Source organism: Staurois parvus, unplaced genomic scaffold, assembly GCF_062004578.1.
Source record: "Staurois parvus isolate SC_StPar_1 unplaced genomic scaffold, SC_StPar_1.0 ptg000403l, whole genome shotgun sequence".
Taxonomy (NCBI): domain Eukaryota; kingdom Metazoa; phylum Chordata; class Amphibia; order Anura; family Ranidae; genus Staurois; species Staurois parvus.
Genome location: NW_028318199.1, coordinates 3,271,614 through 3,343,702, shown reverse-complemented (window position 1 = coordinate 3,343,702; position 72,089 = coordinate 3,271,614).

The window sequence follows — 72,089 nt, the reverse complement described above, 5'->3', positions numbered from 1 at the left end:
CAGCCAGGAACAGCAGCGGGGGTAGCATGGCCACGGGGTCTGACCTTGGATGAGGGGGCTCATGCAGAGCTGTGGAGACTCCCAACCTGGGACATTCAGCGGAGGGAGCAAGATGATTCCAGCAGTGTGCAGAGGAACAAAAAAAAAACTGCTTCCTGTGCCAGGCTATTTAAAAGCCATGGGGGACACTGCCGGGTTGCCTCGGCAACGGCCGGCCCAGCACAATTCATGGAAACTTACAAGGACAGAGGAATATGCAAGGGGGGAGGGAGGGGTGGAGGGATATGGCTGAGTCACAGCAGGCAAAGGGGGGTGGGGGAAGCATGGGCACTCCGTGACAATGTGTAATTTGAGTCACTCGGATCTCTCCATTGTCGGAGTGTGCCGCGTCTCTGCTGACAGATGGACGGAGCTCTGTCTCTCACACGTCCATCCTCGGTACCGGCCACCCCTCCCCCTTCGGCTTGCCAAGTTTAAATAGTTAGCAAATGGGAAAGAATTCGATAGTACTACTTTCATAACATGTGAAACCACCCATGTTGCAAACGCTTTGGAATGTCCATGCAGCCTTATTTATATAGGTCGCACAAAAAGACATTAGAAAAAGGATTAACGAACATCTACACTATATATATATATATATATATATATATATATATATATATATATATATATATACACACACACATATATATACACACACACACACAGAGTTCTGTTCAAAATAATAGCAGTGTGTTGAAAAAAGTGAATAAAGCTCAAAATCCTTCTAATAGCTTTTATTTCCATACACAGAAATGCATTGGGAACACTACACATTCTATTCCAAATCAAAACATGAAGAAAAATATATCAAATTTGTGTTGTTCCTCTAAAAAAAAAATTGAAGAAAAGTGAATATTGGACTGTTCAAAAAAATAGCAGTGTTTGTATTCTTCTTTACAAACTCAAACATTCACTATATAAACTGAACAATGTTTGAAGATTTTGCTATCCTTTGAATCACTTAATTAATATTTAGTTGTATAACCACTGTTTCTGAGAACTGCTGTACATCTGTGTTGCATGGAGTCAACCAATTTCTGGCACCTGTGAACAGGTATTCCAGCCCAGGATGATTGGACTACATTCCACAGTTCTCCTCTATTTCTTGGTTTTGCCTCAGAAACTGCATTTTTGATGTCACCCCACAAGTTTTCTATTGGATTAAGATCCGGGGATTGGGCTGGCCACACCATAACGTCAATCTTGTTGGTCTGAAACCAAAATGTTGCACGTTTACTGGTGTGTTTGGGGTCGTTGTCTTGTTGGAATACCCATTTCAAGGTTATTTCCTCTTCAGCATAAGGCAGCATGACCTATTCAAGTATTCTGATGTATTCAAACTGATCCATGTCCCCTGGTATGCAATAAATAGGCCCAACACCGTAGTATGAGAAACATCCCCATATCATGATGCTTGCGCAACCATGCTTCACTGTCTTCACAGTGTACTGTGGTTTGAATTCAGTGTTTGGGGGTTGTCTGACAAACTGTCTCCGGCCACTAGACCCAAAAAGAACAATCTCACTTTCATCAGTCCACAAAATGTTGCGCCATTTCACTTTAGGCCAGTCGATGTGCTCTTTGGCAAATTGTAAGCACATCTTTTTTTCAACAGTGGGACTTTGCGGGGGCTTCTTGCAGATAGCTTGGCTTCACATAGGTGTCTTCTAATTGTAACAGTACTCACAGGTAACTTTAGACCTTCTTTGATCTTTCTGGAGCTGATTGTTGGCTGAGTCCTTGCCATTTTGGTTATTCTTCTATCCATTTGAATGGTAGTTTTTCACTTTCTTCCACGTCTTTCAGGTTTTGGTTGCCATTTTAAAGCATTTGCGATCATTTTTAGCTGAGCAGCCTATCATTTTTTGCACTTCTTTATATGTTTTCCCCTCTCCAATCAACTTTTTAATCAAGGTACGCTGTTCTTCTGAACAATGTCTGGAACGACCCATTTTCCTCAGAATTTCAGAGAGAAATGCACTGTAACCAGCATGTACAACATTTGCTGCCTTCCTTCCTTAAATCAGGGCAATAATTGCCACCTGTTTGTCAAAGAATGAATGACCTCACTAATAGAACTCCACACTGCTATTATTTTGAACATGCCCCTTTCAATTAGTGATTCAATTACACAGAATCAGCAGCATGCATGTCATGACTGTTGGGTCTGTTGGATTTCTATTACTCTACTACACCTGCTAGTAAATTATTTGCCATGTAGAAATATCATTTCTACCAAAAACAGTGATTGATCAGGTTACTGATGTCTGACTGCTATTATTTTGAACACAACTGTATATAGATATAGGATACAAGTATCACAGTGTGTTCATGCACTTTAGAAAGCATCACAATTGGGACCCTTCTTGTGTGAAATTTTGGGGAATAGTCACTATTCCCTATTCTTGGCGGGGTTCCAATAGGGTGAGGGAATTATCCAAAAGGGAAACAAAATGTATTTACCTCACGGATGCCTTAGCACCAAATGGCTTAAATATAGAGCTAGATATGAATTGTTTAATTAGTGATTATTGATTTTTATATCATTATCAATTTCTTGTTATGAATAATATAAATATATTAATTACTGTATCAGTGATTGTTGATGTTTGTATCATTATAATATTTTGGTATGTTATGAATAATTGATAATCTATTTTATAATTGCTATTTTATTATTATGTTAGTGTTGATTTTATGTATTAATTTGCACATTTATATTAATGATGATGTTATATATGTATCAATTAAAATTCAATGTCTAGTAGGTTGTAATTGATCTGTTAGATCAGAATTGGTCAGGAAGAGATCTTAGTCTTAATTTTTATTAGGTTCATTGTTATAATTATCTATGCAGCTAACAATATAGTTTATATCCACAAGATGGCATTAAGGAGGTAGATTATTTAACCAATGACATAGCGAGCAGACTTTTTTAAGACTGCTCGTTCGCACGTATGGCTACACCCTCAGAGGAAGTCGGAATGATGAAACGCATCAGTCGTGACCATCTGTGACGTCAGCATGCACGCCGGGACAATGCAACGGGATCACGTGACTGCTGCTGCAGGATTCCTATTCAGAAGTGTGTTGTGAGACCATCACCTGCTGCTGCAGCGGCTCTTAGAACATATTGGAGTGTTTTTAATGCATGTGCTTTTATGTTTGGCTCAAATGTGAGTTCCATTTTAAGGGGGGCTTTTGGTTAATAAATGTGTTAACGGAATTACACTATGTGGCTGTTTTGATTTTGCCCACATATGGAGTTGGATTACTAAGATTAAATCTTGATGATGAGGAGGTTGGAAGGAGAGTGATCAATACTTTATTGAATGGATGGTGATCTTGTTCTGTGATACTGAGGTTGAATTATCCACTGTTGGTCCTGTAATCATCCAGCACCAGTTTGATTTTCCACTGCTGGTTACTCACCAGTATCTGGTGAGTTCAATTTTAGTCACTGGAGGATCACAATGATGGTGGATTGAACAACCTTAAAGAAATATCACAGCAATGAAATTAATTGAACTTTATTTCACATTTTGCACGCTATGGAGGAAATTTCTTGATTTCTTTTCTTTTTATGTGTTACTGATTTATGTATGATCCTTTGTTTCTTAGGGTCAAATTCATTTAACTGAGCACTGTTATGAGGACATTTAATTACTCATATATTTGTTAATTTTAATAAATCATTTAAGTGACAATTTTTTGTATTTATTTTTTTTGTCATTTTACAAAAACTTGTGGTAAAAAAATAAATTATTCTATTGACTCAACATGCCTCTCAAAAAATAGTTTGGTGTGTTTACTTTCCAAAAAGGGGTCATTTTGGGGGGTGGGGGCATTTTATGCCCAACATTAGAAGTTTGTGCCACAAATCACTCACTCTTCTAACCACCTGAAGCCTTTTATGACACTTTTTGTTCACATGAAAAAAATCTGTATTTTTTGTAGGGAATTACTTTTAACCCCCAAACATTATATATATTTTTAAAGCAGATACCATAGTGAATAAAATGGTGGGTGCTGCAATTTTTTATGTCACATAGTACTCTTGCAGCGATTTTTCAAACGCAAATGTTATGAAAAAATACACTTTTTTTACTTTTAATGCACAAAAACACAATATAGTGGCCACTTATTTGATAAAATATAAAAGATGATGGTATGCCGAGTATATAGATACCAAACATGACATGCTTTAAAACTGCACATGCCCCGTGCAATGGCGACAAACTGCATATATTTTTAATATCCATAGGCAACCCTTTAAAAGCCTTTACAAGCTACCATTTTAGATTTACAGAATTACTGCCCTTGATTTGACATCTGCGGCAATACCTCACCTGCATGGTGCAACCGCTGTTTACATATCGGCACAGAGTCCACGTTCGCACACGCAGGTACACACGCTCATGGGGGGGGGGGGCAAGGGGGCTTTTTTTTTTAAGTTATTTTGATTTTTTTAATTATTTTTTACACTGTCCCTTTCATTTTTTTATCACTTTTAATGCTATCATAGGGAATGCAAATATCCCCTATAACTTCAATGGGCATTGTCATATATTCTTTTTTGTGAAATCTGGGGTCTATCAGGCTCTAGATATCTCCTCTAGCCTTACATTATCTAATCTCACCAAGATCGGTGTGATCAGATGCTTTCCCAATTTACAAATGGCGCTGTTTATATCCTGCGAAATTGATGAAGTGATGAAATGCTCGTTGCTTATGATTTCTTAGACTATAGAGATGATTGGCACCATTTCAGTCTCCAATCAGCTCTATGGTCAGCTGGCAGAAACACCTGCTGCATTCTCAGGTTCCTCTATTGGCACGGGCCCGAGAAGGCCGTGGAAGGAATTGTGTGCAATGTATCAAGTGACCTACTAACACTACACCTTCTGGGGGAGAAGGGGGGGGGGGGTAAGCGCAGGGGCTAAACATAACCTGCTGGGGCTGATCCTACTAATGCTGTGTTTTTGTGGACACTATGCTAATGTGAACACTGGTATAGTGCTAATCTGATCAAAGATATTGATCCATTCAGACACTATATGGAGGTATACTGTGTATGAGCATGTTCCTGGCAATCAAGGGGTTAAATGTGATTACTGGTGTCACAAGTTAGCCTGCAGTTTCTTGTTTGTGTTCTTACCTCCTTGCTGCAGTGCTGTTCCTGACCCCTTTCATATGTGTGTTTGTCTGTGCTCACCTATGGGCGTCGTCTGCTGTTCTCTGTTTTTTTTCCTTCCCTTCCATCACTTCCTGGCCTGCCTCCTTGTTTGCTTGCCTATATAAGACATGCTCAGTCTAGGCCACTTTGCCTGAGAAAATTATTGTCTGAGCTCCTGTGTATTGCTATTGCCTGTATTCCACATTGACTACTCGTGTACTGACTCCCGCTTTGTTCTGACTGTGCTTGTTTTCCACCCGTCCTGATCTCGGCTAGTCTATTGGATTTCTGTTTGTCTCCTTCCATTGCACTCTGCTTCCACGAGCGGTCTCGTCATCTTCAGCTGGGCGTACCCGGGGGCCGTGACCTGGTCCCAGCTTGCTGCAAGTCCATCCCCACCATCAGGGGCTCTGGTGAAGAAGCAGGCTAGGGCTTAGACTCTGCGCCCTGGGGAACCCCAAGTTGACTATCTACAAGGGCTCACTACCACAGATGCTGACAACTGGTGTACTGACGGGCAATCTGATGCTATCTGGGAGGGGCGTGAAAAATATATATATATATATATATATATATATGTGATTTTGCGCACACCCGTGCTGCCCTGTAGTAGTATTTCTGCTATATTATGGTCAGGAAGCAATTAAAGAAGTGGTTTGCGTTACAGTGCTGTGTTACTTTAATTGACAATTGCGCTGTCAGGCAATGCTGCACCCAAATTAGATTTATGTCCTTTTTTCCCCATGAATTGAGCTTTCTTTCGGTGGTATTTAATCACCTGTGCTTTTTTTATTTTTTACGCTATAAAAAAAAGAGACTGACAATTTTGAGAAAAAAACCTATATTTTGGAGTTTTTGCTATTAAACATATCCAGTTAAAAAATTACATTTTGACCTAAATTTATGACGAAATTTGTTCCGCGACATGTTTTTGCTAAAATAAATCCTAATACGGGTAAATTAATTGGTTTATGTGAAGCTTATTGCGTTTACAAATGGTGGTATAGATACTGGAATTTTTTTATACTGATAATGGTGGCGATCAGTAACTTATGGTGGCGATCTGCAACTTATAGCGGGACTGCGGCAGGCATTCTGACACTGGGGGGAACTGACTTGGTATCACTGACATCCCTAACATCCCCAGTAACACCAATACAGTGATCAGTGCTAAAAAAAAAATCACTGACACTGTACTAATGGCACTGGGCAGCTCTGTGTATACAAACAAAAATAGGGAGCTGAAATCCATTACAGGGATAGTATTGACATAGCCCAAAATGATCCTCAATGGTTCAAAATTGATATGGTCCAGCAACATTTAGACAAAATAAAGATAAATAAAGCACCTGGGCCAGATGTTTGACACCCACATGTCCTCAAAAGAGTTGGGCTCTATTATTTCAAAGCATTTGTTTCTGATTTTTAGAGATTCTTTAATGACTTGCATAGCAATACTAGATTGGCATAAGGCCAATGTGGTGCCTTTACCAGGTAACTACATGCAAGCAGGGTCCACTTGGTGGCCCACTTAAGTGTATTTCTTTTTTAAAATCCTTTCAGTTGCTGGCTATGAGAAGAAGAGGGTCCATGGGGAAGAGCACTATCTAGGGACTGAGATTTATCCTATTGATTCAGCTTGGGGGTTACCCTGAAGCTGGATACAGAGGTACACTACAATACTCACAGAAACTTGTCATGCTTTTTATATGAATGGAGGATTGAAAGCATGGAGGATTGAGAGAAGTTTGTACAACTTTATTGGAACTGTGACTGATACAATAAAATTGCCTTGGACCAAGCCTCTGGTTGTTTCATGTGTCAGAAGTGGATTCCAGTAATCTTGCTGTTGAGTGTTGGGAAAGCTCCTTGCTAGGATAAGCTAAACAGAGTATCCCTAAGCAACCCCCACTTGGTGAAAAAGAATCCCAATGTAACCAGTGGTATCGAAATCCTGTTCTAACTAGGGGCCAGTGGTGGATAGGCAGAGAGACAGGTGCTATCCTGGAAACACAAGAAACCTTCAGGCCTGAAGTATCTGGTATCCCTGGCACAGATACAAGTGATTGACAGAGAGAGACCAGGAGCATGGTGAGTGGGCCTTGAAGTTCGACCCCGTGTCACTGGCACATCATGCGTGCGGATGGCAGGCAGTTGCATAAGACTGTGAGGGCTCTGGTTGTACTCATGGCATGTGACTGAACCTGTGTGAGCCCTGTTTGCTGGACAGAACTCATGGACTGAGTAGTAGTCGCTTCTGGCACAAATGGGTGGCCCTGCCCACATAGAGAATGGATAGTTTAACCTCTATAGATGGGAAGATACTTGGGAGTTTAATAAAAGACCACATAGAAGAGTTTTTGCTAGAAAACAATATTGGAATAGTTAGCATGGATTCAAGAAAAAACAAAGTGGTCCAACAAATCTAATTTATTTTTATGAGGAAAAAAACTATTGAGTACTGTCCATGATACTTTTTTTTATTATATGGCTACAATCACCTCAAGCGATTTTTATGAGGAAGTAAGCAAAAACATTAACAAAGGAGTGTCTGTGGATATAATTTACTTGGCTTTTGCAAAAGTGCTTGAAATAGTTCCCCGCACATGGTTAATGTGTAAGTTAACTACTTGCCTACCGGGCACTTATACCCCCTTCGTGCCCAGGCCAATTTTCAGCTTTCAGCGCTGTTGCACTTTGAATGACAATTGTACGATAATCCAAAGATAATGCAACGCTGTACCCATATGAAATTTTTATTTTGTTTCTATTATAAAATTTTGCAAACGGGTAATTTTCTCCTTCACTAATGTGCGTTGATGAGGCAGCACTGATGGGCACTGAGGAGATGGCACGGATAGGCAGCACTGATGGGCATTGATAGGCTGCACTGATGGCATTGGTGAGCAGTGATGAGGGGGCACCGATGGTGCTGCACTGACATGCAGCAATGATGGTCACTGATAGGTGGCACTGATGGGCCCTGATGGGTGATACTGGTGGGCGGCACTGACTGACGGCACTGACAGCACTGACTGGCGGCACTGCTGGACAGCACTCATGGGATGCACTGCTGGGGGGCACTGATTATCAGGACACTGATGCTCTGTTACAGCTGCCTGTTATCGACAGTACTTTCCTCACGCTGTGATAGTGCAACTGTATTTACTCCGTGATCTGCTGTGTCATTGAACACAGTTGATCACATGGTAAAAGGCAAAAGAGCCGTTCGCGGCTGTGACAGTCAATCAACGGGTCCCGGCCATTGATTACTTGCCAGCGTACGATGATTGCTGAGCATCTCCGATGGGGGGAGAACTGTTTCTAAACAAAACAGTTTTCGCCCCTGCATAGCACAGCCATACAAAGCAGTATGCTTACAGTTGAAAGCACACACACAGCACACTATGTACAGTAAAATGGTGCACAGCACACAGTTAACTCTTTGATCACCCCACATGTTAACCCCTTCCTGCCCAGTGTCATTAGTACAGTGTCAGTGCTTTTTATTAGCACTGATCACTGTATTGGTGTCACTGGGGCTGTTAGTGACATCAAGTCAGATCCCCCTAGTGTCAGAATGCCCGCTGCAGTCCTGCGTAGCACAGCCATACAAAACAGTGCTTACAGTGAAGCACACACACACAGCCCCACAGTAAAACACACACAGCTAATCCTTTGATTGCCCCACATGTTAACCCCTTCCTGCCCAGAGCCATTAGTACAGTGTCAGTGCTTTTTGTTAGCACAGATGACTGTGAAGCACACACACACAGCCCCACAGTAAAACACACACAGCACACAGTTAATCCTTTGATTGCCCCACATGTTAACCCCTTCCTGCCCAGAGCCATTAGTATAGTGTCAGTGCTTTTTGTTAGCACTGATGACTGTATTGGTGTCACTGGGGCTGTCAGTGACATCAAGTCAGATCCCCCCAGTGTCAGAATGCCCGCTGCAGTCCTGAAGTCCCGCTATAATTCGCTGATTGCTGCCATTACTAGTAAAAAGAATAATTTAAAAAAAAACCCAGTATATATACCGCCATTTGTAAATGATATAACTTTCACGTAAACCAATTATCTTACATGTTTTGGGATTTTTTTTAGCGAAGACATGTATCAAATTTTGGCCTAAATTTATGATGAAATTAGATTTTTATATTTTTTTACTGGACATGTTTAATAGCAAAAAGTATAAAATATTATTTTTTTTCTTAAAATTGTTGGTCTTTTTTTTTATAGCGTTTTATATACAAATCAAATACCACCGAAAGAAAGCTCTATTTGTGGGAAAAAAAGAGCATAAATTTCATTTGGGTGCAGCGTTGCATGACTGCGCAATTGTCCGTTAAAGTAATGCAGTGCCGTATTGCAAAAAATGGCCTGGTCAGGAAGGGGGGTAAATCCTCTAGAGGGCAATAATGATTCATACTTTGAATGTTCTAATCTTATTAGTGGTGTACCTCAAGGTTTTCACTTTTGATATAGAGTTTGGAATGAAAAGTACCAAATCAGTGTTTGTAGGTGACACCAAGCTATGCAGTGGAATAACATCCTTACAGGATATCTCTAATTTACAAGCTGACCTTACAATTACAAGACAAGTTAATTAGGCAACTATGTTCTGCATGAGGAAACTTGACAGGTCCCAGAAGATTACAGGGCCATTCACAAAGCGCAGCGCTTCTTGCACATGCGCAGTGGGCACCCGGCTGTGAAGTCACAAGCTTTCAAAGCCGGGTGACCATGCCAGCACTGGGGAGAGAAGACCGAGGACACCGCTTTACCGAGGAACAGGTAGGACCGCTGAAGGTCTGCAGAGAAGAGCCGAGCGGCCGGCCTAGTATTCTAACAAGGGGGGGGGGGGGAATACCGGGCTTGCCATTCCATATTCGCGCCATAAGACGCACAGACATTTTTCCATTTTTTGGGGGGAAAAAGTGAGTCTTATGGAGCAAAAAATACAATATCTAATAATAGCATGCACTGCCAACAGTTTTTAAAGCTAAGAAAATACTTTGTTGTATTAAAAGAGGTATAGATTCCAGAAAGAAGTATAATTTTCCACTGTACAAATCATTAGTAAGCTTTCAATAGCCTGCAAGCCTGGAATATGCAGTTCAGTTTTGGATACCAGTTCACCAAAAGGAACTGGAGAAAGTGCAAAGAAGGTCAACCAAACAGATAAGAGGCATAGAAGCTATGAGGAAATATTAGCTGAACTAAATTTATTCTCTCTAGAGAAGAGCTAATTAAGGGGGGATATGATTACCATGCACTGTATAACTACATAAGTGGTCCATATAGTGAATTTGGTGTTGAGTTATTCACTTTAAGGTCATTATGGAGAGCAAGGGGATTATGCAACTCAGCAGAGAAACCAGTTTCCAGGATTTATTGTCAAAGCTAAGGCTCCATTCACACTTGTACGACTTCAAAATCATGCGATTTTCATTGCTACTTGAGCAACTTTGCAACTACTTTGATGAGTGTGACTTTGGTGCAACATTAGCTTTAACCAAGGGTGATGGTTTGTGCTGTACAAAGTTGCACACAAGTCGCATGCATATCATTTAGTGCAACTTTCATGCAACTTTGGAGGGCCTATGGGAAGTCTATGGCCCTCAAATTGCATGAAAGTTGGACCAAAGTAGTGCAGGAACTACTTTCAAGTCACTGCGACTTGGAGTCACACAGATATGAATGGTTCTCATTGGGAAACATGGGGTGTGACTTCACACAAGTGTGAATGGGCTCTTAATTGAACAAGCTGAAGTTAAATGCCAATTGGCTACCACGTACAGCTGCGCCAGATTGTAAGTGTACCAGTTTTAGTAAATCCCCCCTTCTGTGTCTACAGAAAAATTGAAGAAGCCTTTGCATGTTGTGAAGGTTTAATTAGTACATTGTTTTAAAAAAAATATTTTGTGCATTTATGAATGGGTACAGCTTAGTACATTGTTTTAAAAAAAATATTTTGTACATTTATGAATGGGTCCAGCTAACTGGATACTAACATTTATAGGTAATAACATCAGGGGCAGTTGATCCAGGGAATACCGGGTTGATTCCTGGGGGGATGAGGAAGAATGTTTTTTTGCCTTACTGAAGCAAATTGGATTATGTTTTTTTGGAGTTTTTTTCTCTGGATCAATTGTGGGTAAAGGATTGTGTATATTGAGGTTTTCCCTGTGTTTGCTATTTTTTTTTCTATTAGTTGAACTAGATGTGTCTTTTCTTAAACCTAACTATGTAATTAGGAGTATTGGTTCTCAGCAGGGGTGGACTGACAACTCATGGGGCCCCCCGGGCAATAGGGGATCATGGGGCCACTGTGTCCTTACCCAAACTCAAAAGCCTATGAAAAAGGTACCAGGGGCATCTCATGGGGCCCCCTACTGACCCCAAGCCCTCGGGCAGTGCCTGAGTTTCCAAATGGTCAGTCTGCCCCTGGTTCTCAGATTACAAAGCTATTGAAAAAATGGTCAGTAGCATGAACGTTTTAATCACCAAGAACAGAAGTGCAGAAACATATGGCAAAGGCACATGGAAGGTGTTTTCACAGTAGAGTGGAACTTTACTTTAAAAAAATGCTAGGATCTTTTCATATCTTAATAAAAAACAAAAATAAAAACAAGAAAAAAAACATTTTATTTTGTCCTCTAGCACTTTTTTTTTCTAGCGTACAAAAAGAAGACCTGACTGACAATGACAACTCTGATCTATCATATCTGGAGGAGGAAAAACAGACAGAGGAGTCTATCACTATATTCAAGTATGCCACCTACACTTGCACAATATGGGAAGAAAGGCATTGAAGGGAAATAGGATTTGTACTAGAAGGGGGATTTAGGGGAGATGATGTGTTCTGGGAGGAGAAGAGGTTTTATCCTGGGAGGGTTGCTATAAGGGGGGATTGGGAGGGGGGCAAAGGTTTGTCCTGGGAGGTGTGTGTATGTGCATATACTGCAAATTTTTTTTTTGGTTGGGGTGAGTGGGGTTTTTGCTAAAAAGGTATAGTGTGAGAGAGTATTGCTTGTGAGCAGGGGTGGACTGACCATTTGGAAACTCAGGCACTGCCTGAGGGCCCAGGGTCAGTAGGGGGCCCCATGAGATGCCCCTGGTACCTTTTTCATAGGTTTTTTTGAGTTTTGGCAAGGACACAGGGGCCCCATGATCCCATATTGCCCGATGGACCCATGAGTTGTCAGTCGGCCCCTGCTTGTGAGGTGAATGTTTCACTGTCCTGACCCTTACAGGCTCCCGTACTCTTTTCATTTTATACTCCTGACCAGGGGCGGACTGACAACTCATGGGGCCCCTGGGCAATAGGGGATCATGGGGCCCCTGTGTCCTTGCCCAAACTCAAAAAAGCCTATGAAAAAGGTACCAGGGACATTTCATGGGGCCCCCTACTGACCCCGGCCCTCGGGCAGTGCCCAAGTTTCCAAATGGTCAGTCCGCCCCTGCTCCTGACCCCTAATGTACTTTACACACTCTTCACTCCTGCATTATTTTCATTACATATTACTGAGCCCTGCTCTCTTGTGCAATGTACTCCTTAACCTGGCACTGAAAGCAGCACTCTGTGTATTACATACTCCTGACCCTTGACATTTTTGCATTTCTCACTCTGGACCCCTGGACTATGTGCATTGCATGTCCCTGACCTCTGCACTGTGCATTATGTAGTCCTAACCTGGCACTGACTGCAACTCTTTATGAGTTACATACTCCTGACTTGCACTCTATGAATTGCACCCCTGACACCTGCAGTCTGCCCCACAGATTTGTACACTAGATACACTATATTTTCCATAACATATTTCTCATCAAAGGGTTCAATGTTTCAACAGTTGCTGGTTGCTAGGGATGGACTTGATGTGCAAGCTGAACGTATAGGTGTTCAGCGGGCTATTCACCCGCCGCGCCCCACAGTGCACTGAGCTCTCACAAAGCAATGCCCCGGGGAAGGGGTGCTCGTTTGTCTCCCTCATCCTTCCCTTACAGGTCTGTGCTCGGATCAAAGGTCTGGTAGGAATTTAGGGGGGGTCCCTGCTTTTCCCCCCATTTTTGGGGGGTGGAGTTACCCTTAAAAGTCCTACCAAGCCTATAGGGCATGGCTTATAGGGGGAACCCCAATCATTTTTCCCCAAATTTTTGGGAGGTGGGGTTCCCCTTAACCTCCCTGGCGGTCTGATTCTTTCCGATTATTGGTGCTGAAAGCGGTACCATTATTTTGCATGGAAATATGTAGTTTTTTTATTGTAGGCCTGTAATTTTTAGGAATAACTCACTGAAATCTGTCCGAACAAGAGTCTAGTAAACATCCCGGGGAGGATAAAATTTGAAACACGAAATCATAAATTATAATTTAATAAATAATCACAAAAAATAATAATATAATAATAATACATTTAATTCAATAATATAATCAAACCAAAAACACTGAAATTTGAAATATAGCGCCACAATAAGTTCGCACATTGCTGAGCAAAGTCGCAAAATCGTTTTCAGTGTCTGATGATGAATTTCCCCATGAATCATTATCACTCAATTCTGCAAGTGGTTCTGATTTACTATCGCTGTTCTCTAGCTGATCTAAACCGCTTTTGACCTAAAGGGACACTTTTTGGACGCCATGGACGTTTCTCAGTTTCCAGGCAGAAAGAACAGACAAAATGCAGGCAGGGCGCAGAACACAGCACTAGGGACAAAATGTATGTGAAATTGGTTGAGACAGCAATGTTTTACTATGTAAAATGTAAAAAAAAAAAAAAATGACATTTTTAAAAATTTTTAAATTTCTCGCCGCCAGCGATGCCCGTACGTCCCGACGTCACAGGGACAGGACACAGAAGCCGGATGCCGGCATCGGCCGGAGGAGATGGCCGGGGACGCTGCAGGGGACACAATGTGGGAGCGCAGGGTAAGGTAAGTGAAGAACAAATGCCGGAGCAGTGCCGCATAGTATTCCCGAGTGTAGCTCGGGGTTACCGCTCTTGGTACTGAAATGTTACCCCGAGCTACACTCGGGAATACCGCCAGGGAGGTTAAAAGTTCTAAAAGGGCCTGGTATGGCTTTTAGAGGGGTCCCCATGCACTTTTTTTATTTTAATTTTTTACTGGGGGGTCCCTCCTAACCTTCCTACTAGACCAACAGTAAAGGGTCTGGTGTGGATATAGGGAGGGGATCCCACGCTGTTTTTTTTTTTTTTTTTTATAAAAATGTAATTAAAAAAAAAAAAGTGTCAGTCCTGCTGCAGCAGGTTCTATACATTGTACAAAATGCAACTTTGCAGGTAGTTTAAGCCCCCCCCCCCCCCCCCACAGGCATGATATTTAAAATATATATATTTTTTTACTTTAAGCAATGAAAAATTACTGCTTCTTTAAAAGTGGTGCTTTTTGAAAAAAAAATTCCACTGATTTATGTTCCTGGGGTAGTACCAGAGTCCCCACACCCTTTTATGTCCAATACCTTGCATATAAGCCTTCAAAATCGGCACTTTTGAATTTACAAGTTTGAGTTCCATAGACTTGCATTGAGTTTGAAGTTCGTGCTCGAACATTCATTAGGTACAAATGTTTGACCATGAACTGAACAGGGGGGTGTTTAGCCCATCTCTACTGGTTGCTAAGCAGTGTTTGAATATTTTAATGAAATTCTTCTTTAAGGTAGGCTTAGACAAAGTGTTAGCTCTATCTATTTTCAAGGTGCACAAAAGCATATGTAGCATAGGTTTGTGTTTTGTTTTTTTATATTGTGCTGAGGTTTATACTGTATGTGTTTGTTAAACTCTTTCCTCTGATTTTGTTTGACGATGGTCCTTATCCGCTCTCACTAATAACAGTTCAGCCATACCCATTTTGCACTGTGGTGTGCACAATATGCTACATTATTACTCTCCTTGGGGTGCCCCAGGTCTGTTCTAATCCTAGGAACACCTCTAGGGGAGAGCTCCTGCATCTCTATTTCTTCTGTGCCTCCCTGACAGGAGTAACTGTAGTATTAGAAGGAGCAGGTTTCTGATAGCTCCTGAAAGGATTTTATGCTCTCCCCAGTCCAACAGCAGCCTCCTATGGGATGAAGAGAGTAGGCGCCAAGAGCAGACCCAGCACAGTGCTGTTGGGTGGTGAGGGAAAACTACCCTTCTTGTGGTCTCTCCTTATCATGTGACATATCACATGATTTGAGATGGGAAGAAGCTGCCTTCTTTTTCAGTGATTACAGTACTGAGAATGAGGTGTAAACTGAGTGCATAGAGGGTGGAGGGACTTAGCTTCTTCCTTCCCTTAGGGCTTGTAAACAATTGCGATAGCCCTCTGAACAGTGATCCATGTTGGACCGTTTTTTCAGAGGGTGTGTGACAGTTGATGAGGAGGCATTATGTTTTCTCCTCACTACTTGTGGTAACCCCTATAAACCTAGTACCTGTAGGGATATTGTAATGATAGATAGATAGATAGATAGATAGATAGATAGATAGACATACTGTTCATTCTTGGACAGGCCAATGACCACTTTACACATCAAAAGAACTCTTTGCTATGTTAATTTTATGCAAGGTCACCTTGCTATTTTGTGAATAGCCTGTTTATCTAATTAGACATTTCAAATGGTACATTGTTTACATGTTTAAGGATGATAAAGAATGTAACTTGACCATACAAGAAGTATTTATTGATTTTAATTAGACTCCAGGGGGTATTATATGGTGAAAGGATGAATTGAAGAAGTTTTGGAACCCCAGAATTATCTGGAGACTTGAAAACTGTACAAAAGATTGTGTTGTGGACTAGAAGACCTGAATTGGACACAGAGGAAGTAACTTCAAGACGGAGCCTCAAATGTGGTGAGTGAATAATATTTCCTTTTTGTATTTATTAGTCTTATAGTAAAAATGCTTACTAAGTGTGAAGATAGTATCAGTTCTGATGGGTGTTAACCCCTTCACGCCGGCGCCTCCCTGCCCTTTATGAGTTTCAGAAGCCAGGAGGCAGGACGGGCGGGGTTTAGGGATCATGTGACCGCCATGATGCGTTGTCACGGCAGTCACATGATCGGGAAAGGTCCCGATCGAAAGAGCAGACCGGGACCTTTCCGAGAGTACCGGACATGTGTGCTGGGAGCGGCAGGGCTCGCGCTCTCAGCACATATGTTTTTTTAAATAGAACGCAATGTGTGCGGCTGGTGTGAAGAGGTTAAAATGTATTAAACGTCATGCTGGTCCTTATGAGGTTCCAGAAAAATGTAAGCAGACATGGTCTTTAATGAAGGAATTTTTAGAGAAAAATGTTTTTGATAGCAACATTTCAGAAAGTAAGAGGAAAGGTATTGTGCAGGGGTTGTTATTTTGATGTTTAACGTTAGAAAATTCTCTGATAGGTAAAGACAATGAAATTGCCCAGTTACAGAAAGCAGTTGTTAGTAGCAACAAGATCTGAGAAATATTAAAGAACCAATCAGAGGTGGAGGCTGTAAATTTTAAATTGCATGCAGTTACTATTGGGGAAGCATTGATTGAGAAATCTAAACTCTGTGATGAATTATCAGAGGTAAATGAGAGACTAAAATTAAGAATTATAGAATTAGAGAGAAATTCACAAGAATGCAGATATGCATCAAATCTAAAATCCAGCAATCTGCTGCAAAATACAAACTCAAACTTCCCAATTAATGATAAAGAATCTCATATCAAATCTGATAATTCATTGCCAGCTGTCCCCACTGTGACTGCCACAGTTTACAACAATAATAATAATACCGGTGAAGTACGGCTTGTAATGAAACCTTTGAAACCAAAGGAATTAGACAAAATCCTCAAAGAAATAGGAATGGTTCCTGTCCATGATTTAAACAGATTTTTAAAATGGTTTTGTGACTTGCAGCACGTCAGAGATATGTACAATCTAAATCCATCTGATGTAGAAAGAGTTGTACAAAATTCTATAGGTCATGGTCTTTGGTTTACAATTAAACAGATCTGTATTCAGCCTCTAATGACAAGAGATACTAGACAAGATTGCTACAACTGATCAATTCATCTTTAGAAATGAAAACCCCTGTGCATTGAATGAAGAAAATCCTGGATTTATATGGATTGGAGCAATTACTTTCAGTGGACCAAGCAATTACCTTCAGTAAAATGGTGAAAGATGACTCCTGTACTAAAGTCAAACGCAGGACTGGACTGTGATGTCAGCTTATCACGCAATACTCATGACTGTAGTGTGATATACTGAAGAAACTACAAGCCATGTAATAGGCCTTACAGCTATATGGGCCACTGATGTTTACCAAATCCTTTGCTTGTCATGGTCTAAAGTCATATTATCTAAAAACTAATTCACAGGAATATATTAGAGGCTGGTGGAGAGATGTAACCAGTTTCAATTTCATATTTTATATGAGCCATACAGTAGATATTGAAACACATACTGTTCATTCTTGGACAGGCCAGTGACAAGACCACTTTACACATCAAAGTCTTTTCATGTAAGATCTAGTGTTTTGTCAGCCAATCAGGAACCCCTCCATTAAACTATTTCAAGGAAAGTTATTTTGACTGGGAGAGGATCTTCTTCCTTTCACTAATATGGAAGCGCAGGTATAGTTCATAGCTCGCATTATTGCATGCATGGAAGCTATCTAGGTGCATATAAAAGATTGGACATATGCTGGATGGTGTAGTATCTCCATGCTTGATATGAAGTATCTTAAATGGGACTCTGAGGGCTGTTGTTCATTGTAATATTTAGAAGTATTTAGATGGATTTCTGTCATCTGTAAGAAATATCTTTATCCAAATAAATGCATCTCTCTGGAAAAGAAATAGTGGACTAGTTGCTGTGGGAAAAGTACATTTAGAAATATACACTGGTCATCCATCATTCATCCATCCTCCTCTTATTGAGATAAGACAACAGTACCCTAGTAGAAGGTGTGCAGTTATCCATCTTTGCCCTGGGCACTAGCCGTGGGTACCAGTGTACTGCTTTAATCCTTTCGCTGCCAGGCCCTGTGCTCCACTTTTAAACTCAGGTGGCCAGATGATTTTTGCAATTTTTCCATTTTTTTTTATTTTCCCTTACAGCTTTCAGAGTTTGGGAAGGATCCCCAAAACCATACAGTTACTGAAAACATCGAACCAGTAACATAAAAAGAAGGTGCTACTGATTTTTTTAAACCTTGTAAAATTTGCACATCAAAACTATTTTTCCACTAAAAATACACAAAAATCCTTATTCAAAGACAAACACAGCAAAACTTTAATAAATAACAAATATTTGTACATTTTAAATTGCGCCTTTTTGTGAAATTGTGAAAACTGAAGGTGTGCAAAAACTGTAACTAAACACAATTTACTCTAAAAATCTGAGGTTATCATTTTTCACTTACAGCTTTCAGAATTTGTAAAAGACCCCCCAAACCATATATATTCTTAAAGCATATGACCTGTAGATTAAAGAAGATGTGCTACTGATTTTTAGACCCCTCAATAGTTGCACAAATGTTTATCAAATCGCTATTTTCACTAAAAATACACTAAAATCATAATTAGTGGACACAAACACAGCAAATCATACAAAATTCCTGCTAGTTCCTACCAAATATAAAAGCTAAAATTGTATTCAGTTAATAAATAACAAGTATTTGTAAATATTAAATTGCACCTTTTTATGAAATGGTGAAAACTGAAGGTGCTCAAAACTGTAAATAAACAAAATTTACTCTAAAATCTGAGGTTACCATTTTTCCCTTACAGCTTTCAGAATTTGTAAAATACCCCCTAAAAATATGCTACATATTTTTCAGGCCCCACAATAATTGCACAAATGTTTATCAAATTGCTATTTTCACTAAAATCATTATTAGTGGACACAAACATATTAATACTCTCTTGTGAAATGTGTCCTTCACAGTAGCGCTGTAAATGATAAACATTAAATAAATATACCCATAAACATGAATCATTAAACAATTAATTTGTAATCAAATAAGTCCATGTTATCAATTGAGTGCAGAATTAAGTGCTCCAATTATCTCCATAAGCTTGTCACTTTACATCCCAAAAAATTATTAGGAATGAAAAAAACACTCACAAGGTAAATAAATTAAAATCGCTCATCATATACATCTATGGAATGGTGTCCGATATCATCATCTAGTAATAACTCTAACCACCACTGGACTACTCAGACCACGCTGTCGCGTCACTTTCGGTTCCTGTTCTTATGCCATATTCGGCTGCACAGCCATGCGCTGATGCGTTTTGTCACTTCCAACTTAGTCATAAGGGATGGCTGTACAGTGCGGTGACAACTCACTTATACCCACCTCTTCACTGCTATTGGTCAGTGCTAGTGACTGAATGGAACGCCTTAACAGAGTGCCCTCTTGATTACAAAGCCTACTGCACATCCACGGAGATTAATCTGACTGCCAAACACAGATTAAAAGATTGAAAACTTAAAAAAAATTTTAATCAAAGAAAATCAGTGCTGCAGGGTTTAGTGAGGTGGGCAAGGAAGAATTGTAGGTGATGGGGGTGAGAACCTCAGTGAATTAGCGGTGGCAGCAGTGGAGGGGGAAGGGGGGGTGCCACATTTTAGTTCAATAGTTCTGTTCAGCAGATTGTCATCTGCTGATCAGAGCTATTATTTTATTCGGAAGTATCTGCTGAACAGTTTTGAAAGGAGGAAAGAGAAATGCAAGTCCGTATGGTGTATGGATCTGACCAGCTGGAAGCAGTGCTGTAGTTCTGTATGCCATACGGACCTGGCAGCAAAATGGTTAAGAGCATTAGCCCTCATATCATACAGCTGTGTATAGAACTACTGATGGCAGGACAGTTTTAATCGGGGATTACAAGTCTAACTGGTCTATTCCTACTTTTTTATTTTACAGTGGGGATAGAGGAGTACAGTAAATGATAGTGATATCATGTGAGATGGTTTATGTGCACACTGTTGTACTCATGTTATTTAATTTTTTAATTTTGCAGTGTAGTGCTGTAAACAAATGGCAGCACCCAAAACAGAAGGTTAACACAAGTCCATGTTGTGCTTTTCCCTCCCCAAACTTAAAAAAGGCCTATCAGCATTGAATAAAAACCAGTATACCCCCATACAAATTGAAAATCCCCAAATACCAAAATACACAGCAAAGCCTTGCACCAAAAAAAGTGGGACACCAAGGTGGTGAATAAACTCTGCGGGGAGCATGCCCTGTTTCTATGGGCAAAAGAAAAAAAATGGTAAATAGAATAAGTTCCCTCCACCTCTGGAACAAATAGCATATGGACGGGAAATGAAACAAGCTACCATATTTACCCAGTCCAATAAGAGATGTATTCCTATGTTCAGATGCCATGGGTGAGCATAAGTTATTCAACCAAATAAAATGGCAGGGATATATACAGTTGCAAGAAAAAGTATGTGAACCCCTTGGGATTACGTGGAGATTAGATGAACGTCATCTAATTCACAATAGAAGAACACAGTCTGCTGAACATAATACTACACAAACATTAGATGTTGCCATGGTTTAATTGCACATAACATGTAAACATTCACAGTGCAGGGAGGAAAAAGCATGTGAACCTTTGGACTTAATAACTGGTTGACCCTCCTTTGGCAGCAATAACCTCAACCAAACGTTTCCTGTAGTTGCAGATCAGACTTGCACAACGATCTGGAGTAATTTTGGACCACTCCTCTTCACAAAACTGTTTCAGTGTAGCAATATTCTTGGGATGTCTGGTGTGAATCGCTCTCTTAAGATCATGCCACAGCATTTCAATCGGGTTGAGGTCAGGACTCTAACTGGGCCACTCCAGAAGGCGTATGATTAACCAATTATACCAAGTAGGTGCTAATGATCATCAATTTCATATGTAGGTTGAAACAAAGCCATTAGCTAAAACTGAAACAGCTGTGTAGCTGGGCCTAAAACTGGGTGAGGAATAGCCAAACTCTGTTAGTAAGGTGAGATTGTGGAAGACAGTTCCATATCACAGGTCATATACCATGGCAAGATTGCGCACAGCAGCAAGACACAAGGTACTGCATCAGCAAGGTCTCACCCAGACAAAGATTTTAAAGCAAACTGTGGTTTCAGGATGAGCTGGTCAAGCTCTTTTGAAGAAGCAAAAAGAAACAGGCAATGTTGAGAACCATAGAAACAGTGGTTGTCCAAGGAAACTTAATTCAGAAGGTGAAAGACACATAATGCTTACTTCCCTTTGACATCGGAAGATGTCCAGCAGTGCATTCATCCTTCACAAGCAGGCTTCATACAGGGTAGATCGGCTACGTAGAATATACTCAAAGTTTTCACTGTCTTACACCAAGCTAAAAATAATCCACTCCAAGATCTAGTGATTATCTCCCTTGATGCTGAAAAAGCCTTCGATAATGTCAGTTTCCAATGGCTTTATTTAGCTTTGCATAAATTTGGTTTTTCAGGTCCTTTTACACATTTAATTCATGCTATGTACTCAAAACCAACGGCACAGGTAATAGCGGCAGGTCGAATTTCCAATCCCATACTACTTCACAAAGGCACAAGGCAAGGATGTCCGTTATCCCTCTTGCTCTTCAATCTAGCTTTAGAACCTCTAGCCTGCTTCCTCATTTTCAACTCTCAGCTTCATGGAATCCAATTGGCACAGCAAGATCTGTGATTAGCGTTATTCGCAGATGACATTTTAATATTTACATCTAACCCGACCTTAGACCTACCATATATACAGGACACTTTCTCAGCTTTCTGACATTGTTCGGGCCTACGCATAAATTTTGCACAAAGCAAAGTCCTCCCACTTTACCACGCACGCCCTCCTATATGGGCGCAAAATTCACTTTTCAAAATAACTACAAGCCACATCACATATTTAGGCATCAAAATAGGGAAACTCTCTTCGTCTTTATGCTTACTTAACTATTCACCAGTAATTCAAAAAATCATAGGGGAATTGGAGATGTGGAAAGACCTTATGGGACGAGCTCACCTTTTCAAGATGGTGAGTTTCCTGAAATTATTATACCCCCTTCAAACTATCCCCCTTCTGCTTAGACATACAGATATCACCAAACTCAACAAGGCGATCTCCAGTCTTTTGTGGAGAGGGCGCTGTCCACGCATTGCGCTACATAACTTATTTCTTCCTAGATGCGAGGGGGGTCTCTGTTTCCCTAACATTCGAACCTATAATCTTGCATGTATCTTACGCGTTTGCATTGATTGGCTGACCCAATCGTCCACATACTTTAACTACCAACTTGAGTCCGCCATTTTCCATCCATTTGAGCTCACGGCCATTCTACATTCGAACTCTAATTCACTTCCATCCTATCTAAAACACACCCACTTATACGTGACACACTCATTACCTGGAAAGAGGTTAGACATAAACTAGGAGTTTCTCCCTGGCTATCTCGATTTCTTCCTATCCATCATAATCCTTTTTCTGCTCCTCAACAATATGCAGCATATGAAATGTGGTATTCCCAGGATCTCAAATTTATAAGCCAATTGTTTGACACCTCTTCTGGTTCCCCCCTACCTCTTCAAAAACTTCTTAGCTCCTTCAACTTACCCCCCCATCACTTTTTGCACATTCTAAAAGTCCGGAATTTTGTGAACTCGGTGGTTTCGAACAAATCTAACCAATTTCGCACATCAAAGATAGACGTTCTAGCCAGAAATCGAAAATACAAAATATCCAATATCTACAGCTCCCTAAATCTACATTATACAAAACCATTAGAAACTTACACTGCTATTAATTCTTGGATAAGGGACTTTGATAGACTGATTACATGCAAAGCAAGATAGTTCAAGCCGTGATTTGTCATAATTGTGATGATTATGGCTTACAGCTCATGAAAACCCCAAATCCACAATCTCAGAAAATTTGAATATTGTGAAAAGGTGCAATATTCTAGGCTCAAAGTGTCCCACTCTAATCAGCTAATTAAGCCATAACACCTGCAAAGGGTTCCTGAGCATTTAAATGGTCTCTCTGTCTGGTTCAGTAGGAATCACAATAATGGGAAAGACTGCTGACCTGACAGTTGTGCAGAAAACCATCATTTACACCCTCCATAAGGAGGGAAAGCCTCAAAAGGTAATTGCAAAAGAAGTTGGATGTTACCAAAGTGCTGTATCAAAGCACATTAATAGAAAGTTATGTGGAAGGGAAAGTGTGGAAGAAAAAGGTGCACAAGTAGCAGGGATGGCAGCAGCCTGGTGAGGATTGTCAGGAAAAGGCCATTCAAAAGTGTTGTGGACTTTCACAAGCAGTAGACTGAGGCTGGAGTTAGTGCATCAAGAGCCACCACACACAGACGGATCCTGAACATGGGCTTCAAATGTTGTATTCCTCTTGTCAAGCCGCTCCTGAACAACAAACAACGTCAGCAGCCTCTTACCTGGGCTAAAGAAAAACAGACCTGGTCTGTTGCTCAGTGGTCCAAAGCCCTCTTTTCTGATGAGAGCAACTTTTGCATCTCATTTGGAAACGAAGGACCCAAAGTATGGAGGAAGAATGGAGAGGCACACATTGCAAGATGCTTGAAGTCCAGTGTGAAGTTTCCACAGTCTGTGTTGATTTGGGGAGCCATGTCATCTGCTGGTGTTGGTCCACTGTGCTTCATTAAGTCCAGGGTCAATGCAGCCATCTATCAGGAGATTTTGGAGCACTTCATGCTTCCTTCCGCAGATGAGCTTTATGGGGATGCGGACTTCATTTTCCAGCAGGACTTGGCACCTGCCCACACTGCCAAAAGCACCAAAACCTGGTTCAATGACTGTGGGATTACTGTGCTTGATTGGCCAGCAAACTCGCCTGACCTGAACCCCATAGAGAATCTATGGGGCATTGCCAAGAGAAAGATGAAAGATATGAGACCGAACAATGCAGAAGAGCTGAAGGCCGCTATTGAAGCATCCTGGTCTTGCATAACACCTCAGCAGTGCCACAGGCTGATAGCTTCCATGCCACGCCGCATTGAGGCAGTAATTGCTGCAAAAGGGGCCCAAACCAAGTACTGAGTACATATGCATGCTTATACTTTTCAGAGGTCTGATATTGTTCCATGTACAATACTTGTTTTATTGATTGCATGTAATATTCAAATTTTTGAGATTGTGGATTTGGGGTTTTCATGAGCTGTAATCCATAATCATCACAATTATGACAAATCACAGCTTGAACTATCTTGCTTTGCATGTAATGAGTCTATCTCATATATTAGTTTCACCTTTTAAGTTGCATTACTGAAATAAATGAACATTTGCACGATATTCTAATTTTTCGAGTTTCACCTGTACAGTATAGAAACAGGTTCCACAAGGTTACTTATTGCTATATTGTCTTGTTTTTGCTCAATGTAAGCATTTTTGAGATATATGGTGTTTGTTGAGTCTACCTGTTGCTGTTCTCCCAACAGTACTAGGCAATGAATCTCTCTCCTCTTATATTTCTCTCTCTTATCCTTTTATTTCTCCTTTCTTTTTTCTTCCTCTTACATCACATTACAATACATTATATTATATCACGTTGCACGACACATTACCTTATTATCTTCTCTGGCTTTTCAGTGCTGACATTGCTGGCTTCCTAGGAAGTGTTACTTTACCCATTCCCCTCCTTCCTTTGTTTTTCTCCATCTCTCTCTTCATTCTTTTAATCCCAGTTTTTCTGTTTTATTTCCTTCCTATTCCTTCCCTTTTTTTGCTAGCCTACATACATGATATTTACCTTCACCTTCAGTTTCATTAATGGCTATTGGTCAACATATCGTTATACATCTTTCTCCCAATAATTTTATCTATGTCACCACATAATTTTACATCTTTTCTCCCACTCACTAGTGGCCCACAAAGCATAACATCTTTCTTAATCCCTATAGCTGCTTTACGGGTTCTTTTTTTTTCTACTGAAAACTATTAGTGCTTATCCTCCCCACCTCAGGGGTCACTTAAGTGCTCTTATTTGATCGCTATTCTCTACTGCCTTGATTAAACTGTCTGTAAATTGTCAACTATGCTATGTTGCCATGCTTAACCTTCGACAGTGAACGTTGGTTGATGTTATGTAAACAATAAAACCCTATAAAGTTTCTTTAAAAGAAAAAAAGAACCGATTACGACAGTGAAAATTTTCAAAAGGGGGCAAGCAAGAAAAGTTTCATGTACGAAAACAGAAGGAATGATTTTCCTTTAATCAGTACAGTGGTTCTTCTGTAAAAAAATCGAGTGACCAGCACTGTGCATGCTGCATTTTGATCCATGTTGAAATGCAATGTACATATCAACACATATCAATATAAATTTTGATGCATTTCCATTCCTTTAAATGAAAAAGGCATCAGGGATGTTTGCATCCTAAATGATTGTTTCAATCATCATTGTTTCCACCTAAAAGGAACTATTTACCCTGACAGAAAACCTAATTTACTTTGATACAATTGATTTTTGTTTGCTGTGTTGAACTTTTAGTTTTGAGCAAAAAAATCATTCAAAGCGATCACATCTGCTTTTATCCTTGCATGTATTGCTAGTATTACAGGAAAACTAAAATGTTTTGGGCCAATATTATTCTTAATTATATTTAAGGCCCCGTTCACTCCATTAGTGCACGCACATTAATGTTAGTTTGTTAAGGAAACCCATTTATGTGAATTGACTTCCTAACACATGCAAGAAGGTGCATGTACCATGTTCTGCTGCCCTTACTGTGCATTGTGGTGCACATGTTTTGGCAGGATACGTTGGGGTACTATTCAGAATAAACGGCACAGCATTACACCAATGCTCATTATGTTGCTTTGTGGTGGCATATGTGGTAACATGCATGCTACCTCAGTGCAATGGTGTTAGCGGGACAAGAAAATATGTAGCTTTGTAAACAATTATTATAGACTCACTCTGTGTAATGCACGTGTGTTGACAAGGTCCCCACATAGCACCAACTCACACTACCAGTACAAAAAAGTCATGATTTGCTATCTAGAAATGTTAAAGTGTATTTCTAGGAAATAATCTAAGGATAAAGTGGTGAGGAATAGACCACTTGTAGAGTTTTTATATCTGTTTGTGTCTCCATTATGGAGATTCGCCAGTCTATTTGTGCTGGTGACATTGCTCCCAAGAAAGAATGAAGGGAAATCAAAACGTTTTATAGAGAAAAGAGGAAATCTTCCAATGGGGACACCTGTTCTAGGGACAATTTTATAAAATGAGAATTCCCTTAACTTTGTGAGTCTTCCTGTAACTTCCTGTTGCATTAAGGGACGTTTTGGCTATACATACATTTTAACCACTTGCCCTCCAGAGGATTTACCCCACTTCCTGACCAGGCCATTTTTTGCGTTACAAGACTGCTTTACTAAAGTGACAATTGTGTGGTCATGCAATACTGCACCCATATGAAATGCATGTCCTTTTTTCCCCCCAAAAAGTGACAATTTTGAGATATAAACAATATTTTTTACTTTTTGCTATTATTATTATTTTTTTTTTAATTTAAATATTTATTAAATTTTTCATGTTAATACAAAAACCCAAAAAGGGGAATAATTCGCATAAAAATAGACATTTATAACATTTCTATCTTTCCCCTACTAAAAACACTTTTCTTTCCCATCCCACAACCCCCCCCTTCCCGCCCCTCACCCCCCCTCCTCCCCCTCTGCAGACTCTAGTCCATTCTAATCTCTCAAGGCTTATTAATTTTTTGCTAACATCCTAGTTCATGTACTTTTTGCTATTAAACATGTCTACTAAAAACATTTTGTATTAAGAATTTTTATTGATTTTCACATATAAATATATATACACAAAGAACACATTAAAAGAGAACAAAAGGGAAAGAAGGAGCACATCGATGGTGAAATCTGCATGGTTGTAAACATAATAATGACACATAGTTTCAGTGGGGAGGCCATCAGAACAGTACAGTTGGAGAAAGGTGGGAGGGGGAGAAATTATCCCGAGGGTGCCACACTGCCTCGAACGCAGCTGTCGAGCAGGTATGTGTCGCAGTCAGGTATTCCATATGTCGCACATAAGCAATAATTTTAAACAGAGTTGACATCGAAGGCGGTATAGCGGATAACCAACACATAGGAATGCATCTTCTGGCAGCAGTCAAAATATGTGCAGTGAGTTTCCTGGCCGCCTTGGGAAGACCTGGGAATGGCAAGCTCAATAAAAAGTGTAGGGGCTCAAAGGGGAGAGAGGTATGCAATAACAATTGTAAAAAAGACAAAACCTCTTTCCAAAAAGGGACAATGGATCCACAAGTCCAAAAAATATGGAAGAGGGAGCCAAAATCTTTCCCACAACGCCAACAGGCAGAAGAAGCATTCAGGTTAAAAGTATGAATAACCTCGAGTGTTTTGTACCACATCAAAATTTTGTATGTGTTTTCTCTATAAACCTCACAGACAGAAGAGTTAGCTGCGTTTTCCCAAATTTTCTTCCGCTGTGTTAGATCAATGTCACATTGCAAAAACTGGGACCACTTGCACATGTAGTGGTGAGTGTCAATAGAGAGAGAGGGGTAGCGTCCATTAAGAGTTTGTATATATTGGAAATTATACCCTTTTGATGTGGGCCCTGTATGCAAAGTCGTTCAAAGCGAGACATGGTGGAGAAAAAATGGCGTGTCTGAAGGTATATATAAAAATGATGGGAAGGCAGAAGAAAGGGGGGAAGAGGAGGAGAGGGGGGATGGGGGGAGGTGAGGATGCAACCCCGGAGTGCCCAAAGAAGAACACCTCAGAAAAGCATCAAGCAGGCTCGTCGCTGGAACAGGTGAGACGAGGACGTTGTGGAGTACGTGAAAGACGCGTCCGGCCCTTACGAGCTGGTGTCCAAATCTTGTTGGGGGTAGCGGAAGGACGAGACGGAGTAGGCGGTAAAGAGGAATTGTCTTCCGGTAGAGGAGGTAGTCCCAGTTGCTTCAAGAGGGAGTCCGCCTTAAGAAGATCACGTAGAAAAATTTGGGAACTATCTTTGGAGACGACCAGCTTGAAGGGAAAACCCCAGCGATAAGGGACACGGTGGTGTTGGAGATGATGTACTGGACGTACTGCACATGGACGTACTGCACCAATTCATCAAATTTATTCTCCAATTGGCCCGCACGCTCCCCAATCTGCGATATTTCTCCACGGAGATCCAGAGCCAATTTTCGCGGATATAGTGGCGGTAATATTGCGCAAAAATACTTGCAATTTATCCTCCAGCGCAGAGATCATGAGAGTAGATGACACACGGGGACTGGCAGGAGCTGATGGAGAACGGCTTGATAAAGGGCACTCCACTGCCCCCCCCCCCACAGGGGTCGGGGGCTCGGATTCCTCCATCTGATGATGTTGTGGGAGTGAGGAGGTGGGCTGCATCAGAGAAGCAGCTGGTGCAGTACCGCCGGCCGCCACTGGGGGTTCGCCGTAGCTTATCTGCGGGATAGCGGACGAAATTGAGGCCGGGGATTGCAGCCTGTGTAGGAACCGCTGCAGCAGTGACGGCCGCGGTTCATGTGGCGGTGCGGAAGGAGGCTTCCAACACCCGATCTTCCCTATTATGAGGCTGGGGTCTGCTGAGCTGGGTGCCCCGCTACTACGACTCACCTAGGGATGCTTATGGAGCAGCGGTGCACCATGGGTGAGTCTCTAGGGTCAGGATGTGAGCGGAGCTCAGAAGGATGCGGCCATCAGCGATCCCGGCCGCGCATGCGCCCTCCAGTAAAAACACTTTAAAGATCAAATTTCATCATAAATCTAGGCCAAAATGTATTTTGCTACATGTCTTTGCTAAAAAAAATCCCAATATGTTTAAATTAATTGGTTTATGACAAAGTTATAGTGTAGATATACTGGGATTGTTAAATTTTATTTTTACTAGTAATGGCGACAATCAGCAACTGCGGGACTGCGGAGGGCATTCTGACATTGGTTGGAACTGACGATGTCACTGACATCCCCAATGACACCAATACAATACAGTGCTAATAAAAAACACTGACACTGTACTAATGACACTGGGCAGAAAGGGGTTAACATGTGGGGCGATCAAAGAGTTCACTGTGTGCTGTGCGCCATTTTACATAGTGTGCTGTGTGTGTGCTTTCAACCGTAAGCATACTGCTTTGTATGGCTGTGCTATGCACAGCCATGCAAAGCAGTGTGCAGGAGCTAACAGGGGAGAGAACTGTATTGTGACTGGGATCCGGTGACTGACAGCCGTGGCCGGGCATAACAGCGTGGGCTGCCCCTACCCGGAACTGCGAAATCACATATATATATATATATATATATATATATATATATATATACACACGTGATGTTATGCACCCGTGCCACCCTGTAGCAGTACTTCTGATATAGGGCAGATGGGAAGTGGTTATTGTCTCTAAGCAGATGTTACCCTTTGCTTTGAATTTTCTTGAAAAACAGCAATGCACTTCCTGACATCTGCCTGTCTATAGTCACTCTTGTTCTGTAGCCTTGTTTCTGTAAATTTGCAATTTTTGATTATAGCCATATTAATGCACATAGGTGGGTTGGTAGCTTTTAATGAGACCTTTTAATTGGTGAGTGAAATCATGGGTTGCATCATAATCCAGTTGTTTATAGAAAGTAGCATTTACCAATTGTTTCTAGCACTCTTGTATATATTTTTTGCATCCATTACAACAACTGCACTCCTGTGCAATTTTCGATAATTCTGAAATCGGGGACTTCCACAGGTTGCCATAATCCACAAGCCAGGAAATCCAGGCAGATCCACCATAACAGTTATGAACACACTTACTGAGCAATCTCAGGAAAAGTGTTAAATCCATTAGTAATAAATACTGTTAGTTTCCTGCAAGAAATGGATTTTCTGAACAAGATCAACAATATATACAAATTACCACCAAACACACTTCTAGTCACTGGATGTGGAATCTCTGTACAGTACCATGCCTCACAAGGATGGCATTGCTTCATGTTACAGATTTTTAGCATCCTCACCAAATCACAGATACAGCACTGAGCATGCTACATTGAATTCATTCTAACACACAACTACTTAATTTTCAGTAACGACATCTATGTTCAATGTATAGGAACTGCTGTGGGAAGTAAAATGACTCCCCAATATGCTAATTTCTCTATGGCCGACCTGAAGGACAGATTCCTGAACAATATACAACAAAAGCCATGCAGATACTATTGCTATAACGATATTTTCATCGTATGGGCAGAAGGTGAAGAGATTCTAAAAATATTGTATGCATTGATGAACACCCATCAATCAAATTAAAAATGGACTGCTCAAACACACGTGTCAATTTCCTAGACACCACAGCATATATCAGAAATGACAAGATGCACACCTCAATATACAGGAAACCCACTGATTATAAGCAATTATCTCCAAATTCCAGCTTCCACCCCCAGCACACTAAATGAACCTTCATACACAGACAGACCATAAGATATCACCAAATATGCTTGGACCTGGAAGACATAAACAAACATCTCAAAACACTAGCAGACACACTCAGGAAGGAGCCTGACCATGGCTTGGAGTGGGAGCCAGCTGTGAGGGCTCCCGGCTCCCAAGCACCTCCACTGTCCTACCGAGAAGGGGAGAGATCTGCAGGAAGCCCTGGAGAGACTAGCCGGGGAGAGGGAGGGCTTGCCTGGCGGGGTGCGTGGACCGAGGACCTCCGGGAGTGTTGGCCATCGTGGCGGGTCTTCCTGTGCTCTCGGCCCGGTGCTGTGTGTTCCCCGGAGCCCAGTGGCTGCCTGGCGATCAGGTGATCTGCCGCAAGGGAGCTCTGGGTGGCAGAGGAGCCGGCATTTCGTGGAGCAAGGGAGATCTCTCTTCCTCCTGCACACAGGACCGTGACAGCTGGAGACACGCGGAAACGGGCTGGGTGAACCACCCCTGCAATCCACTCATTGTCGAGTGCAATGTTCCCCAGAAGAGAGTACCTGCAGCCGCCTCACCCCTCACTTGGAGTAACGGAAGAGATGTCCTAAAGTGCGGGAAAGTCTCTCAGAGAAGTTCAATCCCATAGAAACCAGAGATCTCACATGGGGGAGAAGTATTCCTGTTTCGAGTGCAGGAAATGTTTTTCATGTAAACCCTATTTTTATATATACCAGTGATAATACAAGAGGGAGCAGCCATACCCTTGTTCAGAGTGCGGGGAATGTTTTTCACAGAAGTCCAGTCTGCATATATGTCAGAGACCTCACATGAGGAAGATGCTATAGCCCTGCTCTAAGTGCAGGAAATGTTTTCTCCGACAAAACTAGACTTTACATATATCAGAGATCTAATACAGGTGAAAAACCATATGTCTGTCCTGAGTACGGAAAATACTTTTCAGTGAAGCCCAGTCTTCACACACATCAGAGATCTTACATGGAGGAGAAGTTGTATACCTGTTCAGAGTGCGGGAAATGTTTTTCAGAGAAGCCCTTTTTCTTCATATATGACAGATCTCATACAGGGGAAAAGCCGTATTGGGAACAAGAGGGTGAGGGAGAGCAGCAAAAGTACTAGATTAATATATTGCATGGGAACTGAACTGTATGTATTGATACTATATGTTTAAACTGAGGAGGGGTTCACCCAAGGGGTCTTAGAGGAAAATCAGGAGGACAATGTAAAACAGATAAGGACCTAGAAGAAGAGGACCCGGGTAGATGAGTTTGGGAGTGGGGGGAGAGAAAAAGGAAGAAAAGAACTGAGAGGGGGATACCCAAGGTAGACAACAAATTTTTATATAAAATCAAAAATAGCCCCCCCCCCCCCAAACCAGAACTGCGGAAAATTGAAATAGTCCCTGACAGCATCAAAAAACAAAGTATCAAAGGGAGGAGGGACTAAGGCTTCCCAAACTGGGTAAATTAAAAAACATATACCCTCACAGGAGAAACAGACTCCAGAGAGACAACAGGGAATAAGTGTAAGAGGTGAGAGGGAAAACGGCGGGGAATGTTCCAGGCTATCCCTGGGAATAGCTAAAAGTAGTCAACATATGGAAGAAGAAGTGGATATGGACAAAGTAGAAGAACAAGAGGAGAGCTCACAGACTAAATCAGAAATAGCAGAAATGTTTAAAGGACTTGAAAGATCCCTAAAACAGAAACTGGTGAAATTACACAAAGACCTGGGGCAAATATTATCAAGGGTGGAGGAGACGGAAGAAAAACTAGATAAACATGCCCAAATTATACAGAAATTAGTATAACGGGCGATGGAAATGAGAAAAGAACAAAGAAATCTGTTATATAAATTGGAAGACCAGTAGAACAGGGATAGGAGATGCAATCTAAGGATTCAAGGCTCTCCCAAGATCTCCCAAGGAGAAGATTTGATGGGAAGAATAATGAGAATGCTGAATCCTATAATGGATAGAACTATAACAGAGCCTCTCAAATTGGAGGGAGCATATAGAATAGGAAAATACGTACAAGAAGTTAGAAAGAAAAAGCCAAGAGATGTAATAGTGCAATTCCATAATTTTAGAGATAAAGAAGAGCTTTGGAAGAAGATAAAAGGAAGAGCAATAATAAAAAACGGAAACATGAATATACAGATCTTTGCTGATTAAGCAGTGGAAACATTAATAAGAAGGAAAACTTTGAAATCGTTATTGGAACAGATGAGAAAACAGAATGTTCGATATAAATACAAAGACAAACCCCAGCGCACAGGACCACCCCTTCAGAGAAAAAACAATTATATACCAGAGTTATAAATTGCTGCTGCACACAGGTGTACCAACCACAATCAATAAATGCAATAAACAGAGCAAAATACCACCTCAGTACATATACAAAAATTAACTTCTAAATTAATAAAAATGAAAAAATAATAATATATGGTGAAAAAAAATTAATATATGAATTAATTATATAGGTAAATAATAATGTGATATAATAATATATTGTCCAAAGCAACTAAAAAGTCCAAGTGAAACATAAAAATACAAATAAAATAAAAATAAAAATCTTTTCTTCCCAGTGCCAATAGTGATCCTTCCACCATCCACCAGTGAGACAACCAACATACACCGCACTCACCAGATTTTGGTGAGTATTGCGCCTTTTAGGATTATTATGGGCTCCTAGACCCCCTTTAAGACCTCCAAGATTTCTTCCACCCAAGATGGTAGATAATCCTTCACTTGCTCCTCTCACCAGCTCCACAGCAATGCAGGGAAAAAAATTACAATAGTGTAATACTGCTACAACTCTGTAATAAGTTTAAAAACCTTTTGCCAGACCACTCACATTTTCCATGATCATAAACAGCGTTTATTATAGCCTTTTGAAGCTTCCACAGATACACAGATTCCACATTCCTTTAAAGCCAAGACCTCACAGCCTGATCCAACAGCAGGATGACAGGGCACAGAATGCACTATTCACAGTTAGCAAGATAGCTGCTTGGAACGCACCGCTCAGCGTGCGTTCCACTCACCGGAAACGACGTGGGACGTCAGGACAGCCAACCGGAAGTGCGTTGACGCGTTTCACCCCACCCACAGGGCGTTCTCAAGCTTGAGAACGCCCTGTGGGTTGGGTGAAATGCGTGGAAGGAGGGTATGGGGTGGGGATAGGTAGTTTAAGACTCTGCAAAATAGTGGGAGAAACATCAGTCTGGAGAAATCCTAGAAATCAAAGGGGAAGATGTGTAGGAAAGAGGAATAGAGAAGAAATGGGGAAGATAGAGGTGTGGAGAGAAGAAGAATGGAAGAGATTTACTTTGTGACCTATAATTTTAAAGGGTTAAATAGTCCTGGGAAGAGATTTGGGATTTTTAAAGAAATTCAACATAGATTTTCTTCAGTGGTTGTTTTACAGGAGACACATTTGGTGCAAGAATCAAATGTGAAATTAAATTCCAGATATTATCCAATGTGGTTTTATGCAGATTTCCCAATTAAACATGCCAAGGGAGTGGCAATAGGTTTTGCGAAAAATACAAGGTTTAAGCTGGAAGACAGATTGGTAGATCCGGAAGGGAGATTTCTGTTTCTGAAGGGAAAATTACAGAAAAGACTGTACATTAGCAAATATTTATTGCCCAAATAAGAAACCGGAGGTATTCCTAAAAAATACTCTGAGGAAGTTAATGGATTTCAAAAAAGGCAATTTAATTGTGGTAGGTGATTTCAATCTCTGCATGGATCCCCAGATGGATATGACGTCCCCTGTGCAGAGAGATGGTAGTAGGTCTCTGAAATCCTTGAAAAAAATGATGTACCAATGTCAACTTGTAGATATATGGAGAATTAAGCACATGAAGGACAGAGACTATACATTTTATTCTCATGCACATGAGATGTATTCATGACTGGATTATATATTGCTGGACCATCGACTTATCGAGTCTCTGGCCAAAGTAAAAATAGAAGTGATGTCAATATCGGACCATGCCCCTGTCACAATGCAATTATTATGGGAAAAAGAGCAGATCGGGGGGACATTATGGAGGTTAAATGAGACACTTCTCCAGGACTCAGAGGTGGATCAAAGAATTAAAAAAGAAAGAGCAATTTTTGAGGAAAATGATTCTGGGGAAGTGTCCGTAGCAACAGTGTGGGAAGGCCTATATTAGAGGAATCCTGATAGCAATTGGAGCAAAAAAGAAGAGGTAAAGAAGAAAAAAAATAAACACGCTTCTTAGTGAACTTTGTGAGTTAAAGCAGACACATAAACATAAAGTAACAAAAAGGGATTATGCAGAGGGTAATAAATAAAAGAGAAGCATTAAATAAATTTCTGGAAGAAGATAAGAGAAGAGTGTTCAATAAAATGATAAGTGAGAGATACAGATGGGGAGATAGGCCAGGAAAGTATTTAATGAGGGCTCAGAGAAAAAAAAAATCTAGGAACTATATACAGAAAATAAGAGACCACAAAGGAGATTTAATGTATTCAACTAAAGATATAGCTAAAGTGTTTAAAGAATATTATAATAAGCTATATAATATTATCCCACACAGCTCCATAAGTAAATATGAAGTGGGAAAAATAGAAAAAAGACAGACATACTTAAAAAAGGCAGGATTACCAAAATTAAGTGAGGAGCAATTAAAATCCCTAGAATCAGCAATAACACAGGAGGAAATACACTTAGCATTAAAGAGCACTATAGCTGGGAAAAGTCCAGGACCTGATGGATACACAGTGAGATATTATAAAAAATATAAAGAATTATCAGTACCTAAACTGAGGAAATATATGAATGCATTGGGAGGAGAGATGGAAATGAGGAGGGAATCCCTACAAGCTCAAGTAGTTCTCATACATAAGGAAGGTAAAGATGATACTCACTGTTTAAGTTACAGACCGATTTCCTTATTAAACACAGCTACCAAACTATATGCAAAAGTTCTGGCAAACAGGTTGAAATACTTAATGTCGGAATGGATACACATAGACCAAGTAGGCTTTGTCCCAGGGAGAGAGGGTAGAGATAACAGACTGAGATCTCTGTTTCTCATACAAAAAAGTAGGAAAGAAAATCCCGGCGGTGGTACTCTCTATTGATGCTGAAAAGGCATTTGATAGAGTAGATTGGGGATATATGTTGGATACATTGGAAATATTGGGGATGGGACCTAGAATGAGAGAGTGGATAAGGAAATTATATAGTCAACCCTCAGAAGCATTCATGGTCAATGGGGAATTGTCAGAGTATTTTGGGATGCAGAACGGAACTAGACAGGGATGCCCTTTGTCTCCATTGCTATATGTTTTATTTATTCCTTATTTAAAAGAAATTTGGATAGGAGATACGGAGCAAAAGGTGGCAGCTTATGCAGATCACATGCTGTTCTATGAGGGAAACCCAAGGATAACATTGCCAAATTTAATGAAATCACTGAAAGAATATGGGGAGATATCAAATTTAAAAATTAACCCAACAAGAACAGAAATTGTAAACATAAATCTTCCAAATAGAGAGAAAAATAGGTTACAGGAGGAATTTCCCTTTGTTTGGAGAGAAAAAGAATTGAAATCTAGGAATAAAAATAACTGTATACTCCAAGAACTTGTATAAATTGCAATATATCCCATTGTTAAATGAGATCAGGGATGAACTATGAAAATTAGGAGGGGGAACCCCATCATGGATAGGTCGTATACATTTGATAAAAATGGTGATTGTTCCAAAAATATATATATTTTTTAATTTAAGTATTTATTAATTTTTCCAATTTAAATACATATCATCATCACATTATATATATAAAAAAAATATAATATAATATCCAACATTCTACTTTATTTTCTCTTTCCAGGATTATTTCTCTATCCCTCCCGCCTCCTCCCCCCACCCTATCCCCATCTCCCTTCCCTGCATTTTTTCTCCATCTTCTTGTAAAAGCAAGTAAAATTTTCCTATCCTTCTCTTTATTCTTTCCTATACTTCATGTATAATCTGGCTTTTTCCCAATTCTCCCATTTCCCATAGTAGGCCTCCATCTTATCTTTTTGAATATGGCAGAGTTTTTCCATCTTTCTAATCTGCTCCACTCTTTCTATCCAGTCCTCTTCCTTCAGCACCTCCATTTTCCGCCAGAACTTGGGTATCAGACTTTTTGTAGCGTTTAGATAGTACCATATCCCTGATTTTTTATATTTATTCACTGTTATATCCATATTGTGCAAGATACATACTTCTGGGTCTAGCCCTATGTCTATTTCAGTTATCTTTCCTATCAAATGGGTTATTGTCTTCCAAAATACTTGGATTTTTGGGAATCCCCACCATATATGGTATACCATACCTATTTCTCCACATCCCCTCCAACACAGCGGTGAATTCTCTCCACACATCCTATTTTCTACATTTGGTGTAATGTGCCATCTTATCAAACACTTATAGTTCATTTCTACTTCTATCATAGAAACGTTTTCGTGAGTTAATCTATATATTCTCCTCTGTTTTTCCTCATCTATCACAACTCCCATATCAGTTTCCCATTTTGCTATATATGTTGGCTTTGTGTTTGTGTCTAATTCAGTGAGTATTTTATAAACTTTAGCAATCCCATGTTTCCCATCACCTTGTGTCCCCAATACCTTTTCAAACAAGTTCCAATTATCTCTTGTCCTTAGAGGTTTTGAAAGACTTCCAACAAAACATCTCAATTGAAAATACCGCCACTCGTCTAATTTAGTGAAAATCTCTTCCTTTTTTTTCTAATTCCTTAACCTCCCTAACTGTATTCCCGAGTGTAGCTCGGGGTAAAATGTCAGTACCAAAAGCGGTAACCCCGAGCTACACTCGGGCTACCATAGGGAGTCCCTGCAGCACTTACCTTGTCCTTTGCTCCCGCGATGCATCCCCTGCAGCATCCCCGGCCATCTCCTCCGGCTGATGCCGGCATCCGGCTCCTGTGTTCCGGTCCCTGTGACGTCGGGACGTACGGCGCCGCCGCCGGCAGCGGGAAATTTGAAAATTTTTTAAAAATTTCACTTTTTTTCAAATGATTTTACATAGTAAAACATTGCTGTTTCAACCAATTTCACATACATTTTGTCCCTAGTGCTTTGTCCTGTCCCCTGTCTGCATTTTGATTGTTCTTTCTGCCTGGAAACTGAGAAAAGTCCATGGCATCCAAAAAGTGTCCCTTTAGGTCAAAAGCGGGTTTAGATCAGCTAGAGAACAGCGATAGTAAATCAGAACTACTTGCAGAATTGAGTGATAATGATTCGTGGAGAAATTCGTCATCAGACACTGAAAACAATTTTGCGACTTTGCTCAGCGATGTGCGAACTTGGCGCTATATTTCAAATTTCAGTGTTTTTGGTTGATTATATTATTGAATTAAATGTATTATTATTATATTATTATTTTTTATGATTATTTATTAAATTATAATTGATGATTTTGTGTTTCAAATTTTATCATACCCGGGATGTTTAATAGACTCTTGTAAGGACAGATTTCAGTGAGTTATTCCTAAATATTACAGCCTACAATAAAAAAACTACATATTTCCATGCAAAATAATGGTACCGCTTTTAGCACCAAAAATCTGAAATAATCATACTGCAAGGGGGAGGGTAAATGATCCTAGTTTACCCTCCACCAAAATATCTCTTAATTGGACCTCATCTTTTTTAAACCACCTACCTCCTATTTCTTCTCTACCTGGGGGAAAAAGCTCTGTGTTAATCAGTGGCATCAATGTTGAATTAAAAGCTCATTTCATACTTTTGTGTAAGTTATCCTAGGTCTTTAAAACATTTAAAGTGTATGTATTTACATTGTCATTTAAACCCCTGTACTGTGTTAGCACCCATATCACTCTACCTAAGTTTGTTCCGCTGAGTTTGTTCTCGATTCTCACCCAACTTTTCTTATGGTTATACATCCAATCTATAGTTCTTGCCAGTATTACTGCTTTATAGTATCTTTTAAAGTCTGGGAGCCCTAATCCACCTCTCTCTTTTCTCCTACTCAGCAACTCATATGATACTCTTGGCTTTTTATTCCTCCATATGTATCTTGTTATCAATTTCTTAATTACTTTAAAAAAAGGTTTCTGGGAGTTTAATTGGGATCATTTGATATCTATATATAACTTTTGGTACTATTACCATTTTTACCAGATTTATACGCCCTATCCATGTCGGGCCTCCCCCTTCCAATATTTTTAATTCCTCTCTAATCTCGTTTATCAATGAAATATAGTTTAATTTATATAGATGTTTATATGAAGCTGTGAGTTTTACTCCTAAGTATTTTATATCTCTATCTTTCCATTTAAAGGGAAATTCCTTTTGTATCTTTTCTTTTTCATTTTTGAAAATATTTATATTTAGAATCTCCGTTTTTGTTGGGTTGATCTTTAAATTTGACAATTCCCCATATTTCTTTAATAGCTTCATTAAGTTTGGAAGTGTTATCCTGGGATTTCCTACATAGAACAACAAGTCATCCGCAAAAGCAGCAACTTTATGCTCTGTGTCCTCTATCTGGATTCCCTTTACATCTCTATTCAGCCTTTTCGTTGACAACAGTGGTTCTAATGATATAACATACAGCAATGGGGACAGTGGGCATCCCTGTCTTGTTCCATTTGACATCTCAATAGGTTTCGACCTCTCCCCATTTACCACAATAACCGCAGAGGGGTATCTGTACAACTTTCCTATCCACTCTCTCATTCTAGGCCCAATTCCCAGAGCTTCAAGGGTATCCATCATGAATCTCCAGTCCACTCTGTCAAACGCTTTCTCAGCATCGATCGAGAGTAGCACTGCCGGTTCTTTTCCATTTTTACTTTTTTGGACAAGCATCAGTGATCGTAACCCATTATCTTTGCCCACTTGGTCCTCATGTATCCATTCAGGCATTAGTTCTTTCAATCTATTTGCTAAGACCTTTGCGTATAGCTTAGTGTCGGTGTTCAATAATGAGATAGGTCTATAGCTCGAACACTGAGAGGCAACTTTTCCCTCTTTTTGAATGAGCACCACATGAGCTTGTAGCGATTCTCTTCTTACTTCCATCTCTCCACCTAGAGCATTCATGTAGTTTCTAAGTTTTGGTACTAATATTTCACTATATTTTTTATAGTATCTCACCGTATAACCGTCTGGTCCTGGACTTTTCCCTGATGCTGTATTTTTTAATGCTATTTTTATTTCTTCCTGTGAGATTTCTGCAACTAGGGAGTTCAGTTGTTCCTCTCTTAGTTTTAATAACCCAGCCATCTCCAAGTATTTCTTTCTTTTTTGATTCTTCTCACTTTCTGTATTTTTTAATCCTTCCAGGGGGCTTATATTATACAATTTCCTATAATATTCCATGAAAACTTTGGTGATTTCTTTATTTGAGTGTACCAGATCACCCTTAACATTTTTTATTTTTTCTATATAATTCCTATTTTTCATTTTCCTCAGGGCTCTCATCAGATACTTTCCAGGTCTTTCTACCCATCTATATCTCTCACTTAAAACTCTGTTATATACTCTTCTCCTCTCCTCTCCCATTACAGCTTCTAGTTCTTCTTTCTTTTTTTTTTATCTTCAACTCTATTTCTTTTGTTATTCTGTTCTTATGTATTTGTTCTAATTTACTTATTTCTTCTAAGAGCCCACTCATTTTTTCTCTTCTTTCTTTTTTCTTTTTTGCCCCAATCGCTATCAATACTCCTCTTATATATGCCTTATGAGATTCCCACTCTGTGGCCATTGATACTTCACCTGTCTCATTCTCCTTAAAAAAGCGTTCGATCTCCTCACCTATTTTCTGAGCAATATCCTTTTCTAATAAGAGTGTCTCGTTCAATTTCCATCCCAGCCCTCCTATTGTCCTCCTTCCCCATTCCATTTTCCTAATAACTGGGGCGTGGTCTGATAGAGACATTGTCTCTATCCCTACCTGAATCAGATGTTCAATTAATTGATGTTCTATTAATATATGATCTAATCTTGAGTACCTCTTATGCATGTTTGAAAAAAAGGTGTAGTCCCTATCTTGCATATGTGTGATTCTCCAGGCATCTACCAGTTGGCATACATGTAATTCTTTTTTCAATAATTTCAGGGCCCTACATCCCTCTCTCTGTGTATGTTAAGTAGCGTCTTTTTGTGGGTCCATACAAAAGTTAAGATCTCCTGCCAGAATCAGACGGCATTTTGTAAAATCCATCAGCTTCCTCAACACTTTTTTCAAATACGCCTCCGGCCTTATATTAGGACAATATATATTAGCCAGTGTACACTCAATCTCCTGTAGCTTGCCCTTTAAAAACAAAAATCTCCCCTCTGGGTCTGTTTTTCTATCTTCCAACTCAAACCTAATACTCTTTGCCAACCCTATTGCTACACCTTTTGCTCTTTTAACCGGTGAGTCTGCATAATACCATGTTGGATGGTATCTAGATTTTAACTTAACATTTGATTCTGTCTCAAAATGTGTCTCCTGTAAGAATATCACTGAGGCTGCTCTATGATGTAGTTCTTTAAATAATCTAAATCTTTTCCCAGGACAGTTCAACCCGTTTACATTATATGTTATAAACTGTATCTCTTCCATCTTTCTTGGGTCTCCCCTTTTCTCCTCCATCTATATTTTTTCTCTCTTTTTTTTCTTTTTTTTTCCTTTCCTTCTTCCTCCCTCTCTCTTGCTTTTATATCTTCTTTTATCCTACAGGGAATTATCCTCCCATCCCCCTCCCTCCCATTTTTCCACCCCCCCCTCTTTTTAGGCCTACAATTTGCCTACCAATCATTTGTGGAAATAAAATCCACTTTTGATTTAATCCTTAGGGCTAAAACTCAGACCATGGACGACTTTCCCCTTCTCCAACCTCCCCATTGACCCCCAAGTTCTACCAAAATATCTCAAAAACAGTGGGGTGAGGACGGTAGGGTGAAGGTCGAGAGAGAAAGAAGAGAAAAAAAAAAAACACACTTATTTCTCTCCTTCCTCCCCTCCCCCCCTCCTCCCGCTTCCTCTCCTGTACGAGTTGCCAGTCCTCTTTTCTTTTCGTTCTAATTTCCCAATGTTCTTCTTCCCAACCAGGAATCTCCATTCTTTGTAATTTGAGTCTATCACAAAAGTTTTTCAAATCTTCTGGGAACCTGAGATATGCTGTAACTCCATTTTTCCATCCTATTAGGCACTCAGGAATCCCCCATCTATATTGCACATTCTGTTCTTTCAACCTTTCCAACAGAGGTCTCAGGGTTCTCCTTCTCCACAGAGTCTCTGGTGACAAGTCCGCATATATCTGTATATCTTTTCCTTCATATTTAATTATTGATTTTCCCTTAATTTTCTTCCAGATTTTTTCTTTATCTTGAAACTTTTTAACAAGTATATCTCTCGGCCTTTCCTTCCCCAAATTTCCTTGGAGTTTTCCTTTTCTAAAAATTCCTTCTATTTTAGTCCTTTCCATATCAGTGCTGTCCATTATAGAGTTTAATATTTTACAAACCACCTCTTGCAGAATTTCTCCTTTTGAGTTCTCTGGGACCCCTCGTATCCTAATGTTTCTCCTCCTGTCCCTATTTTCTTGTATCTCAGCCTTATAGAACAATTTTTCTTGAACTTTCCCTATATTGATTATCTCTTTTCTAATTCAGAAATAGCCTGGGTCTGGTTTTTAACTTTTTCCTCCGTTTCCTCCACTCTCACCAAAAGGTGTCCCAGGTCATTTCGAATATTTACCATTTCTTGTTTTATTGTTTTCTCCAGTTCTTTGAACATTTCTGCCATCTCTTTTTTATTTGGTATTTGTAGGTCTTTTTCCATCTCTATATTACCTGATATTTGCTGGCTACTAGTGTCAAGGCCTAATGATAGTCTAGGGCTACTTTCCAGACTAAGGTCTGCTTCTCCTTTTTCAATCTTACCCTGGGGCCTTTCTGGGGTTACGTTTCCCTGGGAGGTATATTTTTTGATTGTACCAGTTTGGGACCCTTTAAGCCCGCTTCCTTTTACGTTTTTATTTTTCATTTCCTCTGTAGCTCTTATCCTCCTTTATAGGCTCGGGGGTAGCAAGAAAAAACAGCTAATAATATACAAGTCTCAGCCCTGTCCACTTGCTTGTCTTTTTAGACTCTTCTTTCAGCAGTCTTCTTCTCCTTTCCACATTTTTACATTCCCCGGGGGTCCCCCCTTTCTCTCACACCCTGCTTCTCTCTAAGGATCAGTACAATACAGCGTGTTAATATAGATCAGGCCTCAGCCAGAGTCACTCACCCTCCTCGCACATCTCTTCTTGTGACACGGCTAGAGGCTCCCTCCATCAGTCCTTTTAGTTGGGGTTTGTTCATCAGGGGGACTCCCCAGGGTATCTTCTGCTCTCCTCTCTCCAGATCACGGCATTTCTCCTCCTCTGCTGTAAACAAGCAGGGCTTCAGGGAATAGGGGAATAAGCCGGCAAGCAGGTCAGCGCTGCTCTCTCAGCGCAGAACGCCGGCCGGCTTCCTGGTTTCCCAGCAATGCTCAGCGGCCGATCACATGGTCACGCCGCCCCCACTCGTCTCCTGGCATCCAGGTACGCTGTCGCCGCCGGTCTCCAGCCGCTCTCTGTCTCCTGGGTCACTCCTCCTACGGGCCACCACCGCCCATCCAAGGGAGATCGTCAGCCTAAGGTAAGTCTTGCTCCGCAGGGCTTCTGCATACTAAGGGGAAAGAACCTGGAGGCTTGGGGAGGTCGAATAGCCGAGCTTTGTCCGAGAGCTCCTACATCGAGCTCTCCTCAGCCGCCATGATCAGGCTCTGCCCACCAGCCGGTGGACAGCCGTTCCAAAAATATTATATAAATTTCAAATGATACCAATTAAACTACCAGAAGTATACTTTAGATCAATTAAAAAAAGTTAATAAGATTTATTTGGAGGAATAAAAAACCGAGAATAAGGCAGGAAATTTTATGTAGAAATAAAGAGAAAGGAGGATTGGGAGTCCCAGATTTAAAAAGATATTATAACTCAATAATAATGGCGAGAATTTTTTAATAAGAGAGGATTGGAATCCTTTTGAGCACTTATTAGGTACACGGGGAGATGGGAAACACGGAATCTCTAAAATATATAAGATTCTCACTGAAATAAATGCAGATATCAGTCCTCCATATATAGAAAAATGGGAAAGAGAAATATGAATAACAATAGATGCGGAAAAACAGAGGAAAATGTGTAGAATAATTCACGGAAATATAAATATGCAGGAGGTAGAAAGGAATTATAAGTGTTTGGCAAGATGGTATATCACACTGAGCGTGGCACACAGATTGAGTAGAGATAAATCACCTTTATGTTAGCGTGGATGTGGAGGTAGAGGAACAATGTATCACATATGGTGGGAGTGTTTTAAAATACAAGAGTATTGGGGGAAAATAGTAAGCTTGACTCAGAAAATTACAGAGGTTGATATTCTAGTAGACCCAGAGATTTGCCTTTTTCATAGTACTAAGCTTTCAGTTAAAAAAATACAAAGAATCTGATTTATTGTACTATTTGAATGCAGCAAAGGGACTGATACCCAAGTATTGGAGGAGACAGGAGGTGCCGAAAATAAAGGACTGGGTGGATCAAATATGTAAATTTTAGGAACTTTATCATTTGAATGAAGAAAAGAGTCACCATACAAGATGGAACAAATGGGAGGAATTCAAAAAGTCAAGGCTAGCCTTAGAGGTTATGGGGGATTAACATAGAATAATATGGAAACATATTTTGTTCTTTTATAGGGATTACGATCTTCAGAAATGAACAGGAAAATGCAGAGCAGAAGGGGTCAGGGATCAGATGGGGGGGATGGGTGGTATATAGGTGGGGGGGAAGGGATGAAACGATAAATGTTTTGATAATATGCTAAGGTTTTAATGAGTATGTTTGTATAACTTGTTTATCTGAAAAATTTATAAATATTTAAATTAAAAAAAAAACAACAACACGTTGAATACTTCCATAAGAAAGGTTGCAAGGACAAAACCATCATTGCAAGCATAAACATGGTCCTGAAAACCCGAAAAGAACAGTAACAACATACAATCATGCATTAGAAGGGATAAGAAAGATAATCACAGATTTACAGCCTATAATAATTGAGGATGATACTCCAAAATTTTCCAATCACGCCAATGCTGGTTTTCAGGCAACCACCCAACCTCACACAGAAACTAATCAGTAAGAAACTTCATTCTGATTATGAATTCACAAATAAAGGACCAAGAGAGGATCAAGAGATTTGGAGTGTGATTTAGTGATATCACGACTATTGTCTATTCTTCCTGCTGGAGAGTAAACTTTACTCAAGGATCTGCCTTGCAAAGATCTCCATGCTGCTGCTTATTTAATTCCGTGTATCTGTGCTTCCTTCACCTTTCCTGCTACCTCTTAACCTTTTGCCTACCAGTCATAAGGGGTGGCTTTAAGAAAGAATAATGTGTTTATTAGGATAAATAAGGAAGAGAGAATAACTTTGATGTAAAAAACAACACGGATCAATGATCGTGCAAGCCAAAAATGTCAGTTCAGCAAAGTACAGCAATCCAAAGGTAAATAAAGTGAATATTTTAAATCTAACTATGTATGTGGGGTTTCTATTTAAAGAAACAAAGTAGTATTATGGCTATAATATCTTGTTCTTGTCTTTGTATCAATTTTAGAAATTTCACTTGCATATGCAAACTCCAGATGGCATTTCACTTTGAATCATGGAGATGCTTCATTCTCCTGCTTATATTTTCAAATTAAGCATTGCATGCAAGACTCTTGAGACATCAAACCCATCAGCATATTTTGTCTAGTGCTGTAGATATTTCTTATGGGATAGTCTTGAAGCCTGGAAGGAGATGGAGCTTAAGTTCTATGGCAGTTGTCTCTATGTTTTACATATTGAATCAGTCACTAAATATTAATGTTTAACATATTTTTGCAAAGAAATTGAGAAAAAATAATTTAAATGAATATTGCAGAATAATTATACTTAAAGAGTAAAGATAATGCCTTACAAAGAAATAGGTCCTCTGGCTGGAGGCCATCAGAAAAAGAGACCTTTGCTACTGCTCAGCCCTTTTTATAATAGATATGCCGCACTCATATCAAATGTATAAATAGACCTGTGTTGCCAAATGATATATACACAAGTGTTAATTCTAGCCCAAACACCAAAACTATACTTTCACCCCTGAAAGTCCAAAAGTCCAGCTTAAATTCGAACATAGTGCATTATCCACAATATGCTGATATAATAATAATAATAAAAAAAAAAAGGCACTTACAAAATTATAGCAAACTAGTTCAAACACCACTCTAGCATGTGTCCACTTCAAAACGTCTGCAATCCTTACGCTTACCCTCTATTGGCTTGAGCATAGCCTTAAACACATTTCTTATTCAACTTCATCCAGAATTCAACCTCCTAATCCATCCTGCTTTTCATAAGAGATACACCTCCAAAGAAATTAGATATAGTGTTATGTGCTTATAATCAATTGTACACTCTTGTGCTACCCTCACCTCTTCAAAAACTTCACCAGTGTCCATGAATACACTCTACTCCACCTCACAAACCATGCACCTTACCAGACAGTGTAAATCCAACATCATAGATTAACATTGTATATCAATATTGTACCGCGCTCCAATATATACAACTATGAGTGCTATAATAAATTATAAATGGCTAAAGTGTATCACCAATAATATTCTAAATCCATAATACTTAAATCCATAATTGATATAAATATATAAATAAATTAAAAAAGAATCAATTAATATTTTTAAAAGAGTGCAAAAACCTAATAAAAAGTGAAAATATGGAATGTGAAAAATAAAATAAAATGAAAAAATGAAAAAAAATTTTTAGAATGGGAAATGATTGACGTTGGATCTACTTCGGGGGACATTGTTTTAATAAAGGACTTGTCAAAGACCCTGTACTGTGTTTTTTTTACACCACACTTTTTTTTTTTGTGAAGGAGTCTGCGGGAGCATCTACCGCAGACTCCTTCACGTAGGGGGGGGGGGGGGGGCTGGATCTGGGGGCCCCCTTGTTAAAGGGGGCTTCCAGATTCTGATGAGCCCCCCGCCCGCAGACCCCCACAACCACCGGCCAGGGTTGTGGGGAAGAGGCCCTTGTCCTCATCAACATGGGGACAAGGTGCTTTGGGGGGGGGAGCCCCCCCTGCCTCAAAGCACCCCCCCATGTTGAGGGCATGTGGCCTGGTATGGTTCAGGAGGGGGGGGGCGCTCGCTCGTCCCCCCCCTTTCCTGACCTGCCGGGCTGCATGCTCGGATAAGGGTCTGGTATGGATATTGAGGGGGACCCACGCTGTTTTTTTTTTTAAATTTCAGCGTGGAGTTCCCCCTTAATATCCATACCAGACCTGAAGGGCTTGGTAAGGATGAGAGGGGGGACCCACGCTGTTTTTTTTTTTTTTTTTTTTTATTGTGGACCTTTATTTTTACATTCAGCTGTCAAAATAAATATTATCTAGACCTTTGAAATAAGTAAAATCATTACAGAAATAATTATAAAGGATAAGAAACAAAAATAGAATCACTAGAACTAAGGAAATCTAGTTAGATTACATGAAGATATGCTTAGTGCTGTTTATTAAACACAATAGACGCGAGCGAGTACCGGCTGTCAGAGGAATCCACAATCAGATTCACTATTAGTCAGTGGCTAAAAAGCAAACGCCCATGGCAGAAGTCTAAAATGTGTTCTGCACATGCTCAGTTGTATCTGCCAAAGACACTGCACGGGCTTCTAGATTTTTACTGTGTCGATTTCCTTGAAAAAAACGATTTTTAACACATTCTTAATTTTTTTTGAAATAGCAGATATTGTTTAAAGTGAAGTCCTGATATTTGGCAAAGCAAATTTCTAAGTGAACATGTCTCTGCAGTGATTTTTCATGGTTTTAGACTTGCTTCTTAGCAAGTCTGTTTTGTGAGTCTGATTTCGGGCGTGTGTCTGTTTGTGAATTAGATTGGGCATCTGCTTATGGGCTCTGCTCAATAGTGAATTAGGTTGCAGGGTAAAAAATGACGGACGCCCATGAAAATTGGGCTTAAGCCCATAAATATGCGCCCATGCCCAATAGTGAATCAGGGCCTATGAATCCAAAAGGACCTTAACGTGCAACAAGATCTTAACTGTTTTATCTCAGATGTATAATAACATTTTAGCTTGAAAGGTTTGAGGTTGAGGTATAGGTATCCCTCATTCCCACCATATGTGGGGCTTACTGATCAGTCTCGCTTAACCACTAGCCTACAGGGCACTTATACCCTCTTCCTGCCCAGGCCAATTTCCAGCTCTCAGCGCTGTCACACTTTGAATGACAATTGCGCAGTCATGCAACACTGTACCCATATGACATTTTTATCACTTTTTTGTGACAGATAGATCTTTATTTTGGTTGTATTTAATCACCTCTGGATTTTTTATTTTTTCTTAAACAAACCAAAAACCACTGACAATTTTGAAAAAAAAAATTTTTTTTCTTAGTTTTTGTTATAAAATTTTGTAAATAAGTGATTTTTCTCCTTCACTGATGTGCGCTAATGAGGTTGTAGTGATGGACACTGATAGGTGGCACTGATGGGCACTGATGAGGAGGCACTGGTAGGTGACACTGATGGGCATTGACAGGCATCACTGATATATGGCGGCACTGATATGTGGCACTGTTAGGTGGCACTGACTGGCACTGATAGGTGGCACTGATTGGCAGCACGTATAGGTGGAACTGATGGGTGACACTGAAAGGCAGCTCAGATGGGCACTGATATGTAGCATTGATGTGGCACTGTTCAGCACTGACAGCTGACACTGATGGACACTGACAGGTGGCACTTCTGGGGCTACACTGATCATCAGGGCAATGATCATCAGTGTACCTGTCCCCTCCGCGGAATGCCGATTACCGGCTCTCCTCTCGAGCTGTCAGCCTGCCAGCTCGAGAGGAGAGAAATGCCGATAACTGGCATTTCCCTGTTTACATGTGATCAGCTGTGATTAGACACAGCTGATCACATGACCGAGCCGACATTTTCAGCTCTTTTCGTGGATCGGTGATCCGCTGTGTCCGAGGGACACAGCACACCGCTGATCGCCGCACTGCGCATTCCCTGAGTCGCGCATGCGCGGTAAGAATGGAAGGACGTCATATGACGTCCTATCAGAATGAGAGAACCACCTTCTCACCCGTCATTGGACTATATGGTGGGCGGGAGGTGGTTAAGTTCCCACATAGGAGGTGTTATAGTCATATAGCATATGATGTAGAGATCCCCCTTTAGACAATTGGGGTTGATTGAGGGTGCCATATGTACTGCTTTTTACGATATGAGAAAGCCGGATATTAGATGGTCTAAATCTTCCCTGGTAGTGTGATAACTTTAACCTTGCTGGAGGGTATGTATTCTTATGTCGTTTATAGGGGATTTTATGCTAGATCAGTGCTTCTCAATTATTTTCTGTCATGCCCCCCCTAGGAAGAAGAAAACATTTCGCGCGCCCCCCCCCCCGCGCGACTGTAAATAGTATTTTTGTAGCAGCACCTCTGCACTGCACACTTACCGGCTTTCCCTCACTCGATTTTCGCGGGTCCGCTCGGCTCCGCCTCCTCGCCCGTGATTGGCCGCCTGTGTACCTTTCCTGAGCTACAGTTCTAGCGGCCAATCACCGGTGAGGAGGAGGAGCCGAGCGGCAGGAGTGAGGGAGTGGCCGGAGTGACGGAAGGAGCAGCGCTTCCTGGATGGATCATCGTGGGAGCCAGGTAAGAGACAGCAGCCCTCTGCCCACCCCTGTACTTAGCGTCCCTTCTGTCGAAAGGGGGGTCGACGGCGGCGGCACCGTGCCACGCCCCCCTTGACAGAGCCAGGGCGCGCCCCACTATTTGAGAAGCACTGTGCTAGATAGATATGGTGTTAATTGTATCTTATTTTCTTATGCATATCCAGTACCCTGTTTTATTAGTACATACCTATTCCTATCTTAGGTAGTCTAGAATAAAATATGAACGCCCATTTGCCTTTATGTGGATATTGTCTCCACTAGTCTGATATTTTATGTGATGAGTGGTCTTATATCATTGACAATTTACTAGTCTTAATAATAGACACTTCCCCCTGATTCATTTATATCATGGATTGTATTGGGATGGGGTAGTTTCTTAACATTTTGTTTTATAGAGTAGGTATCTTTATCTTATTTTATTTATTTATGGGATAAAGTTATTATTGTTCTAGTATAGAGTGAGGCAGAGTACTCATATTCCCTCATTTATTTTATATATATATTATTTACCTGTTATTTTATCTATGCTGTGTAATTTTATTGTTGTACTTGATTAGGAGTGAGATATCCCTTACATATTAAATGCACAGTGGTATAACATATACTGCTAGATGGCAGTATGACTGTGATGTTATACCTTGTGTATTATTTATATGTTTATTCGGGTGTATTTATGCTGACTTTAGTGATTAGCATAATATCTACATAGTAACACCGATAGGGGAATTATGGTTTTATATGTTTTTAGTGTCCTTTAGAGAGTAGGCATCTCCATACAATGTACTGACCTTCTCTAAGATGGAGCATCCCCGCTCACATCAGGGAGGAGTGAAAGTATTTACAGCGAAGGAAATAAGTATTTGATCCCCTGCTGATTTTTAATGTTTGCCCACTCACAAAGAAATGATCAGTCTAAAAATCGAATGGTAGGTGTATTGTAACACTGAGAGACAGAATAGCAACACAAAATTCAAAAGAAATGCATGTCTAACAAATTATGCACTGATTTGCATGTTCATGAGGGATCCCCTTCACAAAACATGACTTAGTACTTGGTGGCATATCCCTTGTTGGCAATCACAAAGGTCAGATATTTCCTGTAGTTGGCCACCAGGTTTGCACACATCTCAAGAGGGATTTTGGCCCACTCCTCCTGGCAGATCCTCTCCAAGTCATTAAGGTTTGGTGGCTGACGTTTGGAAACTCAAACTTTCAGCTCCATCCACAGATTTTCAATCAGATTAAGGTCTGGAGACTGGCTAGGCCACTCCAGGACCTTAATGTGCTTCTTCTTGAGCCACTCCTTGTCAGGGCAGGAGCTGTGGAATGGACAGGCAGGCCTAATGGCAGGGTTACGCACCGACTGACGACAACCACCACCCACAGACCGGAGTCCCTCAGGGCGCGGAGTCTAAGCCCCAGGCTGCCCTTCACCAGGGCCCCTGATGGTGGGGATGGACTTGACACAGTCAGGGACCAGGTCGTGGCCCCCCGAGTAACCCCAGCTGTGGTAATGGCCGCCGCCAATGGCGTATAGCTGATAGGAACCAGATAAGAACGATAGCGTAGTCGGACAGGCCGGGTCGATAACAGTGGGACAGACAGTACAGAACAGTAGACAAAAATACACAGGTCACAAGCCGGGTTCAGCAACGGGGGGTCAGATAAAGGGATAAGGCTGAGAATAGTCTTAGACAAAGCTGAGTCAGTTTACAGGAGAGCCACGAGAGTAGAACAAGAGCTTGCAACAATACTATCATACAGGACACGAATGCAAAGAGCAAGTGCAGACAACAGGCTTAAATGTGATCAACCACACCCCTCTGGGGGATGGACCGCAGAGGCCTGAAAGCATAAAAGGCTCCCACCATGCTTTGCATAAACCCAAGATGGATGCCAGCACATAGAGCATCATAACCTCTGGGAAAAGGTAAGACCTTGACACTCCTTTGTTGCCTTGGCCATGTGTTTTGAGTTATTGTTATGCTGGAACACCCATCCATGACCAATTTTCAATGCCCTGGCTGAGGGAAGAAGATTCTCACCCAAGATTTGAGGGTACATTGCCCCGTCCATCGACCCTTTGATGCGGTGAAGTTATCCTGTCCCCTTAGCGGAAAAACACCCTAAAGCAGAATGTTTCCACCACCATGTTTGACAGTTTGGATGGTGTTCTTGGGGTCATAGGCAGCATTCCTCCTCCTACAAACACGGCTAGTTGATATGATGCCAAAGAGTTCAATTTTGATCTCATCTGACCACAACACTTTCATTCAGCCATCCCCTGCATCACTCAGATGTTCAGTGGCAAACTTTAAATGGGCCTGGACATGTGCTTTGAGCAAAGGGACCTTGCAGGCACTGCAGGATTTCAATCCTTGTCGGCGTAATGTGTTACCAATTGTTTTCTTGGTGACTGTGGTCCCAGCTGCCTGGAGATCATTGACAAGATCCTCACATGTAGTTCTGGGATGATTCCTCACTGTTGTCATGATTAGAGATGAGCGAATCGAAGTAGGCGAAGTGGAATTCGTTTCGAATATTAGGAAAATTTCGATTTTTTCCTAAAATGGCGGCGACATGTGCGGCGACGGAGCGGGGATGTCTGGGAAGGCGCGCAGACAAGGCGCGCTGACCCATAATGCATTCATTCATGACATGTGATCGCATTAGCCAATCAGCAGCCAGCCAGCCAGCACAGTGTAATGGTCGAGCTATAAATGGCGGCCATTTTAGAATTCTCCATTTGCCTCCAGTCATTCAACAGAGGCAGACCTGGCTGTATTCAGGGAGAGAGTTAGGGACAGAGAAACGTTACTTAGGGACACAGAAACGTTAGTTAGGGCCACAGAATCGTTACTTAGGGCCACAGAAACGTTACTTAGGGCCACAGAAACGTTACTTAGGGCGACAGAATCGTTAGTTAGGGCCACAGAAACGTTACTTAGGGACACAGAATTGTTACTCAGGGACAGACAGAATTGTTACTGAGGGATACAGAATTGTTACTGAGGGCCACAGAATCGTTACTTAGGGCCACAGAAACGTTACTTAGGGTCACAGAATTGTTACTTAGGGACAGACACAGAATTGTCACTGAGGGACACAGATTTGTTACTGAGGGCCACAGAATCGTTACTTAGGGCCACAGAAACGTTACTTAGGGCCACAGAAACGTTACTTAGGGCCACAGAATTGTTACTTAGAGACAGACACAGAATTGTTATTGAGAGACACAGATTTGTTACTGAGGGCCACAGAAACGTTACTTAGGGCCACAGAAACGTTACTTAGGGCCACAGAAACGTTACTTAGGGCCACAGAAACGTTACTTAGGGACACAGAATTGTTACTCAGGGACAGACACAGAATTGTTACTGAGGGATACAGAATTGTTACTGAGGGCCACAGAATCGTTAGTTAGGGCCACAGAAACGTTACTTAGGGCCACAGAAACGTTACTTAGGGACAGACACAGAATTGTTACTGAGGGACACAGATTTGTTACTGAGGGCCACAGAAACGTTACTTAGGGCCACAGAATCGTTACTTAGGGCCACAGAAACGTTACTTAGGGCCACAGAAACGTTACTTAGGGCCACAGAATTGTTACTTAGGGACAGACACAGAATTGTTACTGAGGGACACAGAATTGTTACTGAGGGCCACAGAACCGTTACTTAGGGTCACAGAAACGTTACTTAGGGCCACAGAAACGTTACTTAGGGCCACAGAATTGTTACTGAGGGACAGATTCTGTGGCCCTCAGTAACAATTCTGTGGCCCTAAGTAACGTTTCTGTGGCCCTAAGTAACGTTTCTGTGGCCCTAAGTAACGTTTCTGTGTCTGTGGGACAGACACAGAATTGTTACTGAGGGACACAGATTTGTTACTGAGGGCCACAGAAACGTTACTTAGGGCCACAGAAACATTACTTAGGGCCACAGAATCGTTACTTAGGGCCACAGAAACGTTACTTAGGGCCACAGAAACTTTACTTAGGGCCACAGAATTGTTACTTAGGGACAGACACAGAATTGTTACTGAGGGACACAGAACCGTTACTTAGGGCCACAGAAACGTTACTTAGGGACACAGAATTGTTACTCAGGGACAGACACAGAATTGTTACTGAGGGATACACAATTGTTACTGAGGGACACAGAACCGTTACTTAGGGCCACAGAAACGTTACTTAGGGCCACAGAAACGTTACTTAGGACTACAGAAACGTTACTTAGGGCCACAGAAACGTTACTTAGAGCTACAGAAACATTACTTAGGGCCACAGAATCGTTACTTAGGGCCACAGAATCGTTACTTAGGGACACAGAAACGTTACTTAGGGCCACAGAAACGTTACTTAGGGCCACAGAATTGTTACTTAGGGACAGACACAGAATTGTTACTGAGGGACACAGAATTGTTACTGAGGGCCACAGAACCGTTACTAAGGGCCACAGAAACGTTACTTAGGGACACAGAATTGTTACTGAGGGATACAGAATTGTTACTGAGGGACACAGAACCGTTACTTAGGGCCACAGAAACGTTACTTAGGGCCACAGAAACGTTACTTAGGGCCACAGAATTGTTACTTAGGGACAGACACAGAATTGTTACTGAGGGACACAGAATTGTTACTGAGGGCCACAGAACCGTTACTTAGGGCCACGGAAACGTTACTTAGGGACACAGAATTGTTACTCAGGGACAGACACAGAATTGTTACTGAGGGATACAGAATTGTTACTGAGGGACACAGAACCGTTACTTAGGGCCACAGAACCGTTACTTAGGGCCACAGAAACGTTACTTAGGGCCACAGAAACGTTACTTAGGGCTACAGAAACGTTACTTAGGGCCACAGAAACGTTACTTAGGGCTACAGAAACGTTACTTAGGGCCACAGAATCGTTACTTAGGGCCACAGAAACGTTACTTAGGGACACAGAAACGTTACTTAGGGACACAGAATTGTTACTTAGGGACAGACACAGAATTGTTACTCAGGGACACAGAATTGTTACTGAGGGACACAGAATTGTTACTGAGGGACACAGAATTGTTACTCAGGGACACAGAATTGTTACTGAGGGACACAGAATTGTTACTGAGGGACACAGAATTGTTACTCAGGGACAGACAAAGAACTGTTACTCAGGGACAGACACAGAATTGTTACTGAGGGACACAGAATTGTTACTGAGGGCCACAGAACTGTTACTTAGGGCCAGAGAAACATTACTCAGGGACACAGAATTGTTACTCAGGGACAGACACAGAATTGTTACTGAGGGACACAGAATTGTTACTGAGGGACACAGAATTGTTACTGAGGGACACAGAATTGTTACTGAGGGACACAGAATTGTTACTCAGGAACACAGAATTGTTACTCAGGGACAGACAGAATTGTTACTGAGGGACACAGAATTGTTACTGAGGGCCACAGAACTGTTACTTAGGGCCACAGAAACGTTACTCAGGGACACAGAATTGTTACTCAGGGACAGACACAGAATTGTTACTCAGGGACAGACACAGAATTGTTACTGAGGGACACAGAATTGTTACTGAGGGACACAGAATTGTTACTGAGGGACACAGAATTGTTACTGAGGGACACAGAATTGTTACTGAGGGCCACAGAACTGTTACTGAGGGCCACAGAAACGTTACTCAGGGACACAGAATTGTTACTCAGGGACAGACACAGAATTGTTACTCAGGGACACAGAATCGTTTAATTAAAGAGTATGTCAGACAACATGCAGAGGAGTGGCAGAGGAGGCAATGTTTTAGGAGCGAGCAGACGTGGCAGCAGAGGAAGGGGTTGAGGCAGCACTATTCGCAGCCAGAGGCCAGTGCTCCCGGTGTCATCCAGCGGTCGTGTCTCCACCGACAACCCTGCCGTCATCGATTGGTTGGCTCGGTCGTCTTCCTCTTCCCAGGTCACCTCTGACACCTACAGCCAACGGTCGGTGGGTACGTCAGACACAACCGTTAGTTGGCATGGCCCGGGAGCAAGCCCACTGAAATCACGTGTCCTCTACCTGCCCCTGTCCTTTGGTGTTCCCTCACCAAGCGAAGTATCGCATGCTGTGGGCTCAGCCCCACTGTACAGTGAGGAAGAGCTAACAGAGGGCGGTCAGGAACGGGGGGAGACATCCGCCTCTTCAGCAGCCAGGCGAAGAAGTAGTGGCGAGGAGAGTGGCTCGGTAGCCGGTCTAGAGACAGGTCTGTCTCCTGACCCACACGCAGCCGAGGGGGCTAGTAGTGAGGCGGAGACCCTAATTGATGATGATGAGGCTGATCGCACTTGGCAGCCTCGTCGTCATCAGGCTAATGCTTCCGCATCATCAGGAGAAGAGGGTGGCAGCTTGGCAGCGAGCAAAATAGTCGGTGGGTTGCCCAGGAGGCAGCAGGGTCGCAGCAGTGTCAGTGGAGGCAAACGGCCACGGAGTACAGCACCAGCTCCACTGCAGCCTACCACCACGGCCAGTAGTGGTGCCGGTGTGCACGGAGGAAGCAGCAGTCAGCCAGTGAGGAGTATCGGGGGCAAAGTTTCCTACTTGGCGGTGTGGCAATTTTTTGTCAAGCCGCCCGAGGAAGTAAACGTAGCCGTATGTCGACTATGTGGCCAGAAAGTCAAGCGTGGCCAGGGGGCCCATGTTGGGACTACAGCGTTGCGGCAGCATATGCAGCGTCGCCATTTGGTGGCCTGGGAAAACCGTGATAAAGATACGGCGGTTCTGCCCGCCCCAGCCCCCGCTCCATCACCTGCTCCGTTACTTGCTCCGTCACCCGACGTCAATCGCCCTCTATCAGCCAGTCAAGGCTCCAACACCTCTGCTGAGGGGAGTTGTCGCTCGTTGGCATCTTCCGCTCGTTCTGATGCTCCTTCTCCTGCTACTCCTCTTCACGGATTCCGTCAGCAGTCTTTCTTGGAATCCGTTTCCAAGAGACAACAGTTTGCGAGCACGCACCCGACGGTGCAAAAGCTGAACGTCCTCCTGTCCAAGTTGCTGGTGCTGCAGTCCCTCCCTTTCCAAGTGGTGGACTCAGCACCTTTCCGAGAAATGATGGCTTGTGCCGCGCCACGGTGGAGAGTGCCAAGCCGTCATTTCTTCGCCAAAAAGGCAGTGCCAGCCCTGCATTCACATGTAGAAGAGATGGTGGGCCAGTCTTTGAGCATGTCGGTCTCTGCCAAAGTGCACGGCAGCGTCGACGTATGGAGCTGTAACTACGGTCAGGGACAGTACATGTCATTTACGGCCCACTGGGTGAACGTGGTGCCGTCACAGCCGCACCAGCAACTTGGACAGGTCACGCCGCTTTTGCCTCCACGTTTGCACGTCCTTGGTCCGGCAAAGATGTCCGCCTCTACCACCTCTTCTTCCGCCGTGTCCTCAGCCGCCACCCCCGTGCCAAGTCCCATTACCCGACCGGCATATCACATGTGCAGGGCGCAATGGTGTCACGCTGTGCTGCACCTGGTATGCCTTGGCGAACGTAGTCACACAGGGGAGGAACTTCTCAGTGTAATGAACAGAGAAATCGACAGATGGCTGTCTCCGCGCAAACTTAAAATCGGAACCATGTTGACCGACAACGGAAAGAACATGGTGTCTGCTCTGCGTCAAGGAAGGTTGTGCCATGCGCCATGCATGGCTCACGTGTTCAATCTGGTTGTCAAGCGGTTCCTAAAATCCACCATCCCACTGCAAGACATCCTTAAAATGTCACGTAAACTTTGCATGCATTTCAGCCATTCCTACACCGCAAAGCACACCCTCCTTGAGCTGCAGCGGCAGAACGGAATTCCACAGCATCGCCTGATCTGCGATGTTGAAACAAGGTGGAATTCAACCCTACACATGTTAGACCGCCTTTACGAACAGCGAAAGGCCATCACCGATTTCCTGATGTTACAAGCGGATAAAGGTACTCCCCTGTGTAACTTCGATGTCAGCCATTGGCAGCTCATGCGTGACACCTGCCGCTTGCTCAGGCCCTTTGAGGAGGCCACGCTATTCGTGAGTCGGCAGGACTATGGGATGAACGACGTCATTCCTCTGTTGCACGTTCTGGAACAAATGCTGTTAACAATGGCTGGTCAGGGTGCGGTAGACGTGGCGCACAGATCTCAACGCCACATGACCCCTGTGGGGGCAGGACAGGAAGAAGAGGAGGACATTTGTGCTCAGGAATTATTGAGTGAAATGGGTGGTTTTTGAACTCAGCGGACAGGAGTGGAGGAGCAGGAGCATCTGGTAGAGGAGGAGGAGGAGGAGACAGAGGACCCAAACGCACCGTGGCAGTATGCTGTGGAGATGGAGGCAGGGAGTCCCTCGCATTCCTTGGCACAAATGGCCCATAGCATACTCGGTTGCTTGCGTAGCGACAGCCGAATAATAACCATCAGACAGAGGCATGACTTTTGGCTGTCCACCTTGTTGGACCCTCGCTACCGTTCAAAAATGGTGGCCTTTTTCACACCTGCTGAGAGGGAGGCCAAAATAACGTACTATAAAAACCACCTATGTAGTCAGCTGGTCTCTGCCTTTCTGCGCCAACGTCCATCCTCAGACACTGTGGGCCCTGTGCGCTCGCGTTCCGCTGCCATGGCAGCAGGGGAGGGGTGGGGTGGTAGGAGCAGTGGCAGCTCCACCAGCAGCGGCTGCCTCAGTCTGCAGTCGATGATGAGTAGCTTTCTTCACCAGCGCAGTGAGGAAACTACTAACCAGCCGCAGCAGCAGCAGCAGCAGCAGCAGCAGCAGCAGCATCAGGTGGACCTGGAGCAGGACCTCAAACAACAGGCTTGGGCCTACTTGGACAGCACCCTGCCAACCGAGGTAGACAATCCCCTTGACTACTGGGCAACGAAACTTGACCTTTGGCCCCAACTAGCTGAATTTGCCCTTGAAAGACTGTCATGCCCGGCCAGTAGCGTGGCATCGGAGCGCGTGTTTAGTGCGGCAGGAGGTATTGTAACTCCGCGGAGGACACGACTGTCCACCCAAAGTGTGGAGAGACTCACGTTTGTGAAAATGAATCAGGCGTGGATTAGTCTGGATTTCAAACCACCAGTTCCTGACACAACTGACTAAATCCACCATGAATCATGCCCCAAACATGTGCCACTTTCAGGTCTCCTCACACTGCTGGTGTGTTCCATTTTTTGTCATAGGATGCTGGCAGATTACGGGCCTCCCATTGCTGCTGCCAGGCCCCTAATCTGCCATGGGCCCCTGTACCGCCTCCTCATGCTGCTGCCAGGTCCACAGTGTCTCATGCCATGTGCCACTTTCAGGTCTCCTCACACTGCTGGTGTGTTCCATTTTTTGTCATAGGGTGCTGGCAGATTACGGGCCTCCTATAGCTGCTGCCAGGCCCCTAATCTGCCATGGGCCCCTATACCGCCTCCTCATGCTGCTGCCAAGTCCAGAGTCTCTCATGGGTCCCTGTACGGCCTCCCATTGCTGCTGTCTCCATCGCCACACTCTGCCATGTGCCACTTTCAGGTCTCCTCACACTGCTGGTGTGTTCCATTTTTTGTCATAGGGTGCTGGCAGATTACGGGCCTCCCATAGCTGCTGCCAGGCCCCTAATCTGCCATGGGCCCCTATACCGCCTCCTCATGCTGCTGCCAGGTCCTGAGTCTCCCATGGGTCCCTGTACGGCCTCCCATTGCTGCTGTCTCCATCGCCACACTCTGCCATGTGCCACTTTCAGGTCTCCTCACACACTGCTGGTGTGTTCAATTTTTTGTCATAGGGTGCTGGCAGATTACGGGCCTCCCATAGCTGCTGCCAGGCCCCTAATCTGCCATGGGCCCCTATACCGCCTCCTCATGCTGCTGCCAAGTCCAGAGTCTCTCATGGGTCCCTGTACGGCCTCCCATTGCTGCTGTCTCCATCGCCACACTCTGCCATGTGCCACTTTCAGGTCTCCTCACACTGCTGGTGTGTTCAATTTTTTGTCATAGGGTGCTGGCAGATTACGGGCCTCCCATAGCTGCTGCCAGGCCCCTAATCTGCCATGGGCCCCTATACCGCCTCCTCATGCTGCTGCCAGGTCCAGAGTCTCTCATGGGTCCCTGTACGGCCTCCCATTGCTGCTGTCTCCATCGCCACACTCTGCCATGTGCCACTTTCAGGTCTCCTCACACTGCTGGTGTGTTACATTTTTTGTCATAGGGTGCTGGCAGATTACGGGCCTCCCATAGCTGATGCCAGGCCCCTAATCTGCCATGGGCCCCTGTACCGCCTCCTCATGCTGCTGCCAGGTCCACAGTGTCTCATGCCATGTGCCACTTTCAGGTCTCCTCACACTGCTGGTGTGTTCAATTTTTTGTCATAGGGTGCTGGCAGATTACGGGCCTCCCATAGCTTCTGCCAGGCCCCTAATCTGCCATGGGCCCCTATACCGCCTCCTCATGCTGCTGCCAAGTCCAGAGTCTCTCATGGGTCCCTGTACGGCCTCCCATTGCTGCTGTCTCCATCGCCACACTCTGCCATGTGCCACTTTCAGGTCTCCTCACACTGCTGGTGTGTTACATTTTTTGTCATAGGGTGCTGGCAGATTACGGGCCTCCCATAGCTGCTGCCAGGCCCCTAATCTGCCATGGGCCCCTATACCGCCTCCTCATGCTGCTGCCAAGTCCAGAGTCTCTCATGGGTCCCTGTACGGCCTCCCATTACTGCTGTCTCCATCGCCACACTCTGCCATGTGCCACTTTCAGGTCTCCTCACACTGCTGGTGTGTTCCATTTTTTGTCATAGGGTGCTGGCAGATTACGGGCCTCCCATAGCTGCTGCCAGGCCCCTAATCTGCCATGGGCCCCTATACCGCCTCCTCATGCTGCTGCCAGGTCCAGAGTATCTCATGGGTCCCTGTACGGCCTCCCATTGCTGCTGTCTCCATCGCCACACTCTGCCATGTGCCACTTTCAGGTCTCCTCACACTGCTGGTGTGTTCCATTTTTTGTCATAGGGTGCTGGCAGATTACGGGCCTCCCATAGCTGCTGCCAGGCCCCTAATCTGCCATGGGCCCCTATACCGCCTCCTCATGCTGCTGCCAGGTCCAGAGTATCTCATGGGTCCCTGTACGGCCTCCCATTGCTGCTGTCTCCATCGCCACACTCTGCCATGTGCCACTTTCAGGTCTCCTCACACTGCTGGTGTGTTACATTTTTTGTCATAGGGTGCTGGCAGATTACGGGCCTCCCATAGCTGATGCCAGGCCCCTAATCTGCCATGGGCCCCTGTACCGCCTCCTCATGCTGCTGCCAGGTCCACAGTGTCTCATGCCATGTGCCACTTTCAGGTCTCCTCACACTGCTGGTGTGTTCAATTTTTTGTCATAGGGTGCTGGCAGATTACGGGCCTCCCATAGCTGCTGCCAGGCCCCTAATCTGCCATGGGCCCCTATACCGCCTCCTCATGCTGCTGCCAGGTCCAGAGTCTCTCATGGGTCCCTGTACGGCCTCCCATTGCTGCTGTCTCCATCGCCACACTCTGCCATGTGCCACTTTCAGGTCTCCTCACACTGCTGGTGTGTTCAATTTTTTAACATAGGGTGCTGGCAGATTACGGGCCTCCCATAGCTGCTGCCAGGCCCCTAATCTGCCATGGGCCCCTGTACCGCCTCCTCATGCTGCTGCCAGGTCCACAGTCTCTCATGCCATGTGCCACTTTCAGGTCTCTTCACACTGCTGGTGTGTTCCAATTTTTGTCATAGGGTGCTGGCAGATTACGGGCCTCCCATAGCTGCTGCCAGGCCCCTAATCTGCCATGGGCCCCTATACCGCCTCCTCATGCTGCTGCCAGGTCCAGAGTCTCTCATGGGTCCCTGTACGGCCTCCCATTGCTGCTGTCTTTATCGCCACACTCTGCCATGTGCCACTTTCAGGTCTCCTCACACTGCTGGTGTGTTACATTTTTTGTCATAGGGTGCTGGCAGATTACGGGCCTCCCATAGCTGATGCCAGGCCCCTAATCTGCAATGGGCCCCTGTACCGCCTCCTCATGCTGCTGCCAGGTCCACAGTGTCTCATGCCATGTGCCACTTTCAGGTCTCCTCACACTGCTGGTGTGTTCAATTTTTTGTCATAGGGTACTGGCAGATTACGGGCCTCCCATAGCTTCTGCCAGGCCCCTAATCTGCCATGGGCCCCTATACCACCTCCTCATGCTGCTGCCAAGTCCAGAGTCTCTCATGGGTCCCTGTACGGCCTCCCATTGCTGCTGTCTCCATCGCCACACTCTGCCATGTGCCACTTTCAGGTCTCCTCACACTGCTGGTGTGTTACATTTTTTGTCATAGGGTGCTGGCAGATTACGGGCCTCCCATAGCTGCTGCCAGGCCCCTAATCTGCCATGGGCCCCTATACCGCCTCCTCATGCTGCTGCCAGGTCCACAGTCTCTCATGCCATGTGCCACTTTCAGGTCTCCTCACACTGCTGGTGTGTTCCATTTTTTGTCATAGGGTGCTGGCAGATTACGGGCCTCCCATAGCTGCTGCCAGGCCCCTAATCTGCCATGGGCCCCTATACCGCCTCCTCATGCTGCTGCCAGGTCCAGAGTCTCTCATGGGTCCCTGTACGGCCTCCCATTGCTGCTGTCTCCATCGCCACACTCTGCCATGTGCCACTTTCAGGTCTCCTCACACTGCTGGTGTGTTACATTTTTTGTCATAGGGTGCTGGCAGATTACGGGCCTCCCATAGCTGATGCCAGGCCCCTAATCTGCCATGGGCCCCTGTACCGCCTCCTCATGCTGCTGCCAGGTCCACAGTGTCTCATGCCATGTGCCACTTTCAGGTCTCCTCACACTGCTGGTGTGTTCAATTTTTTGTCATAGGGTGCTGGCAGATTACGGGCCTCCCATAGCTTCTGCCAGGCCCCTAATCTGCCATGGGCCCCTATACCGCCTCCTCATGCTGCTGCCAAGTCCAGAGTCTCTCATGGGTCCCTGTACGGCCTCCCATTGCTGCTGTCTCCATCGCCACACTCTGCCATGTGCCACTTTCAGGTCTCCTCACACTGCTGGTGTGTTCAATTTTTTGTCATAGGGTGCTGGCAGATTACGGGCCTCCCATAGCTGCTGCCAGGCCCCTAATCTGCCATGGGCCTCTATACCGCCTCCTCATGCTGCTGCCAAGTCCAGAGTCTCTCATGGGTCCCTGTACGGCCTCCCATTGCTGCTGTCTCCATCGCCACACTCTGCCATGTGCCACTTTCAGGTCTCCTCACACTGCTGGTGTGTTACATTTTTTGTCATAGGGTGCTGGCAGATTACGGGCCTCCCATAGCTGCTGCCAGGCCCCTAATCTGCCATGGGCCCCTTTACCGCCTCCTCATGCTGCTGCCAAGTCCAGAGTCTCTCATGGGTCCCTGTACGGCGTCCCATTGCTGCTGTCTCCATCGCCACACTCTGCCATGTGCCACTTTCAGGTCTCCTCACACAATGCTGGTGTGTTCAATTTTTTGACATAGGGTGCTGGCAGATTACGGGCCTCCCATAGCTGCTGCCAGGCCCTTAATCTGCCATGGGCCCCTGTACCGCCTCCTCATGCTGCTGCCAGGTCCAGAGTCTCTCATGGGTCCCTGTACGGCCTCCCATTGCTGCTGTCTCCATCGCCACACTCTGCCATGTGCCACTTTCAGGTCTCCTCACACACTGCTGGTGTGTTAAATTTTTTGTCATAGGGTGCTGGCAGATTACGGGCCTCCCATAGCTGCTGCCAGGCCCCTAATCTGCCATGGGCCCCTATACCGCCTCCTCATGCTGCTGCCAAGTCCAGAGTCTCTCATGGGTCCCTGTACGGCCTCCCATTGCTGCTGTCTCCATCGCCACACTCTGCCATGTGCCACTTTCAGGTCTCCTCACACTGCTGGTGTGTTCAATTTTTTGTCATAGGGTGCTGGCAGATTACGGGCCTCCCATAGCTGCTGCCAGGCCCCTAATCTGCCATGGGCCCCTTTACCGCCTCCTCATGCTGCTGCCAAGTCCAGAGTCTCTCATGGGTCCCTGTACGGCGTCCCATTGCTGCTGTCTCCATCGCCACACTCTGCCATGTGCCACTTTCAGGTCTCCTCACACACTGCTGGTGTGTTCAATTTTTTGACATAGGGTGCTGGCAGATTACGGGCCTCCCATAGCTGCTGCCAGGCCCCTAATCTGCCATGGGCCCCTGTACCGCCTCCTCATGCTGCTGCCAGGTCCAGAGTCTCTCATGGGTCCCTGTACGGCCTCCCATTGCTGCTGTCTCCATCGCCACACTCTGCCCTGTGCCACTTTCAGGTCTCCTCACACACTGCTGGTGTGTTCAATTTTTTGACATAGGGTGCTGGCAGATTACGGGCCTCCCATTGCTGCTGCCAGGCCCCTAATCTGCCATGGGCCCCTATACCGCCTCCTCATGCTGCTGCCAGGTCCAGAGTCTCTCATGGGTCCCTGTACGGCCTCCCATTGCTGCTGTCTCCATCGCCACACTCTGCCATGTGCCACTTTCAGGTCTCCTCACACACTGCTGGTGTGTTACATTTTTTGTCATAGGGTGCTGGCAGATTACGGGCCTCCCATAGCTGATGCCAGGCCCCTAATCTGCCATGGGCCCCTGTACCGCCTCCTCATGCTGCTGCCAGGTCCACAGTGTCTCATGCCATGTGCCACTTTCAGGTCTCCTCACACTGCTGGTGTGTTCAATTTTTTGTCATAGGGTGCTGGCAGATTACGGGCCTCCCATAGCTGCTGCCAGGCCCCTAATCTGCCATGGGCCCCTATACCGCCTCCTCATGCTGCTGCCAGGTCCAGAGTCTCTCATGGGTCCCTGTACGGCCTCCCATTGCTGCTGTCTCCATTGCCACACTCTGCCATGTGCCACTTTCAGGTCTCCTCACACTGCTGGTGTGTTCAATTTTTTGTCATAGGGTGCTGGCAGATTACGGGCCTCCCATAGCTTCTGCCAGGCCCCTAATCTGCCATGGGCCCCTATACCGCCTCCTCATGCTGCTGCCAAGTCCAGAGTCTCTCATGGGTCCCTGTACGGCCTCCCATTGCTGCTGTCTCCATCGCCACACTCTGCCATGTGCCACTTTCAGGTCTCCTCACACTGCTGGTGTGTTACATTTTTTGTCATAGGGTGCTGGCAGATTACGGGCCTCCCATAGCTGCTGCCAGGCCCCTAATCTGCCATGGGCCTCTATACCGCCTCCTCATGCTGCTGCCAAGTCCAGAGTCTCTCATGGGTCCCTGTACGGCCTCCCATTGCTGCTGTCTCCATCGCCACACTCTGCCATGTGCCACTTTCAGGTCTCCTCACACTGCTGGTGTGTTACATTTTTTGTCATAGGGTGCTGGCAGATTACGGGCCTCCCATAGCTGATGCCAGGCCCCTAATCTGCCATGGGCCCCTGTACCGCCTCCTCATGCTGCTGCCAGGTCCACAGTGTCTCATGCCATGTTCCACTTTCAGGTCTCCTCACACTGCTGGTGTGTTCAATTTTTTGTCATAGGGTACTGGCAGATTACGGGCATCCCATAGCTTCTGCCAGGCCCCTAATCTGCCATGGGCCCCTATACCGCCTCCTCATGCTGCTGCCAAGTCCAGAGTCTCTCATGGGTCCCTGTACGGCCTCCCATTGCTGCTGTCTCCATCGCCACACTCTGCCATGTGCCACTTTCAGGTCTCCTCACACTGCTGGTGTGTTACATTTTTTGTCATAGGGTGCTGGCAGATTACGGGCCTCCCATAGCTGCTGCCAGGCCCCTAATCTGCCATGGGCCCCTATACCGCCTCCTCATGCTGCTGCCAGGTCCACAGTCTCTCATGCCATGTGCCACTTTCAGGTCTCCTCACACTGCTGGTGTGTTCCATTTTTTGTCATAGGGTGCTGGCAGATTACGGGCCTCCCATAGCTGCTGCCAGGCCCCTAATCTGCCATGGGCCCCTATACCGCCTCCTCATGCTGCTGCCAGGTCCAGAGTCTCTCATGGGTCCCTGTACGGCCTCCCATTGCTGCTGTCTCCATCGCCACACTCTGCCATGTGCCACTTTCAGGTCTCCTCACACTGCTGGTGTGTTACATTTTTTGTCATAGGGTGCTGGCAGATTACGGGCCTCCCATAGCTGCTGCCAGGCCCCTAATCTGCCATGGGCCCCTGTACCGCCTCCTCATGCTGCTGCCAGGTCCACAGTGTCTCATGCCATGTGCCACTTTCAGGTCTCCTCACACTGCTGGTGTGTTCAATTTTTTGTCATAGGGTGCTGGCAGATTACGGGCCTCCCATAGCTTCTGCCAGGCCCCTAATCTGCCATGGGCCCCTATACCGCCTCCTCATGCTGCTGCCAAGTCCAGAGTCTCTCATGGGTCCCTGTACGGCCTCCCATTGCTGCTGTCTCCATCGCCACACTCTGCCATGTGCCACTTTCAGGTCTCCTCACACTGCTGGTGTGTTACATTTTTTGTCATAGGGTGCTGGCAGATTACGGGCCTCCCATAGCTGCTGCCAGGCCCCTAATCTGCCATGGGCCTCTATACCGCCTCCTCATGCTGCTGCCAAGTCCAGAGTCTCTCATGGGTCCCTGTACGGCCTCCCATTGCTGCTGTCTCCATCGCCACACTCTGCCATGTGCCACTTTCAGGTCTCCTCACATACTGCTGGTGTGTTCAATTTTTTGACATAGGGTGCTGGCAGATTACGGGCCTCCCATAGCTGCTGCCAGGCCCTTAATCTGCCATGGGCCCCTGTACCGCCTCCTCATGCTGCTGCCAGGTCCAGAGTCTCTCATGGGTCCCTGTACGGCCTCCCATTGCTGCTGTCTCCATCGCCACACTCTGCCATGTGCCACTTTCAGGTCTCCTCACACACTGCTGGTGTGTTCAATTTTTTGTCATAGGGTGCTGGCAGATTACGGGCCTCCCATAGCTGCTGCCAGGCCCCTAATCTGCCATGGGCCCCTATACCGCCTCCTCATGCTGCTGCCAAGTCCAGAGTCTCTCATGGGTCCCTGTACGGCCTCCCATTGCTGCTGTCTCCATCGCCACACTCTGCCATGTGCCACTTTCAGGTCTCCTCACACTGCTGGTGTGTTCAATTTTTTGTCATAGGGTGCTGGCAGATTACGGGCCTCCCATAGCTGCTGCCAGGCCCCTAATCTGCCATGGGCCCCTTTACCGCCTCCTCATGCTGCTGCCAAGTCCAGAGTCTCTCATGGGTCCCTGTACGGCGTCCCATTGCTGCTGTCTCCATCGCCACACTCTGCCATGTGCCACTTTCAGGTCTCCTCACACACTGCTGGTGTGTTCAATTTTTTGACATAGGGTGCTGGCAGATTACGGGCCTCCCATAGCTGCTGCCAGGCCCCTAATCTGCCATGGGCCCCTGTACCGCCTCCTCATGCTGCTGCCAGGTCCAGAGTCTCTCATGGGTCCCTGTACGGCCTCCCATTGCTGCTGTCTCCATCGCCACACTCTGCCATGTGCCACTTTCAGGTCTCCTCACACACTGCTGGTGTGTTCAATTTTTTGACATAGGGTGCTGGCAGATTACGGGCCTCCCATTGCTGCTGCCAGGCCCCTAATCTGCCATGGGCCCCTATACCGCCTCCTCATGCTGCTGCCAGGTCCAGAGTCTCTCATGGGTCCCTGTACGGCCTCCCATTGCTGCTGTCTCCATCGCCACACTCTGCCATGTGCCACTTTCAGGTCTCCTCACACACTGCTGGTGTGTTCAATTTTTTGTCATAGGGTGCTGGCAGATTACAGGCCTCCCATAGCTGCTGCCAGGCCCCTAATCTGCCATGGGCCCCTATACCGCCTCCTCATGCTGCTGCCAAGTCCAGAGTCTCTCATGGGTCCCTGTACGGCCTCCCATTGCTGCTGTCTCCATCGCCACACTCTGCCATGTGCCACTTTCAGGTCTCCTCACACACTGCTGGTGTGTTCAATTTTTTGTCATAGGGTGCTGGCAGATTACGGGCCTCCCATAGCTGCTGCCAGGCCCCTAATCTGCCATGGGCCCCTATACCGCCTCCTCATGCTGCTGCCAAGTCCAAAGTCTCTCATGGGTCCCTGTACGGCCTCCCATTGCTGCTGTCTCCATCGCCACACTCTGCCATGTGCCACTTTCAGGTCTCCTCACACTGCTGGTGTGTTCAATTTTTTGTCATAGGGTGCTGGCAGATTACGGGCCTCCCATAGCTGCTGCCAGGCCCCTAATCTGCCATGGGCCCCTATACCGCCTCCTCATGCTGCTGCCAAGTCCAGAGTCTCTCATGGGTCCCTGTACGGCGTCCCATTGCTGCTGTCTCCATCGCCACACTCTGCCATGTGCCACTTTCAGGTCTCCTCACACACTGCTGGTGTGTTAAATTTTTTGACATAGGGTGCTGGCAGATTACGGGCCTCCCATAGCTGCTGCCAGGCCCCTAATCTGCCATGGGCCCCTGTACCGCCTCCTCATGCTGCTGCCAGGTCCACAGTCTCTCATGCCATGTGCCACTTTCAGGTCTCCTCACACTGCTGGTGTGTTCCATTTTTTGTCATAGGGTGCTGGCAGATTACGGGCCTCCCATAGCTGCTGCCAGGCCCCTAATCTGCCATGGGCCCCTATACCGCCTCCTCATGCTGCTGCCAGGTCCAGAGTCTCTCATGGGTCCCTGTACGGCCTCCCATTGCTGCTGTCTCCATCGCCACACTCTGCCATGTGCCACTTTCAGGTCTCCTCACACTGCTGGTGTGTTCAATTTTTTGTCATAGGGTGCTGGCAGATTACGGGCCTCCCATAGCTGCTGCCAGGCCCATAATCTGCTATGGGCCCCTGTACCGCCTCCTCATGCTGCTGCCAGGTCCACAGTGTCTCATGCCATGTGCCACTTTCAGGTCTCCTCACACTGCTTGTGTGTTCAATTTTTTGTCATAGGGTGCTGGCAGATTACAGGCCTCCCATAGCTGCTGCCAGGCCCCTAATCTGCCATGGGCCCCTATACCGCCTCCTCATGCTGCTGCCAAGTCCAGAGTCTCTCATGGGTCCCTGTACGGCCTCCCATTGCTGCTGTCTCCATCGCCACACTCTGCCATGTGCCACTTTCAGGTCTCCTCACACTGCTGGTGTGTTACATTTTTTGTCATAGGGTGCTGGCAGATTACGGGCCTCCCATAGCTGCTGCCAGGCCCCTAATCTGCCATGGGCCCCTATACCGCCTCCTCATGCTGCTGCCAAGTCCAGAGTCTCTCATGGGTTCCTGTACGGCCTCCCATTGCTGCTGTCTCCATCGCCACACTCTGCCATGTGCTACTTTCAGGTCTCCTCACACTGCTGGTGTGTTCAATTTTTTGTCATAGGGTGCTGGCAGATTACGGGCCTCCCATAGCTGCTGCCAGGCCCCTAATCTGCCATGGGCCCCTATACCGCCTCCTCATGCTGCTGCCAGGTCCACAGTCTCTCATGCCATGTGCCACTTTCAGGTCTCCTCACACTGCTGGTGTGTTCCATTTTTTGTCATAGGGTGCTGGCAGATTACGGGCCTCCCATAGCTGCTGCCAGGCCCCTAATCTGCCATGGGCCCCTATACCGCCTCCTCATGCTGCTGCCAGGTCCAGAGTCTCTCATGGGTCCCTTTACGGCCTCCCATTGCTGCTGTCTCCATCGCCACACTCTGCCATGTGCCACTTTCAGATCTCCTCACACTGCTGGTGTGTTACATTTTTTGTCATAGGGTGCTGGCAGATTACGGGCCTCCCATTGCTGCTGCCAGGCCCATAATCTGCCATGGGCCCCCGTACCGACTCCTCATGCTGTGACGTTGCAACAAGGTGGAATTCAACCCTACATATGTTAGACCGCCTTTACGAACAGCGAAAGGCCATCACAGATTTCCTGATGTTACAAGCGGATAAAGGTACTCCCTGTGTAACTTAGATGTCAGCCATTGGCAGCTCATGCGTGACACCTGCGCTTGCTCAGGCCCTTTGAGGAGGCCACGCTATTCGTGAGTCGGCAGGACTATGGGATGAACGACGTCATTCCTCTGTTGCACGTACTGGAACAAATGCTGTTAACAATGGCTGGTCAGGGTGCGGTAGACGTGGCGCACAGATCTCAACGCCACATGACCCCTGTGGGGGCAGAACAGGAAGAAGAGGAGGAGGTAGAGGAGGACATTGGTGCTCAGGAATTATTGAGTGAAATGGGTGGTTTTTCCACTCAGCGGACAGGAGTGGAGGAGCAGGAGCATCTGGTAGAGGAGGAGGAGGAGGAGACAGAGGACCCAAACGCACCGTGGCAGTATGCTGTGGAGATGGAGTCAGGGAGTCCCTCGCATTCCTTGGCACAAATGGCCCATAGCATGCTCGGCTGCTTGCGTAGCGACAGCCGAATAATAACCATCAGACAGAGGGATGACTTTTGGCTGTCCACCTTGTTGGACCCTCGCTACCGTTCAAAAATGGTGGCCTTTTTCACACCTGCTGAGAGGGAGGCCAAAATGACGTACTATAAAATCCACCTATGTAGTCAGCTGGTCTCTGCCTTTCTGCGCCAACGTCCATCCTCAGACACTGTGGGCCCTGTGCGCTCGCGTTCCGCTGCCATGGCAGCAGGGGAGGGGTGGGGTGGTAGGAGCAGTGGCAGCTCCACCAGCAGCGGCTGCCTCAGTCTGCAGTCGATGATGAGTAGCTTTCTTCACCAGCGCAGTGAGGAAACTACTAACAATGCCGCATCAGCAGCAGCATCAGGTGGACCTGGAGCAGGACCTCAAACAACAGGCTTAGGCCTACTTGGACAGCACCCTGCCAACCGAGGTAGACAATCCCCTGACTACTGGGCAATGAAACTTGACCTTTGGCCCCAACTAGCTGAATTTGCCCTTGAAAGGCTGTCATGCCCAGCCAGTAGCGTGGCATCGGAGCGCGTGTTTAGTGCGGCAGGAGGTATTGTAACTCCGCGGAGGACACGACTGTCCACCCAAAGTGTGGAGAGACTCACGTTTGTGAAAATGAATCAGGCGTGGATTAGTCTGGATTTCAAACCACCAGTTCCTGACACAACTGACTAAATCCGCCATGAATCATGCCCCAAACATGTGCCACTTTCAGGTCTCCTCACACTGCTGGTGTGTTCCATTTTTTGTCATAGGGTGCTGGCAGATTACGGGCCTCCCATTGCTGCTGCCAGGCCCGTAATCTGCCATGGGCCCCTGTACCGCCTCCTCATGCTGCTGCCAGGTCCAGAGTCTCTCATGGGTCCCTGTACGGCCTCCCATTGCTGCTGTCTCCATCGCCACACTCTGCCATGTGCCACTTTCAGGTCTCCTCACACACTGCTGGTGTGTTCAATTTTTTGTCATAGGGTGCTGGCAGATTACGGGCCTCCCATAGCTGCTGCCAGGCCCCTAATCTGCCATGGGCCCCTGTACCGCCTCCTCATGCTGCTGCCAGGTCCACAGTGTCTCATGCCATGTGCCACTTTCAGGTCTCCTCACACTGCTGGTGTGTTCCATTTTTTGTCATAGGGTGCTGGCAGGTTACGGGCCTCCCATTGCTGCTGCCAGGCCCGTAATCTGCCATGGGCTCCTGTACCGCCTCTTCATGCTGCTGCCAGGTCCAGAGTGTGTCATGGGTCCCTGTACGGCCTCCCATTGCTGCTGCCAGGAGGCAGCAGGGTCGCAGCAGTGTCAGTGGAGGCAAACGGCCACGGAGTAGAGCACCAGCTCCACTGCAGCCTACCACCACGGGCAGTAGTGGTGCCGGTGTGCACGGAGGAAGTAGCAGTCAGCCAGTGAGGAGTAGCGGGGGCAAAGTTTCCTACTCGGCGGTGTGGCAATTTTTCGTCAAGCCGCCCGAGGAAGTAAACGTAGCCGTATGTCGACTATGTGGCCAGAAAGTCAAGCATGGCCAGGGGGCCCATGTTGGGACTACAGCGTTGCGTCAGCATATGCAGCGTCGCCATTTGGTGGCCTGGGAAAACCGTGATAAAGATACGGCGGTTCTGCCTTCCCCAGCCCAGGGTTCCATTTTGTCATAGGGTGCTGGCAGATTACGGGCCTCCCATTGCTGCTGCCAGGCCTTAATCTGCCATGGGCCCCTGTACCGCCTCCTCATGCTGCTGCCAGGTCCACAGTGTCTCATGGGTCCCTGAACCGCCTCCCATTGCTGCTGTCTCCATCGCCACACTCTGCCATGTGCCACTTTCAGGTCTCCTCACACTGCTGGTGTGTTACATTTTTTGTCATAGGGTGCTGGCAGATTATGGGCCTCCCATTGCTGCTGCCAGGCCCGTAATCTGCCATGGGCCCCAGTACCGCCTCCTCATGCTGCTGCCAGGTCCACAGTCTCTCAGGGGTCCCTGTACGGCCTCCCATTGCTGCTGTCTCCATCGCCACACTCTGCCATGTGCCACTTTCAGGTCTCCTCACCCTGCTGGTGTGTTACATTTTTTGTCATAGGGTGCTGGCAGATTACGGGCCTCCCATTGCTGCTGCCAGGCCCGTAATCTGCCATGGGCCCCAGTACCGCCTCCTCATGCTGCTGCCAG